The sequence below is a fragment of the Rhamphochromis longiceps genome, linkage group LG19 (assembly GCF_057381845.1).
Source record: "Rhamphochromis longiceps isolate RC_006_pf linkage group LG19, R_longiceps_female_GT1.1, whole genome shotgun sequence".
Classification (NCBI taxonomy): domain Eukaryota; kingdom Metazoa; phylum Chordata; class Actinopteri; order Cichliformes; family Cichlidae; genus Rhamphochromis; species Rhamphochromis longiceps.
The window spans coordinates 26,088,366-26,160,454 of record NC_140575.1 but is presented as its reverse complement, the minus strand read 5'-3'; the positions used below and the strand labels follow the sequence as shown (position 1 = coordinate 26,160,454).

Genomic DNA, 72,089 nt, shown 5'->3' with positions numbered 1-72,089 from the left:
CTTAGAATACAAAAATACATATAACTGAAACTCTACAAAGCCTCCAAAAACAAAAAGTCATTGGAGTGTCAAGCATGGCTTTGCTGTTAGATTTGGTTGCATGACATCGTAAAAAGCTCCAGTTCACATATATTACATGCACAATGGCATATGAGGATATTTTAACATTTCATCCCACCAATGTTTGCAAGCTGCTGACCTCTAGCTGATACAGAAGGTAACAGCAGATTGTCTTGACAAAATCATCTTCCTGTAATTGACACAGCAGTTAGCAGGACCCTCCAAATGTGCAAGTAAAATCATCTGTTTACCTTAGTGGCAAGACTTGGTTACACTTAAGTCATTTTTATTTAGTTCAAACACACATGTTTGACTCAAAAAGCATAAAAAATTCATTTGCCTCCCATGTTTTGTTTTGTTTTTTTAAATGGTATCATAAAACCATGACCCCATTTGGAAGAGAAAAAAAAACAAGGGAAAAAATCATTAGAGAGAAAAGTCTGACTTTGTGCCTGATCTGTATTCAGGCCTTTGTAATGGTGTCCACTCCACTTGGTGGCACGTTGACAGACTCCATTGATATTCACCAGGGTGAGCGTTTGATTTAAAAAGGTGGTGCTCTCCTCAGAACCAAATCTCATTTATGATTCTGTGTTCCCTGTAATATTAAAGTTAAGGGAGGCACTTTAGAAATGACACAACACAAATCTACCATGACAGCTGAGGGTTTGTCATCTCAGACCATGCTTGGAGAAAGAAACATGAAAAGGATTTAACTGAGGTTAGGTCTCTTAACGGCACTTAAAAAAAAAAAAAAAATCACTAAGTGGGCTGAAATTGCCCATCTTTCCAGGCAATCATGTAAAAACCCCACATTTAAGCACATCCTGTAGATAATCAGGCACTTTAAAAAATTACAAACCAGCATAATGCAACCAGCTTTAGAGGACTTAAACTCGGGACTGAAAAGCTTGACTTATAGAGGAATATTATCAATTACATCTTTCTTTGTAGGCTGCTTTTTTTAACATTGTAAAAAAAGCAGATTTTTATCTACATGCAAGCGTAAATTTAAGCACAATCAGACATCATTCTTAAGCAAGATTACGTGAAGCTGAATGAGAATAAGGAATAATTTGAGTTAATACTGCACCACTTCATGCTTCTCAAAGTTCAAATGAAAATAAAGACATCAAACATTCAAGAGAAGCAGCATCATAAAGATTTAAACATTAATGCAGCTAATAAATATGCCATCAACACCAGCTGAGCAATTTATTAATGAGGTTACAAATGGGCATGACCTTGCAATCATCCCACTTCCTCTTTAAATGTCTGGTCAAATACGAGTCTTACACGAGGTAGGACCTCTGGAGTTTGTCATTTCCAAACGCGTGTTCATTTCACTTCCCTGACAAAATTAGAGGTGACAATCTTTCCATTAGCTTGGGCCGAGGATGTGTCACCTTCTGGGGATTAATTGCTAACATCTAGCATCTTCATGTATACATCAATAATTAATAATCATTAATTGCACCTATTGCGTGGCTTCATCCCGCCTTATAAATGAAACCACATTATGTAAACACTTGAAACATTAAGAGGGTCAGAAAATGTTTTACCTTCATAAGAGTTGTCTGAAGCTTAAAACATTTAGCGTGTTAGGAGTTAGCAGTTTTTGGAGACTTAAGCCCTCCTCTGTTGCCCGCTTGAAGATCTACTTCTCTGTTAACCACTTGGGTGACATTTTTATGCGACATACTTGGGTTTCTGTGCTGTGGGTGTGTCTGTTCAGTGATACTGGTGATTGCTTCTGAGAATCACTATGCAGGTTTTTTATTTATTGTAAACAAACTGTTTTTGTGGCATGACACATTTCATTTTAATGGTGCTGTGTGAACAATTTAGTGGCATCTATCTGATGAGACTGAAAACCTCATTGTCTTCTCGGTGTGTAGGAAAAGACCGGTAGCTACAAAATATACTCGCCAAGATGCTCAAAACACATTCTTCTGTCGGTTGGTTGTTTGTATGCAAAGAACCAATTTTAGATAGTATCTTGTGGCTCTTTAATACTAACACCCCGTTTCAAAAACTCAACATTTATTTCCATTTCTTTCTTTGAATCTATGAAAAATGCCAAAGATAACACAGCTTGACAGGCATAAAATATTTCTTTGGCACCAACAAGGTGATTCCCAAAAAGCTATTAGCTGAAAACTTGGCATATCTCACCATGATACGCAGTATGTCCTTGAAAGATTTGAGAAAATTGGACAAATGGAGGACAGAAGAAGAAGTGACAAGTTTAGAAATGATCTACAGGATATGAACAGTATCTGTCATATCATTAAAAATCCATCAAAGACCTCATACAGGATCTGAAAGATGCATCTGATCCTTCACTTTATCCATTTACTCGTTACCAAAGCATCATCAGAAATGGTTTCAGTGGAATGGAAGCCATTCTTCAGGAAAGGAAGAATGCTGTGGGATGCCAAATTACCCAAGAATTGGACTGAAAATCAGTAGCAATAGAGCTTATAGGGTGAAGATCTTATAAATCCAAATGTGAAATGTTTTGGTTTAAATCACCATCAGTATGTTCAGATGACATCAGGAAAGAGTATTGTACAAGTATTGTACAGCCATCTCTAAAACACGGTGGAGGCTTTTTCATGGTTAGCACTTTATTTCAGTGAGTGGTGCTGGAGATCCTTTAAAATTGATGGAACTACAGAACACAGCTTTTGATCCACTATGCATCAACATCTGGAAAACATCTGATAGGCAGCAGCTTTATCGTTCTATGGGGTAAAGATCAGACATGGACTGGACTCCCCAGAATCTGGACCCAAGCATTATTGAAGTGTGTGGGATCATCTTGACGGAGAAGGAATTAAAAGGAAGCCAACATCCAAGGAAGAGCTTCAAATGTTGTTCAAGAAGCCTGGAGAAATATTCCTGAAAACTGCATATAGAAATTACAAAAGAGCACACCCAAGAAAGTTCAGGCTGTGTTGAAGAATAGCAGAGTTCATGCCAAATATCGACTTCCAAGCCACTAAAATTGTGCAGACTGTTGTTACTGAATGACTTCCATGACTTCAGGGCTCAGTTAGTTGACATTGTTTATCCTTGGGTGTAGTCAACACTGCAAATCTTCACGACTGGAGGGAATGACAGGAAAGGAATCGTGGTTATGTCTGTGTGTGCGCATGCGTGTGAACAGACAGGGTTGGTGACCTTTTCAAAGAGCTATCGTTTAATCAACCCTGACAGCCTTTTAGAGACCACTTACCATTCATCTGGTCTACAAGATTAGACCCTCCAGTGAAACTACATAGTGATCGAATCATGGCCCCCAGACAGCATAGTGACAGCAAGAAAACACAAAATCAATATTTTAGTGGCGACACTTCATATTTTAGGGGTTCAGACAGCAACAGGCAATAGTCTTCCAACCATTCTTCTTTTTCACCTGATTACTATAAGGGCTGTGAGAGGCAGAAGATAAAGCAGGTCACCAGCCCACAACACACACAACCAACTTTTTGTTATGGTTGAATACTACTGGAAAACTGGGACATGTTTCTTAGTTTTCCTTCCTTAAGTGGAACAACCAAACAAAAATCCTCTGAAAGTAGTCACATACAAGGACTGGACTGCAAATAAGGGAAAACGCAGACAATGACCAAAGAAAAAAACTTTTAAGGACCTTCAGAAAGACTCAGGACTACTGCTCAAGACCAGAACATCTTTAGAAAGTTACAGGGAACGTCATTGGAAGCAAAGCATAAAGAAATGAGGGGTAGTTTAAGACTTTATCAAAGTACTATAAGTGATAATCAGGATCATTCAATTCAGGAGACATTCAGAACTTTCTGGAAACATTTAATGGAGCATCAGTACAGGATGTTGTAACGCAGTATCCTAAAAGCCCTGAGGGGAACAATTTTGTATGACCTACAGGAAAGAATATGAGAAGATTTTCTTTGTGCCCCAAATGAATGAGGCATCCTTGTGACTAACAGAAACCATAGGAGAAGGTGATGTCATTTTGAGAGGATTTGCAAAAACAAAAGACAGGTTTTAGGAACATTCCCAATTTTCTGTAATGTTTCTGGAAATTCATCAACTTTGAAGAACATTACCCAAGTTTTTTAGCAGGTCCTCTTCTACTTGTGAAGCCAGTGTCAAAGCAAACAGTGTCCTGGGTGCTTGGATTATACAGTCAATATGTCTATTCATCTATAACTTTGAACACTCTTTTCTATCTGCTCTTTCTCTCCTCACACAAACACTCCAACTGACAGGAGGAAGATTGAACCGGGGACATTATGAGTCTAAAATGACACTCAGCCCTCAGCCCTCAGGACAACGAACTGAGAAAAAAGTATTTCAAGGTTTAATATTTCAAAAACCGTCAAGTTCAGTGTACAAAACTAACCCACTAGGAGTAAACACACACATACCACTTGCACACACAACCCTGAAGACTGGTTCACTGTGAGTGCTTGGTTTCACGCACCGCTGCTGCAAACATGAGAAGTGCATACCGGAAACAGGCCGACGAGAATAAAAGCAAGAACACCAGCATGGGGCACGCAACTACTTTTCTCTTTGTCTGAGGCAGCCTCTCACCTACCTGGCTTCATGTTTTTCATATTAAATATGAAGCATTTACACATCCACGCTGCTTCTTAGTCTTGCATTTTAAATAAAAAAGACCAATTCCCCTGTTCTGTGAAAAACTTCAAAAGCTCATGGAGAAATCAGGCATCCCTGCTCCACACTTCTCTCCAGGCAGACTCGTGCAGTGCATTGATAGTACACTGAGGAATAAATTGATGGAGTTACATTTGGATGAATAAATTAGTTGGCCAACTTGTACTAGAATACATTTACATCCAGATGAGATTAAAGTCCTGACACGCCAGCTCATTACTGGCCTCTAAAGCTTCCTCCAGACGTCATCACCCAATTGCATCCCACCTCATTCAGTCGGATTGCTGTGACTGTGGGAATAATATGTACAGTAACTGGCTGATTGAAGTGATAAATTGCAGGCAGGGAACACAGAGAAGCTACCAGCCAAGCATAATGAAAGCTAGATTTTACTTACAGAGCTAAAGAGACTCCAAGGTACAGTAAAAATAAATATTTTAAAAATTGGGGGTTAAGAGCATTCTCAGTTAAAGGCTAAACTGCACAGCTTCTGTCAACAATCTTTGATGATGATCCCTCTGCCGTTTGCAGTGACCCCCCTTTGTTAAAGAAAAAGCCCCAAATGTTTACCCAATTATAAAGAAATATGAAACTGGTTTTCATTTATGTTTCTTTATGTAAGTAAAGGGCTGAATAATCTAAACATATAGATACATGTATGCACTACTTGTTGTGTATTCAATACAATATACTTATACATTTTTTACTCATGTTATTTCAATTAAATCTATTTTAAAGATTAAGAGTCTACATTGAAACTATAAGATGGCAAGTAAGAATAAATACCCAACAGCGTTTAATGTTAATAAAGTTATTAGATCATGTCAGCGAGCTACTCTCTGACATATATTTAAATAACAATGTATAAAATATGTATGTGACATTACTAAAGGGGTTATATATAGCAATTCACCTGCAGAAATGTGTAGAGCTTTTGTGTTTCACCTGTTTTATTGATTATTTGTGAGAACAGAAACCTTACTGGTTTGACTTGGTCTTACATGGAGTCGTTTTAGGGCACAGGAGGCAGCTGTGCTTGACAAAAAAGCTCTGACATCCACTGTACACTAATTGCTCGACAGCAAAAGGCAGGCGAACACAGAAAGCTGGTGAAAATTGTTGTATTTATACAAGTCAAAGAGAAGAAAAAAGAGAGTTATAGTCATAAAATGAACAAGAACATGACTAACTGCTTAAATCAGTATCCTCCATTTTCTTCCACTTATCCAATTCAGGGTCACAGGGGGGCTTCCACTTATACTATTCCAGCTGTCTTAGAGCAAAAGGTGTAGTACAGTGTGGACAGGCTGCTGGTGTATCAGAGGGCTAACACAGAGACAGTCAAACCATTCACACCCATTCACGCTTAGGTCCAATTTAGAATTACCAGTCAACCCCCCCCCCCCCCCCCCCCCCCCCCGCATGTCTTTGGACTGTGGGAGGAAGTACCCGTGAGAGAACCCACCCACACAGGGGGAGAACGTACAAAGTCCAAATAGAAAGTCCCCAGCCAGCCACTGGACTCAGACCAACAAACTTCTTGCTGTGAGGTGGCACGATCATGCTGCTAAGTAACGCAGTTATACAATACAATAACTTACAATTAAAAACACATTATTACCATGCTTACATCTGGTTTTCACTGGCAAAAAAGTTACCAGCAGTGTGAAAACTTGTTGGTATTTTGTGCACAAATACAACAGCTGAAGCAAGTCGGTTACCTTTAATGACCACATAGCCAAGCTGGTGATCCTTAAATTTAATGGCACAGTATTACAGAAAAAAATGTAAATGAAAAATATAACAGTTTACAATATAATAACTCTACTAAATATACCTCTATAAAGCAACATTAATAACAAAAAAGATATATAGCATCATGTATACAAAGTCCAGCAGAGTATCTTCATCAGTGTGTAATTATATGTGTGAATGTTTTGTGTTACACCTCATGAGCAAAGTGCTGAATTAATTAATATTCCAACTATTTAGAATGACTGTTAATTCAAAGGGCATGCTTGCAGAATAAAATGATCAAATTAAATTACTACATTCAATTCATTTAGTTTTATTTTCCTATACTGTCACAGTTCTACAGGAAAAACAAAACACACACAGCCAGTTTGCTGGTGCGCAGGATCAAAATGACAGAGCTAAAATGGCCTGCAGCTTAAAGTGAAAAGATTGGACAGAAATGGAAGGGGAAAACAACACCATGTGTAGAAAGGTAAAGGCTTTCCTACAGGGAAATCTGTTGAAGGGAGGAGGAAGACAGGACACCATGATCGGTGGCTTAAGTGCTCAAACAATCACGCACACTGAGCATGCACACAGACCTCTGAAGCATGCCCGAAGAAGCACTAAGCAAATATACTTACTCAGTTGTTATTTTTCATCTTTCATGATGTAAAGTGCAGTTTATTAAATGCTTTTTAATGACTATTATAAACTGAATCATGGTACGTTAGACTTGATTAAAAAATAGAAGAGCTACAGCTTCTACACCATTTGAAGGACATTGCCTAAAGAGTGGTCACATCAGCACCTGTCACTTCTTGCCTTCAGATGCCTTGTGACACTCTGCACTATCCATGTATAACACAGCACAAAGCCATAACCTTCTTCCATGTGCGCCATCACATATTCAGGCAGCAATCTGGCTATGAGGTGCTGGGAGGAAGAGGAGGAGCAGCTGTGCAGAATGAGAAGTGAAAGGTGAAGTCGAGGACTGCAGTCATTGCAGGGCAGGTTATTGTGGACGCGTTTTGGCAAGTATATGTTATAGCTCTGAGAAATTGCTGCTGTTTATTGTTTACAGCTGGCAATAAGGACAAGGCAGTGGTGTCGATGACCTCACGGGTTGATGGGCTGCATTTGGTATTAGATCACAAAAGAAAACTGACCCATGTGGGATAAACGACACAATCAGAACAAATAATTTCTTTCCATTGAGGGACGACTCAAAGGTATTCGTTTAATAAATGTTTTGTAGCTAAATATTTAATAAATAACTGAGAACATTTTGATTTGCAGTGTAATCTCTATAAGAGTTCACATTAATCTAAATAGTTAAATCCTAAACTCTGTGTTTTGACATTTATTTGTAGCTTCTAAATAAAGCTTGCCTCTTAGAAAATAACCTTGAACAGGTTACACTGGATTTATTCCTGAATGTGCACAGGGTAATAAAGGAAACTAATACTTAAATGGACTCTAATCAGAAAACAGCCGATGATGCTTAATGCGGCAGGTTTAATCAGAGAGCTGAACCACACATTGTCCTTGAATGTAGGTCTAGATCAGTACGACCTTTGACTTGGCTGTGATGAGTAAAAAAGTCTCTACAGGTCACAAGTGTGACCTATAATGCTGTTAATGATAGTGGGACACAATTATTTCTCTCTCTCTCTCTCTCTCTCTCTCACACACACACACACACACACACACACACACACACACACACACACACACACACACACACACACACACACACACACACACACTCATAATATAAAATTTGATCACTGTACTAGTTGAAAGCAGGTTAGTGGCCTGCCAGCAACACTCAACACAACACTGATGTGTGCCAACGGCTTGGTTATAAGAAAAATCATTGAAAATATATGACAGATCTAGAGCTGGATCAATGTTAACATTTAAACCAACACTAACTCACTGAATATGAATGTTGACTGGAACTGATCTGTAGATGTAATGCTGTGTAGCTTTTGCTTGTTGTATTGAAGAATATTAGGGGCACCTTTTGTTTACACGGATGTCAGAGTCTCAATCCGAATTACCCTAACTGTCCCGATCAGCTTGCTGATTGGGTAAGGAGGGTCAGGTGTCCAGGATCTTTTGGAAATTGCATGGTCACAAGTCATCTAATCTTCCAGATATGGGGACTGGATGACCACCAGCAGGTTGTGTGTGTTTGGGTGCAAGTAGGGAACTGTCTTAGGGCCAGAGTGTTATTGATTTAACCCTTGCAAGTTTAGTATTGTACATATAGTTTTTTTTCTTTGTGCACAGGTCAAACAAATCTTGCAGTACACAAATGTGCAGCGCTGACAGATTAAAATGCAGTGTCAGAGACATGTTAGCATCAGTGATAGTAGATGCTACAGACAGTATAGGTTTATTTATGTTGCCTGAACTGGTGACATAATGAGTTCACAGAGTGTGACATTGTCTATGAGGCCACAAATGAAGTGTGACATCACCTGTAAAGCAGAGCTTATTTTATCTATTAGTGAGACATCATCATGCACACACACGAGGTGTAGGCCACGCAAGCCCTGCTTTCTTTATCTATGCGGGAAAAGAAATGTTGTTTTTTTATGATTAGTATTATTTCTTTAAACAGAACCTGACACAACTGTGACAAAACAATGTTGAAAGAACTACTGACTACAACAGCTGTATATAAGAGATAGCACAAGAATTATAGTGGTACAAAGAGATGAACAGACAACATTTGGATGGTTTGTCATAAAATGCTTTTGTGCTCTTGGCATTCATTTGCAGAACACTACTTATCCATCTCTCTTGCTTTTATTTGTCTGGCCCCTGCCTTCAGGCTGGCAAATGTTATATACACTTACCTTTTGGAAGATAGGTCACCATTCAAACATATGGGAATTAGACAAATGAGATGCAGCAGAGCAAAAATCAAATGTTGCTTCAAATATTGTTCATGCTAAAATATATTTTTAAAATGCTTCATGTAGTTTTATAGATTGCTGCAGGGATGATGTTTTTTTTTTTTTTTTAGTAGGCCAACCTGCAATTTACCATCACCCCATATTACTCAACAAAACGGCTGTCGAGGTACAGATGGAGTCAGACATGAAAACAAAAGGCAAGTCTTTATTGGACTGATGCAGTCCAAATAATAAGCAAATCCAACAGAAGAACAGCAAAGTCCACACTGAAACATGGAGGAGAAACAAATGTACAAACACAAGAAGAAGCAGAGCACTTTATATACAGATAGCACTAAAACAGGACACAGGAGGAAACAATTAAGAAGAGGTGAAAACAATCAGTAAAGCCACAAAAATAAATATAATTGAATAAAAAGGATTATATCAGGAACCAAAAAACAAAACAAACTAAGATGGGGCGACCGTGGCTCAGGGGGTTGGGAATCACATCTGTAACCGGAAGGTCGCCGGTTTGATCCCTGGGCTCTCTGTCCTGGTCGTTGTGTCCTTGGGCAAGACACTTTACCCTACTTGCCTACCGGTGTTGGCCAGAGGGGCCGATGGCGCGATATGGCAGCCTCGCTTCTGTCAGTCTGCCCCAGGGTAGCTGTGGCTACAACTGTAGCTTGCCTCCACCAGTGTGTGAGAGTGAATGAATAGTGCCATTGTAAAGCGCTTTGGGTGCCTTGAAAAGCGCTATATAAATCCAATCCATTATTATTATTATTATAAGAATAAACAAATATATACTGTATATATTGAGGATCCCAAACTCATAAACATAACCACAGCTTGGGACCAGGACAGCAGTGGTGGGGTTTTCCAACTGCTTTTTGAATTACTAATGAAAATGATGCTTGTGGGTTATACATTTTCAAGATACTTGCATAAATAGCACAATTACTATTACAATTGTAAAGGTAAACCTATCTTATCTGGACATTTCAGAGTAAAGCTGTGAGAGACCATGATGATATGCAGTCATGAGGTCAGATTCACAACAAGGCTTTCCAGTAACTGACATACTGTCATGGTCCTGGGTCGTGCGACCCAGTGTTTTGTGTTTTAGCCTATTTTGATGTTTATTCTTTGTTTAGGGTCACTAAGGCAGTCCAGCCATTTGTACATATTACCCGTGTATTAAGTCTCCCTTGCCCTTCGTGTGTTTATGTCTGCGTGTCTTATATTGTCAAGTCCATGCTGTCGGTTATGTCATCTCCCCTGTACTACGTCTCCCCGGTTCATGTGTCTTGTCTAATCTCCATGTTTCCTGTTTTACTTTGAAAGTCTGTATTCACGGTCAGTGTATTCAGTTTCACTCCTTCTGTCCTGTCGTTAAGTTCATGTGTGTCAGCTGTGTTCCCATGTGTGGCCACTTCCCCTGATCATCCCTCATGTGTATTTAGTCTCTGTGTTTCATACAGTCTGTCTCGCGTCGTCTGTGTTACCACCTCCTGTGTTCTGTACCTCCAGCCATAGTCTTTCCTTAGTTTTGTCCAGTTTAGGTTTTCTGTTGAGTACTACACGTATGCTGCCCTCATTCTGTTTTTGTTCTTTTCATCAGCCATAATAAAAGGCTCGTTTTGTTGGAATCCACTCCTGCATCCTCGTTTGTGTTCGCACCTGGGTCCACCACACACCTTTCCGCACGGTCTGCCTCCGCAGACCGTGACACATACAACTGAATCAGCTCAGTCTCCAAGGTGTTTCCATCTTTTTATGTTGAGCGCGCACACAGACATACTAGATCCGCGGAGTGACAAAAATACCACAAAGGTCATTACAATTTGCCACACATTTGCTGCTAAAAGTCAATCATGTGCATATTTCTACCCATTGGCAAGTGGCCCAATGGCAGACTGCCATGAGAGACAGACTGAGCAATGTGCGTGCCTGTGGATTGAACCAAACCTGTTGTAAAACCCTGCTTTCTAAGCTTTCCTTTTTTTTTGGTCCAATTGAATGTATCACCACAAAGGACAAAACAATCACTGCCAGGAAGTGCACAAAAAGACATTTGAAAGTCAATTTTATTTACAACGGGTGAGTCCAGCCTCAGGCTAAGATGAATGTTCCAGACAGGCATCCACAAAATTAATCAGGTGATCATAGAAGTAGATTTTAGAGTATCAGCTCATTTCCACTAATTTAGGATGTGTGAGAGCACATGGTAGATGTGGGAAGAGAGGGTGGCCAAAAAAATCAAATAAATGAGTTTTGCTGTGTCACATGGTTACCTCAGGGTGAAGATGTCATAGAGCGCACATTAAATGAAAGGAGATATATTTGAGACTGTATTAAATATTACTTCAGGGGGAAAAGGGCACCCATTTCTAAAATTGTACTAACACAAATTATGTATGAAGAGAAAACATGATGGCTGGGTGTGACAGTTTGTGTAGTGCCTTTTGTGTGATATGCCCTTGATAATAAATAATGAACATAAGCCAAATATTCATGGTAAATTACACTTTATTGATCCCCTGGAGGTTTTTATTAAGAAATCATGAGGAGCAGATTTCTTCAGTATGACATGTTGGGAAACAAACCCAATGTTAAATCTGTAGATCTGTGATTTGATAAATGTTTCACTCTTTAAAAACAAATATAAACAAATAAAAAATATACAATCTGAATGAGAGGTTGAAAGGTGGATGAATGAAGCTCAAGGATGGGGTGAAACACAGTTGAGTGTTCAGTGGGGGAACAATGGCATTTCTACTGTGGAAGTTTAATAGTGATTAACCCAGGGAGGGAATACATTTCTCCTCTTCACTTGTGGTTAATGTAGTGAGAGACAGGAAACAGAAAAGGGAGTTTGTAACGACAAGGTTTTATATGTGGGCTTTAGATTACAGTTAGATCTGGACTTTTTAAATTACAACAAAATCATTAAACTCTCGATCCAAAAACCAGTTACACATAAGCACTTTATCAAATAGTACCACATGACTGTAAAGCATGAAATGTTTGCAATAAGCAAAGAGTTTTTTCCTGTAAGTTTATCTTGGTAAATTTTACAAAATCTGACTGTTATTTTAAATACACAAAACAGAACTAAAATGATAAAAACACAGTGTAAATTAACAGGTCTAATAATGTTAAAATGATGGAAAATCAGGCTCAAATGTTCCTCAAATACAGCAGGTTGCTGTCTGTCATATCTCCCTGAAGATTAATTTGCCAAGTGATGACAAAGAATATATACTACTGAAACAAATATTAGTTACACTGTTCATAAATATGACAACAGGAAAAAAGAATGGAGAAAAGAAACGGGAAACAAAATGGGCTGATTTTAGAGCGGTTGGGAAATAAATAAATAAAATGAAAAGCTTTTACTCGTAGACTTCCAGACGCATGTACTTCACAATGTTCTTTTATGGAATTTTTTTCTTTGTTCTTATGTCCTTACTTGCCCAAACCCTTTCATATCAAATACCTACTTCAGTAATATAATGTCGCATGAAGATGTTGGCTCTTAGCTGTGTGCTTTAAACTGACAGATTTAATAGGAAAAAATAACACTTTTTTAAAAATGTGATATTATAAACAAATTTTCCTGTAGATTAAACTGAAAAATGGCTACAAAAATAAGAGTTTGGTATTTTTATTGGGTATTTGTGTGACTGAAGATATGAACTTACTAGCCACTTTATTAAGTTAAAATGCAAAAATGTAATTAGGCAATCACAAGTCAGCAACTCAAGGCTTTCAGGAGCAGATAACCACAGTGGGCACCACTCCTGTCGGCGAAGAACAGGAAACTGGATACAGTTCAAAGTTTCACTAAAACTGAACAATGAAAGACTGTAAAAATGCTGCCTGGTCTGATGAGCCCCAATCTCTGCTACGACATTCAGATCCCAGGGTCTGAATTTGGTATGAACAATGCAGAGACATAGATTCATCTTGCTTTGTAGCAACGGTTCAAGCTGCTGCTGGTGTAATGGTGTGGGGGATATTTTCTTGGCATCAGGTCTGAATCCAATTGAGAACCTTCGGGATATGGTTGAATGGGAGGTTAACATCAGGGATGTGCAGCTGACAAATCTACAGTAACTGTGTGATGCTTTATCAGTATGGAGCCAAATCTCTGAGGAATGTTTCATCACCTCATTGAATCTGTGCCATGAAGAATGAAGAAGGAAATTCTGCAGGCAAAAAGGATATAGCCTAAGTAGCTGCAACTTAGTACCTAATGAAGTGGTCATTGTGTATACACTGATTTAAGATTAAGAGCTTAAGAGGGGGTAGTAATTTATAATTTATTGAAAAATGAGAATAAAATTGTCATTTTAGAAAGAAATTTGCTGACATTTTGATCAGACATGGGTCACTGTAGGAGCCATTCTTGGGTTAATACCTTATGTGGTCACTAGAGGTCACATTTTTCTGTTTTGATTATGTAATGTAAAGGTATTTAAGGTAGACGCACGTAATCGGCGTCAGGTGTGTCATTGAGAAGGCAAACAGTTTGTGACCGTTGTGCTGTTATGCTATGTCGATACGGAATAAAGACCAAAAAGGACAAGATACATACTGCTGGATTTATTGGACTGTGAACTTAATTCATGCATACCAGTGACATCGCGTCATCCCCGTTAACGACCACCTCAGTGGCTTCAAGCGTAGGCTTAGCCTCTACAATAGAGTCACAAACTTCTTTTTCTTTGGGGAAAAGTTTGTGCCAACTTCGCCGCGGTGTTTTGGAGACTCGGCGCAAACAGGAAAATTAAAGTCTGAGTGATCGATCGCCGCGGAGAGCTGAATGCCGTTTGGAAAGGTTACCGTGGAGGTTTCACGAGGAGCGGACAGCTGGACTAGCGGTCTGTCAGCTGACGACGTGGAATGCTTGGCGATTGTTCCGTGGATGTTGGAGAGGACTCAGAATTCTTCATCGGAATCAGTACGGCGCCCAACGCAAGGTATGAGTAGCGCTACTAATAAATGGCCATTTATAAAAGTGTGCACACTTATTTAAGAAGACGTAATTCCAATGCATTGGTGGTCAACCCAAATAAAACTGATTTATAAACACAAACTCGCATGTGCGCATAAACCCTCAATACTTGATAAATATTTGAGTTTTGGAACATTTGAACTATGGACACAAATAAAGCTGCTGACAGGCCCCCGGAGCCTGCTGCAGAATCAGCTGTGCAAAGTAGCAACGCCAGCAAGGCTGGGACACATCCAGAAAAGGAAAAACGAGTGGTGAAATTGACTGCTAAGGCACTGGCAGAGAGACTAGACAGGCTGCAACGTGATAGAAAAGCTAAATTAAATAAAGCTAATAATTTAAAAGAGAGTATAAGGGTCTCAATGGAAAAAAATGAAACTTCTATGGTTCAAGCATCATTCAATGATTTTGTTGGTTTGTGTAATGAAGCAAAAACAATTCATGGTTCATTGATGTGTTTGTTACCAGATGATGAAAAAGAAAAGCATGAAACATGGTTTAAAGCAAAAACAATGCATTATGATGAGTTCACTTATGAAGTGAAAGAATGGTTGTCAGGTTGCGAACATTTACATTTAAAGGGTGATCATGGTGTCGATGATGGCGTTAAGCCAGAGGACAGTGTTTCAAATGTTGCTGGTAAATCTTCAGTCACTAAAAGCTCATCTAGTGGTAAAGTGAGCACAACTTCTTCTGCCAAAATCAAAGCAAAAGCAGAAAAGGCAGCATTACTCGCTCGTATGGCAGTCCTAAAAGAGAAGCATGCTTTGGAGGAGCAAGAGCTAAAGCTAAGGAGGAAACGTGAACAGCTTGAGCTTGAAGCGTTGCTTTCTGCCTCTTCTGCAAAGTTAGCTGTTCTCCAAGCTGCTGAAGTTCAAAGTATATCTAACATATCGTCCAATGCTATGAATTCATATTATGAAAGGGAAACCAAGAAAACAGCTGTTTCAGCCACAGTCAAGCCTAGTACACCAGTCAATGAAGATAAACCTGCAGTGCAAATAGTACAGACTGAAAGCAACATATCTGCAATGATCCTGCCAGGAACGGAAATTGAAAGTGAGCCACAAGCTCAAACGGTCATCACAACGCAATTTCACAATGTGGATCCTCCATCGCCCAGGTCCATTCCTACAGCGGCAGAAGGACGGTCGGAGGACATTTGTACCATTTTACAAAGACAAAACGAAATAACTGCAACCCTTGTTCAGCATCAGCGTGCATCGTCATTACCATCCAGGAAAATACCTGTATTTGATGGTGATCCTCTTCAGTACATCTCTTTCATTAATGCGTTTGAACAAGGAGTGGAAGAAAAGGCCAATAAGAGGGACTGCTTGTATTATTTGGAGCAGTTTACAACAGGACAGCCGAGAGAGCTGGTACGCAGTTGTCAACATATGGCTGCAGGACAAGGCTATATACAAGCAAAGCAACTGCTCAAAGAACACTTCGGAAATGAATATAAGATTGCAACTGCTTACATTGACAAGGCGTTATCTTGGCCTGCAATTAAAAATGAAGATGTGAAATCATTGCAAGCATATTCCCTTTTCTTATGTGGGAGTTGTAATGTCATGAAAACATTGCAACATATGCAGGAACTGGACATGCCAGTGAACATGAAAATCATTTTGTGCAAGTTGTCATATAAAATGAGAGAGAAATGGCGAGCGTTTGCATATGATATATTGGAAACCTCTAAACACAGAGCTCGGTTTCAAGATTTGGTTGCATTTATTGAAAGGCAGGTGAAAATTCTTTCGGATCCTTTGTTTGGGGACATTCAGAATGTAACGTCAACAATCCCTGTCTCAAAGGCTGACAACAGACTGAAGTCACAACCAATCAAACAAATTAAAGGGAACAGCTTTGCTGCTACAGCCACACCCATGAACATGAATAAAACCTACAGCACGGAAAGGCTGATTACTACAACAAGCCATGACTTTACAGTAAAGCCATCTTGTGTCTGCTGTACTCAACGACACACACTGGAGGAGTGTCAACAGTTTCAGCGGAAGAAGCACAGAGACAAAATGCTTTTTCTAAAGGAGAAAGGGCTGTGTTTTGGTTGCTTGGGTGCTGGGCACATAAGCAAGGACTGTGCTAAGCGTTTGATATGTAGAACGTGTGGTAAAGGTCATCCCACTGTCCTCCATATTGATAACAATGGTGTAATCCCTGAATGCTATGGAGAGCCCTCCTCTTCAAAGAATGTAAAAACTTGTGGTCATACAGGGGCCGGAAGAGAAAGCGGTTTGCTTTCCATTCTGCCAGTTCAAATAAAGTCTGTTAAAGGTACTAATGTCATACAGACATATGCTTTTTTTTAGATCCTGGCAGTTCAGCTAGCTTCTGTTCAGAGCACCTCATGCAAAAGCTAAATCTTGTGGGCAAAAGAACTCAATTCCTGTTACAAACGATGGGTCAAGAAAAGGTCGTCTCTGCCCACTCACTTACTGGTCTTGAAGTTTCTGGTTTAGGCAGCAATGCCTTCTATGAACTTCCAGAAATTCTAACACAGGAAAGGATGCCTGTCACCACGAATAACTTTGTAAAGGAAGAAGATCTGATCAGGTGGCCATATATCTGTCAAAGGTTCAAATTCCCCACATAATGGCTAATGTGGACCTGTTGATTGGCTGCAACGCTCCCAAGTTATTGGAACCATGGGAGGTCATTCATAGCCAGGGGAATGGCCCATATGCTATAAGAACAGCATTGGGTTGGGTCATAAATGGGCCCATGGAAGATGATAAAAGCAACTTGGACAGCGAGCACCCACCAACAGTTGTAAATAGGATATCTGTTTGTAAGCTGGAGGAGATGTTGAAAAGTCAATATAACTATGACTTTAATGAAAGGGTTACAGAGGAAAAGGGTTTGTCAAGGGAGGACCTTAAGTTCATGAAGATCATGGAAAAATCTGCAACAATGGAAGATGGACACTACTGTTTGAAGTTACCTTTTAAAAAGGATAACATAAAGATGCCAAACAATTTTTCCATAGTTAAACAAAGATTGCAAAGTCTACAACGAAAACTTCTCAACAATGAACAGTTGCATAAAGAATATAAAACCTTTATGGACGAGATGATAAGTAATGGATATGCAGAGCAAATACCTTCACAGCAGCTGTCTTGCGAAAATGGAAAGAAGTGGTACATTCCTCATCACGCAGTTTACCATCCCAGAAAACGATCTATAAGAATTGTATTTGACTGTGGGGCATCATTCCAGGGGACATCATTAAACAAGCAGCTCTTACAAGGTCCTAATCTCACAAGCACATTGCTTGGGGTTTTGCTTAGATTTCGACAGGATCCAGTCGCATTTATGGGTGACATAAAGGCAATGTTTTATCAAGTTAAAGTTGCCAAAGAGTACAGAGACTTTCTGCGTTTTTTATGGTGGCCAGATGGAGATCTGAGCAAGAACATAATTGAGTTTCGCATGACTGTTCATCTGTTCGGTGCAGTATCTTCCCCAAGCTGCGCCAGTTTCGCTTTGAGAAAAACAGCTGAGGACAATCAAACTGAATTCCTAGACAAGGTATGTGTAACGCTGAAAGAGAACTTCTATGTGGACGACTGTTTAAAGAGTGTGGCCTCCACCTCAGATGCTGTTGATTTGGTCAAAGATCTTTCAGCACTCTGTCAAAGGGGAGGATTTACACTGACCAAGTGGGTCAGTAACAATCGCACCCTGTTGCAAAGTATCTCTGAGGAGCAAAGGGCTAAAGACTTGAAAGAATTAAATCTTGACAGAGACAAACTTCCGGTAGAAAGAGCTCTGGGCTTGCAGTGGTGTGTGGAAACTGATACATTCAACTTCAAAATGGATATCCCTCAAAAATCCTGTACTAGGCGTGGAATGTTATCAATATCAAGTTCCATTTACGATCCATTGGGATTTCTTGCACCAGTCCTGCTGCCTGCCAAAGGAATGCAGCAGGAGCTTTGCAAAAGGAAACTGGGATGGGATGAACCAATACCCCAAACCATGTTGCAAAGGTGGAAAGGTTGGCTCAGTGATTTGCAAAGGCTTTCCCATTTCAAGGTTAAAAGGTGTATACAACCAAGAGGGTTTGGACCTCTCTCACATGCACAGCTACACCATTTTTCAGGTGCTGGTGAATCTGGATATGGAACCGTGTCATATCTGCGCATGCAAGATAATAGGAAATCCATCCACGTCGCATTCTTGATGGGCAAGGCAAGAGTAACACCTCTAAAACCTGTCACTATTCCACGTCTGGAACTAACAGCTGCTGTAGTTGCCGTCCGAGTGGATCTCATGTTAAGGGCTCAGTTGAGAATGAAACTCGAGCAATCTATATTTTGGACAGATAGTACATCCGTACTCAAATATATAATGAATGAGGATAAACGATTCCTTACCTTTGTGGCAAACCGAGTCTCATTCATTACAACTGCAACTAAACAATCACAATGGAGATATGTAAGCTCAAAGGAAAATCCAGCAGATGATGCTACAAGAGGGCTCAAGGCTGGGAACGTTGTTCATAGCAGCCGCTGGATTGAAGGACCAAGCTTTCTGCAGAAGCCAGAAAGTGATTGGCCAACCAATTTAATGGAATGCTCCTTAGAACCAGACCCTGAAGTCAAAGGTGAGGCCACAGTAAATGTTACTCAGGTAAAAGACTTGCTTGATGCTACATGTCAATTGATGGTGTACTTCTCAGACTGGAGAAGGCTCAAGGTTGCTGTTGCTTGGTTCCTTAGACTGAAGGCAATCCTTCGTTCAATGAGAGATAAGAAAAAAGACCGCAACCTTACTCAGATAACCCAATTTGTAAAAGTACTACATAGGAGTCTGTACAGCTGCGGTTTCTTTACTTTCTATCTTCAAAGGATCTTCTGAAAGCTGAGCTTGCCATTATTAGATTTTGCCAGCAACAACGATTTGGAGAGGAGATTGCTACGTTGTCAAGTGGGAAAAGTTCTGTGAGCAGGCACAGCTCCATTTATAGATTAGATCCTTATCTTGACGATGAAGGCCTCTTAAGAGTTGGGGGACGACTGACAAAGGGCTCCTTACCAGAAGAAACAAAGCATCCCCTTGTTCTTGCAAAAGAGCAACATGTAGCAAATCTCATCCTAAAGCACATTCATCAACAGCTTGGTCATAGCGGTCGTAACCACACCTTATCCACACTAAGGAGAAGATACTGGATCACAAAGGCCAACTCAGCTGTGAGGACAGTTATCGCAGAATGTAATTTTTGCAGGAAATATCATGGAAAAGCCTTGGAGCAAAAGATGGCAGATTTACCCAAGGAAAGAATTTTGCCAGATAACCCACCATTCACCAATGTCGGAGTTGATTACTTCGGACCTATTGAAGTAAAAAGAGGACGAGGTACAGCTAAACGCTATGGAGTCATTTTCACCTGTTTAGCCAGCCGAGCAGTGCACTTGGAAGTGGCTAGCTCTCTAAACAAAGATGCCTGCATTAATGCTTTGCGCCGTTTTGTGAGTCGAAGAGGTCAAGTCGCTCACATCCACTCGGACAATGGAACCAACTTTGTCGGAGCAGACAGAGAGTTAAGGGAGGCTCTTGAATCGCTGAAACATACCCAAATAGCGGATGCTTTGCGACACATTGGAATAAGATGGAGTTTTAATCCGCCTGGAGCATCACATCATGGTGGAATTTGGGAACGGATAATTCGTATGATCTGAAAGATTCTGAGATCCGTTCTTCAGCAACAACAGTTGGACGACGATGGATTAAATACGGTTCTATGTGAAATTGAAGCAATTTTAAATGACAGACCCATCACAAAGCTTTCTGATGATCCAAAAGACCTAGAGCCACTTGCACCAAATCACATCCTCCTGATGAAAGGAAAACCATCTTTACCACCCGGACTATTTGACCCTCAGGATATGTATCTGAAGAGAAGATGGAAACAGGCTCAGTACATCTCAGATCTTTTTTTGGAAACGATGGATACGTGAATACCTGCCTTTGTTACAGGAGAGACAAAAATGGAACCAAAAGAAGAAGAATCTAAAACCTGGAACAAGAAAAGGACAAGATACATACTGCTGGATTTATTGGACTGTGAACTTAATTCATGCATACCAGTGACATCGCGTCATCCCCGTTAACGACCACCTCAGTGGCTTCAAGCGTAGGCTTAGCCTCTACAGTCACTCAAACGCTGTAGCATCCGAGCTGTTTGTCTGCTTGTTTGGAAAAAAGTACATTACCCTCATTTATTTTTAAATAGCCAAACTGAGGAAAAAGCTCCAAAGCAACAAATCAAAAAGCAGCTTGTTCATGCAAAAGAATTCATACTAATAGTCTTCAAGTAACTTAAAGAAGTCCAGACACTTTTCTTTGCAAGCTCCTTTGACTACGACGACCTGGATGACTGAGAACCTTCACAGACATACTAATAGAAGAAAATACACAGTGAGCAGTGAAGGTGTGGCCGTGGAATACCTCCTGCTGTGAGTCTGATGCCAATGTGCTTTATCAAATCTGGCTGGACAATAACACCCACTGTCAGAGAAACAAAGCCAGAGAGGTTATTGCAGTTTTGGACTGTGATAGAGTTGAAATGCATTAATTTAGCCAGGACAGATGTTGTGTGCAGATGCACCCTGGCCTATAACAGAAGCTTCTCTCTGTAGTGTTGGTTGATAAAAAGCAAAAAAAAAAAAAAAAAAAAAAGCACTCTAGTGGTACAGCAAGGTAAGTAACCAACTTAGAAGCTCTCGGTTTCAAAAGGCTGCCTGAAACGCGACTGAATATCTCAGAAATGAACTTTCATGTGGCTCACATGAGAACTGTGAGAAGCAGGTGCTGTTTGTAAAGCAAAGTCAAGACTACATCCCTGTGGATTTCCCATGGTCAAACACACATGAAGAACTCCAGTATATACAGCTGAGTATTAATAATGAATCAGCTGCGTCGTTGGCTCTGCATCAGTTGTGAAGAGGCAAACCAAGATGTACCGTACTGCTCGAAGGTGAGAAAAAACCTTATCCAGCACATGAAAGATGTGTGCGCCTGCATGTTGCATGCATAATGTGTTTGTGCGCACAAGTGTGGGAGGAGGAGCATAAATTTACTCCTTTAATAAATAATAAACCAGCATGTGTGGGAGGACTGTGTGGATGGTTCTCATTACATATCGTTTCTCTGGTGGTTCTGGCTCAGATATTCCCATGTTTGACTTTTGATGCCTTGCTCTTTTTTTGGTTGATTATGCATAGATTTTCAGTGGGAGTAATGATATTCATAGGTTCTGACACACAGCTGTCAAAACCCAAATTATAACAACAACAAGCTCTCTCCCCAAGATTAAGGGTGACTGATCATCCAAGTGTCCACCCATACACGTACACGCTGTGTACATAAATACATGAAGCCACACTAGTGCAAACATGTGCTCTGCGAGAAATGAAGGCCTGGCCGACAGACCACATCAGTCACATCACAGGCTTTAATAAATGTTGAGCAGGCCAGCCAAGTGCTGTAGGTGGCATGACATTATTCCAACCTATAACTATCAACCAGGACTATTGTTACATGACAAGACCCAAACTGATGCTCATTAATAATCTATTTTTACCAAGTTGTGAATCAAGGCCAGTAGCATGTCCACATTAACATGAAAGAGAACAGCATAGGACATAGAAGCACACATCAAAGTCAACGGATATCATCGAACCTTACAATGTGATAATTTTTAAGGCTGTTAAAAACAATCTATGTATTTTCATGTAAGTACTGAGACAAAGATGCTTCTTTTGATGCTTTGATTGTTATTATTACAAAAGGAATATTAAGTGTATATATCAAAAATGGGGATGGAAAAAGTTTAAAGTGTTCATGGAAAAGACCAAGATTCTTTCAAAAAAATTGTGTTCAGGTAATGGCTTCATACATTGCCATAAAACAGTAATTCATTACAGCAGCATGGCATCATTAACCAGTCTTCAGCAGCTAGATCTGTCAGTACGCTTGTGTCTTTAGGAATAAAACACAACATCAGTATGGAAATGGATATGCGCTGCTTTTCTAACCGGATCAGTGAGTCACTTGAGGCAGAGTGTTCCACTGTCTGGTTTTAGGAAATATTGCAGTCTTCAAAGCCACAATCCTACTAAAGAATTCAACATTTGTTGGTGGAAACCTTGATTTCACATCAAAGCATAAATTCACAGTTTCTTTTCATCATCGGTTTATTAAAATATTCATTTCCATTTTTTTGAATGCTCATGGTACAGCCATAAGTTTATTTTGAGAAATTCACTCCACTGAAGCTTCTTTGAATCAGATAGAAAACAGGGCAACTTTGATGTCACTGGAAAAAACATTTAAAGCAGAATTATTACAGATCTTCAGTAATTTCCCTGTGAAATTATTTAACATGAGTGGGAAACAGTATTTTAACTAATGTATTGTTATGACTGCTGGTTTTAGTAGTTCTTTATTTTCCCAGTGAGGCAACAGACATTACAAAATAAGGCCTGGATTAGTCTGAAAAGTATAACTGAAGCTGGAAACTGAAAGTGGGGGAGTCAAATCTTCTACACTGGAGGATTTGGATGTTCTGTATGCGTGCTCAGCAAAAACAAACAGGAGGAAGGAGAGTGAACTGCTGATCTAGGAGATCTGCTTCATCCCCTCCATGGCAGAGGTTATGGTAAACTATAAAAATCACAACATGGGATCAAGCTACTGTAATCGTGCTAGCCCAAGCCAAGTGCCATCAATATTTTCCACTAACCTAAAAGACTATCATCAGTCCATTCGTGTACATTGCTGTATTTCTCTTAGAAAGGGCACATCACTGTCCTTGGATGATTAATTATCAACTTCAGAAAAACAACAGATAAAGTCTGGGTTGTCAAAATACTGTTAGATGCACTTGCACTTTAGTGTTACTCAAACACAGAAAGAGTTTTAGTATGCACACTGAAGAGCGGGGTCACCATTAAATTAATCAGTCCCAATACCCAAAGTAGAGCGTGCTAATTGGATCTTTGACGAGCCTCTCCAATGAATAATAGCAGCATCCTTTATTCTGCAGGCCTAGTTAATTCACCAGCATGTCATTAGTTTTTAGGTTAGAATTTTTCACCAGAGCCTTGCAGGGGAGCTCTGGGGAAAGGTGACACAGTCGCACATATTTGCAGCATCTCTACCTGTCAGTCTACAGATTCAGCACCACAGCTACACACCTGTTGTTGCTTCTGACTGACCAGGGCTGCAACATTTATACCACATAGCTTAAGTGTGTAATGCACTTTGCAATCATCACATGCATGTTGCATCTAATTTAAAATAATGGAGTTAAAACTTTCTGCTACAAAGGTTCAGGCTCTTATCAGAAAGGCTGTCTGTTAGTTTAGTTATGTTACTTTTGTTGCTGTTGTTCAAGAACTGTATTTTTCTCCCCATAAGGTCACAAACAAAATTGGACAAACAGCCGGTTGAATCTTATAAAAACTTGCCCACATTTAGACGAACTCCGAGTGTTATGCAGTGTTATTAGCAGAAGGCAGGAAGGAAATTATGATGGGCGAAATCCGTGAGCTGCATCTGAATTTCTCAGAGCTGCTCCTGAAGCCACTGATATCACTCTGGCCCCAGAAATTTTGTGGTGATGTGCCAGTATCAGCGGTTTGTCAGTGGCACCAGTCTTCGTTGGTGGAAATTCTCAGAACAGACTCTAGATCGAAGTCTCAAACATAAGGCTGGGGGTCCAGAATCGGCCCAGCAAAGACTCCAGTCTGGCCCACAATCTGGAAATTGTGAAGGACTGCATAGATTTTTAACTTCTAAGAGTATTTTGCAATTTATACTACACCAGAGTAAAGCAATAGATAAACAATTAAATGAAGCAAAAGTTCATGTTTTTAATCTACTCAAGAAATATCTTGTCTGTAATTTTACACAGTTATCATGTAGAAAAACCGAGATCTACTGTAGAAGTTGCACTTGTTTTCCTCATATTAAGACTTTTCAGCAAATATAGAAAAGGCAGTTTCACCGGTTTGGCCCAATTTAGAAAGAGTTTCACATCCCTGCTCTAGATTTTGTTCCCAAACACAGAGATGGTAAAGGGGTATTAAAAGACCCAGCTCTGGGAAAGGTGCTATTGTTATGTTGAAATCCAGATTTCTCTGAATTGAAGAGTGAATATATTTTATACATGCATTGCATCATTAAAGAACTCTTCAGTTCTTATAAAAAACAGTGCATATAAACCAAAAGAATAAAGAGCTATAGTTCCTAGTTTTAGATTCAATGATTGAAAAAGCAAAAAAACATTTTCAATTGTTCTCCACAATGAAAGACTGGAACAATCTCCATGAAAAATGATAGCACTGAATGCTGTCTTTGTTAGGAAATGCAGTCTCATTGTGGGAAAAGATTAAAATAATTTCCCCGCTTTCATTCATTTTTGATTTATGAAATAAAACAGAAGAAAATGAGTAAAAAAACCGATTAAAAGGTAAAATATGAGAAAATGACGTACAACGCAGCTTGAAGAGACAAAGAAACAGCAGGGAGGCACAAAGAGAAGCATGACACACACACACACGAAGAGCGACAGAGACTGAGGACGGAGAGGGAGGACTTGCACCTCCTCCGTTTTATGTGGCAGTCCGGCTCCCCTGCCTCCTCCACGCTCTCCCTCTCACTCGCGCTGTCTCTCTCGCAGCCACATCTCTTCATTACCCCGTCTGCTTCGCCCCCTCCCTTTTCCTCCTTCCTCGTTATCCCCCTTCATTTCTCCTCCTCATATTCTTTTCCACTCTTCATATTCGACATGCGCTTCACGTGAAGTCCACCTACCAACTTGCGGAGTCGGTGGATGTCGAGTAAACAAAAGCAGGCAAATGCTCTGACGGGGAATTAAAGAAAAGAAAACACGCACGTTCGCATCTTTCGTTGAGTGCCTTGGCTTGAACGGAGCAACAGTATGGATCTCTCATTCATGGCTGCACAGGTGAGACGCTTTGCCTCCAAACTGCTCAAATATATTTAGCTTGTCTGAACTTTTAAAAAATTATTATGAATGTATTTTGCCCGTGGATTTCAAGGGCGTGGCCGAGGATTAAGTTCATATCACGCTTTGACACTTTCCAATAATTGCAGTGTGCAAACATGGTTCAGTATGGATACCATCGCGTCTTTATGCGCGCATATCCATTGTGTGAGGGCCAGTGGGACGTTGTTGCACTTCAGCATCACTCTAACAGTCTTCAAGTAAATACTTTAGTTTCCTTCCTTATCCTTTCAAAGTTTATAGCTCGCAGGTTTTCTTTGCTTCATGTGTCACCATTAGGCGTTGAGTTGCTGCACTTCTGTATGCTTTTGTGTCAGAGAATTCAAAATAATGAGAGCTCCAAATGTATATTTTAAGCTTTAACCACATCGTGGATGTGATACTCTTCTTCATTTCGTTTTATTTTTGGCATTTGAATTGCACCAGCTTCACTGGCCCAAATCATTTTTGTAATTCATGCAAATATGGTATTGCACTGCTTTGCATAATACGTGCTGAAGTGATTTTGGCTCCATGGAGGACATGTGCTATTGTGCATCTGTTTAGAACATGGGGTTTGTTTTTATATTCTCCCTGCCCTCCTCCTCCTTCTCGTCTCTTTCTCTCAGTGTCTGGCAGCTTGTGGTTTATCTGGTGCCATCTACTTTGCCATTCGTTGCACAACTACTATTAAAGGGTTCATTGCATTATTTTTTTTTCTGCCAAGGGCTGTTCTTTGAGGCAAGATGAAGCCAAATGCTCCCAAATCTTTTTAAATCAAGGACTTCTAAATGGAAATGCATTGGAGCATGGACCCATCTGAGAATACGTTGTTGTTGTTCACTATTACCTGATTTAAAGAGAAGCAAAGTAATACATTATGGAGAGCATGGAAACCTCACAAGTCAAAAGTGAAGATGCTGGAATTAGTTTTGTATTTTTTCTTCTTCATGCAAGGAAGAAAAACAGTGTGTCACAAATGAAATTCTTGGCAAAGGTCCCCAAAATGGGTAATAGATACAAGTAATGTTTAGAGATGGATCAACTGATTAATTTATGAGATGAATACCAGACAACTAGACAGCAACCCTTTCAGTACATAGGGGGAAAAAGAGTGGAGAAATATGCAATCATAGGACACTTAATTACAAATTACTAGTACCTGGTTGGACTTTCCGTTGTTTGCAGAATTGCTTCAATCCTTCTTGGTATAGATTCAACAAGGTGCTTGAAACATTCCTGAGAGATTTTCGTCAATATTGACATGATGGCATCACACAGTTGCTGCAGATTTGCTGGCTGAACACCCATAATGTGGATCTGCCGTTCTACCCCATCCCATCCCACAGGTGCTTTATTGGATTGAGACCTGATCACTGTGGAAGCCATTTGAGAAAAGTAATCTCCATGTCATGTGCAAGAAACCAGTTCGAGATGATCTGAGCTTTGTGTTTATCCTTCTGGAAACAGCCACGAGAGGATGGGCACACCGTAGTTATAAATGGATGGACACGGTCAGCAAAAATACTCAGCTAGGCTGTGGCATTAAAAAATGTTTTGTTGGAAAGAAGGAGCCAAAATTAACCAGGAAAAGATCCCCCACGCCATCACAGCACCACCACCAGGCTGAACTCTGCATACAAAGCAGGATTCATGTTGTCTAAGCCAAATTCTGAGACGACAACATGAATCTTCTGTTGTTTAATTTTGATGAGCCCACGTAAACTACAGACTCTGCTGCTGTTCCATCTTCTTTAAGATTCAGTATTTTATGCATTCAGAGATGCTCTTTCTATACTTTGGCTGTAATGGGTGGTTATTTGAGTTATTGTTGCCTTCCTATCAGCTTGAAGCAGTCTGGCCATTCTCCTCTGTCCTTTGGAATCAACAAAGCACAGAGAACTGCTGCTCACAGGATATTTTCTCCTTTTCAGACCATTTTCTGTAACTCCTACAGATGACTGAGTGTGAAGTTCCCAGTAGATCAGCATTTGTGAAATACTCATACTACCGATGTCTGGCACCAACAACCACACCAAGTTAAATCACCCTCTTTCCCCATCCTGTTCTTGGTTTGAACTTCCACACGTCATTTAACCATGGCTACATACACTGAGCTGCTGCCATATGATTGGCTGATTAGATACTTGCTTTAATGAGCAGTTGAACGGGTTTATCTAAGTAAGTGGGAAGTGAGTGTATATTGTCCTTTGTCCTATTGTATGTTAGTAATATATTATGGACAAAGGAAACATGTTTTTAAAGAGTAAAGGACAAAAGTGTGAAATACTTACACTGTAGGCAAAGCAATGAATCCAACAAAAGACCAACAGAATGTTAATATGTTTTATTATATGTATTTATAGCGACCTAAACTCAGTTAGCAAAATAGCTTTTACAGCGCACCAGTAGATAATGCTCCAAGGATGTTTGGTAAGTAGATAAAACTTGTGCGATCAAGCAAATGTTGAAAAACATCTGCCATATGTGTCTGTAACACCTTCAGTTCAATTAACATGTGAGCACCAGCTTCAAATGGCCGATAAAGGAACTGCAGTTTTCGGCACTTGTGTGTTTATTTCATTTTGAATGAATGAATTGAATGAAATGAAATGGTGAAAAATCTTGGTAGTTAAGACTGCTGTGTATTACTAGCCCCACACCAGACGATTCCCCTTTAACTAATTTCAGTCCTAAAACAACAGTAAACAAATGCTTTAAAGGGAATTTTGTATTTGGTACTAGAAAGGTGGCTTACCACTCCCTCTTGACTCTTTACCTCACACTTGCCATTTTTGAAGTTCACCTTTTTCAACATTCACGTACCTTCCCCCCAAAGAATGCAGCTCTCTCAGATCAGTAATGGCTAATTTAACTGAAGTGAAATTCATTCCTGTGCCCTGAGTCACTCTGTAATGGTGACTGTGAATGAAGTCAGGCAAATGTCCCTGGAGTTTTGAAGACTGACTTCACAATGGATGATTTTTTGCCCATCCATCTCAGTGTAGCTCTGCTGCCTGCAAATCACTGGACCTTCACCACCACTTTGTCTCTAAAAGATGACGGATGCTGCTAAAGCTGTTCTGGCCTAAAGATTGGAAATTTTTTTTAAAGAACTTTAACTCAGATGAGCAGGTTTCTGATTTTCTCTATGTAGAAAATTGGTGGGTTTGAAGATGCACTGGTCATTATTGTTGTAGTATTTGAAAAGAGGAAATTGACCATAGAAACTGAGTAGCTTGCTTGTCATTCAGAAGAACCAATAACATGCACGGTGTGTACCATTACACAGAAACTGGTAGCATTACTGGCTATTGTTTTTCAGCATTTCTCACTCCTGTTTTTGTTAAAATGGTTTTGTATGTTATCCGAGAAACATTTCTAAATAGCTCTTGACAGAACAATGTGTGCACTCTTGCGTTTGGTGAATGATTTGCATTTGGCAGCAATGCTTCGCTGGTTTGAAATGGAAAAAGGGTATACAGCATTAGCTTTAAAGTGGTGGCATCCTCGAGCATTGTGAAACATGGATTAATAGGCGACAATCACAGCAAAGCTTTTGAATGCTAAGCTGAGTGCGATTCGGCAGTTTGCGTTTTATCTATTCAATTAGACTGAACTGAGAAATGTTTCACACAGCTTCCCTTAGATCCCTGTGGATATCAAGATTAATTTTTGACATCCACATACTTATGAATTTCTTTTTTTCCCCAATCCTGCTACTTTGATGTTAATTATATTGTGTATATCTTAGCATCTTGTTGAGGCTGTCACTGTGAGGTTATTTAACTGGCAGATGTTAAGGCATAAGAAAATGAATCATTGTGTTAGTAACTGATGTTGAGGTCAGCCCAAGACAAGCTTCGCAAACATCCTGGGCATTCTGCCAGTCTCAAACGTGCTTCAGCTGACAGATCTGCCACACAGGGCAGCAAAACCCTTAAGGGTCTGCCTATCCAGTGGAGGGTGTCCCAGTGGCCTTTGCCTTTTACTCATTTTTTAGCTCTTCATACATGCACTATAACCACCTCTGACATATAGGGTTATATTTAATCCCCTGTCATGTCTATTTCTTTCGCTTTAAAATATTTTCATTACCTGGCCAAATTCATAGCTAAGGATGAGTACTGGTTTGTTTCCACATTCTCTCTTAGGCTGATTTGTCTCTTCATGGCAAGCCATCATGATTTCTCGTGAAATTATAGCCCCAAGTCATTCTACCTGACAGGCTTTGTACATCTCTTCTTGTGTTAAAGAGTACAGATGAGAGTGACAGGATGATGAAGTAAAGCGTTGTTGACAGCAGCAACAAGCAGACCTATGTATATAGACACAAAACCACTTTAGTTTATTTGCCAGATGACATAAAAAGCAAGTGTTTAAAAATGAGCACAAGCTGATAATTTAGAATTAGAAAGACATGCTGGAGATATAGCAAGATATGTTTGCGCACCACCACCCCTGGATATTGAGTCAGATATAGAAATTCAAGTTGACTTATTCGCAAACTGATTATTTTTCACTAAACACAATTTTGGAAATAGACACAAAGTGTAAATCTAGGCCATTTTTTCTCTTTTCCTTTTTTTTAAACCCAACTTCATAAAAAAAGTCGAGTTACATAATGATATTATCTCACTGTGAATTCTCCACGAACTGACTGCCCCTATTAAAAATCTCCTGCTTTCTATAGTCGTGGCTAATTTGAAGAGTGTAATAATGTCACGGCAGCCTTTTCATCTTGAAGAATTTATTTCCCCTCTGGTCTTCTTTTGTCTGCTTTTTCAGCAATTGCTTTTACATGAAAGCTGTAGTCCTGGGATAGTGAAAACTTGCAACAGACCCAGATTTTCATGTGTCTTCATATTTAGAGGCACACAGGTTGAATGCAAACAGTCAGCTCAAGCAAATTACACGGAGCTGTTTGCATGGGGGGGAAAAACAATCAGTGCTTTAAATAGATGAAAAGCAGGTAATCGTGCTTTGATAGGTATGTTTTCTATTCTGGTAGCTTATCAAGAAATGCAATTTGAAGGCAGGTCACTGATTTATTTTCCTTTATTGTCTGTACATGCAGTCTTTTCTCATGTCTCTGGGTATAAAAATTTGATAAATTCAAGGACACAGAGAGAGTGAAAAGGCAGTAAACAACATTAAAAAGTTGCTAATGACAAACTCTTATACAAACCCTTAAGAGATGTTGCCCTGCTTGACACGTCTCCATTAACAGATGGGTTGAAGGAGAGGTCGTGCTCTTCAATGCAGGGCCACTTCGTAGTTTACTCCCACTTGATGGATGCATGTAATACAGAATAGCGGGGGGAGACGAGCATACAGTAGTACTGTGGGTTGGTGTTGTCAACTGCTTTTTATGCAGTCTTTCCTAGAATCAGATAGATACATTAATTATCTCATATCGAAGACAGAAAATGCTGAAAAGTCAGTAATGCTGCAGCAGGTGGTTAAATGGCCAGCTCCAGGTTCCCACCCTTCCTCTTTCTCTGATTTGGGCATAAACCACACTAGCAAAAATGCCACGAGTTTCCAATTCATTTCCCACCTGGCTGGCACTTTGTTGTATGTTCATTCCCCTGCTCGCTCGCTCTCTCTCTTTATCTCCACCGTCTTTATCAAATATCAAATAAAGCCATAAAAGTGCCAAAATGATATTAAAAGAAAGCATGCAAATGGGACCATCAAGTTCCTGACTAACAGGAAATTGCAAATCTCTGTTTTTGGCTCTCATTATTCTTGGAATGAAGCATGAAACTGCCTTCTTGTAGAATTCTTTAAACTAGGCAACAGTAAAGCACCTCCACCCAGTGGTACGACCAGTACATCTGTAGTAATGTATTTGTCCAATAAAAATAAAAAAATAATAAAAATATCTATTCACTAAGTCTGTCTTGATTAGTAAGAGCTCACTGCAGTGAAGTTATCAACAGGTGTAGTATTTCTTTCTTGGATGAAAGCTAATGTTATGAAACTATATATTTTTGTTAGTGACTTTAGCCTTTGGAAATCTAAACCAGGAGTATGTAGCATTTGTTAAGCAAGCAGTGCCTGCAGAAATCTCTGTGGCTACACATGGTTAATTAGAGGATGCTAGCTCCAATCCCCCTGTGAGCCTAAATTGGAAGGAGTGGATGAAAATGGATGGATGAATAGTGCCTTAAATTCTGCTGAGCTCTAAATTTAACGAGAAAGGATGCTTGAACACAGCCCATCTACTGCAGATGCAGTAACTAACATTTCAATCATTTCAGAACAGCAACATTTCAAAACAAACCAGCATTTTTACTGCATACTGGAGTCCAGTTCCCCTTGTTTTTCCCTGATCATGAATCTCTGCCCTTTTAGGAAAGAAGCCTTAAGGTAAAATATGGTCAGGAGAAAGAGCAATGGTTCCTCATCCCCTTTTGTGTGCTCAATCTTCACTGGAGCAGGTGTGATTTATTGACCACCGAGCAAAAGTTGGGAAGAGATGGAGATGGAATAGCAATACCTGCCAGCACATTGCTGTTAGTCCATATGCTCAAAGCTTTTTGTATTGTGTGACACTCAAATGATAATAATAATCTGACATACAAGTTTTGTTTTGGTGTCACAGGTGGGATCAAAAATTATTTAGCTAGTGGATTTAATATTGTAATACATTAGGAGGCAACACGTTCTCACTCCCAAAGCGTAACATTTTACACTAGGTGACAAATCATAGGTATGTTACGCCTTTGGCCACCCAACACGTCCCTATATTACGAGTTCGGAAAAATTAGGAAACACGAGAACCGTTTGGAATGAATCTACACCTGTACATTTATTTTATTTAAATCGCTTTGGAAAACACTATCTAACGCGATTAAGGTGGTGGTTAACATTAGGGTTTGGGCTGGAATACACGACTGGAACGTGTGTTACTGCAGGAGCGTCATTCTATTCGATTTCATGCACAATCCGGTGTGTAGCATAGGAACGCAGACGGTCACCTTTTGCGTTCCCATGGAACACCTCGTGACATGACAAATCGTCGGTATATTACGCGTCGGGAGTGAGAAGGGGGTGTAAGAGGGGAATGATCATGTTAAACTGATCTTAAATTGATCTTGAGTTGCTGAGGATTAGGGTCGTATCGTATCCCATAGTCCCAGAAAGTTGGCTTTGTTCATGTGGACTTTTCAGATGAAATCAATTTCTACAGGGTCAAACATGTTAACTTTAGAAGCCTGAAATCAATCAGAAGACCCACACCCCAAAAACAGGGGTGTGGGTCTTTCTATTTCAAGTAATGCTATATGTTTTTAAGTTATATATTTGACTCAGCTATAGCCAAAAGCATACGAGTCAGCAGTAAAATGCATCCAGTGGTTGAAATTCTCTCGTAAAAGATCTATTTCAGTAAATGGAAAGTCAAACTAGAGATTTTTAATGGGATCTTCCAAATTCTTGTCACCAGAGGGACAAACATGTATTTGGCAACAGCTTACGGAAGGCTTACTATCTTGAAAATTCCTCAGATTTTGATTTATAAGTCTATCAATGTTATCAAACAAAATTTAGCCAAGTGAGACCAGATAATTGATGGATGTAGCAACAGTAACCAAGGGAGCCGGGGCTAAATGAACTGTCAATAACTGTCATATTACAACACATAATTTCTCAATTTCACCTTGCCATCTTATTTTACAACATGTTTGCACTGTAATAGCAAATGTCTCCCAGCTGTTTCGTACCTAAAATGAGTGGCTGCATATTGAAAAAAGTCCTGGGGTGAATGAAAGGGAGACTTGATGGACTGTGACAGCCAAGTATGAAGTAATAACGTCTTTCCCTGATAGACCTATGCCAAATGTTTCTTATAGTGTGCTGCTTTAGATATTCTGCAAGCATCAATTATACATTTTGGCATGAATAATCTATTCCCCCTAGATAATTGCAAAGTAGCTTCATCAGCCTGTATTGATGTGTTTTAAATAAAATTAAGATACAATTTAGGGTAAAACTTTGAAGAGTAGTGCCTCGGCCTGCTGTTTGAAAATGAGCTTCAAGCTGATGCTCCAGACGTTAAAACGCACATAAAATGCACATCTGCATTCAGCTCATGAGCAGTTTTTTTTTTTTTTTTTTTTTTTATGAAAAGGAAACACGATTGGCAATTGTGGAGAGTTAAACAGTGAGTGGTTGTTCTGCTTTGGTGAATGGTGAATGGCAGAAGCTGATTACACACTATTAGTGAGGAAGCAGTGATGAATTATGATTGTAGTTAAACATCGCCACGGCTGCTGTAATATATCGGTATCATTATGCATTTTTGGAATCATTAGTATGCTAAAGGCAGTATAAGTGGGTCGTGAGTCTCCAACATGGCGTCTGTAGTTTTCCAGGAGAAGCCAGTTAAATTGTTTACATCTCCACAGTTTAAGTTAATTACCCGCTCGCAGCTTTTCCACAACTTATGTCAGCTGTTACTCTTTCCAAACTTTAAAACCTTACTGGCTTCAAACAATGCCTCCATAATAATACCAACAACAAAATCCTGCTTCTTGATTTGATCTCTTTCACTGGGCCTTACTCTTTGAGTGTGACCTTGGGTTTGTTCAAAGAAAGCAGCCCTAAGGCGAGTGACAAAGTGTACAAAGAGGCCTTCCCCTCCCTCCATTTCCCTCTCATTCAACTCCTCTTCAATCTGCAAAGGAGTTTAGGTTGTATACCACACAATATTACTTCACTGCTCACGAATACTGCTGCCTTAGGAGAAAAGTCTTCCTTTAGATTGGCTTCTAAGGCAACAGCTGACAGTCTCTGTTGTAGCTCTAGCCACAACTCAAGAACAGGCTGCTGACTGTATTTCATATGAAAACATATGATACCTCTCCCATTACAACCCTGGTTGTATTTTAGTACTAGCAGGGCCTCCACTGTCCTTGTGATGTTTTATATAAAGTAAATCTGGCTGCGACCTTCCCTTTCTGGGCACATACAACTTTAATGCCCAGGTAATGAATCAGGCACTTACAGTATGTAAGCTGTATTACATATGGAAGTCATTTGGCATCTCTGCTGGTATGCTTGATTTGTGGAGAAGTACACGAAGTTTGCATTTTTTTTTCCCTTTTAACATTGAATTTTTTATGACGCCTTCAAGGAGTTGTGAATCAGTTGTTGGCAAGTGCTTGAACCTTCTCTTAGCAGGTGTTTTGATGCATTTGAACTTCATAACTCTGTTTTGGAATCAACAGTTTCAGACCTAAGCTTACACCAAACTAAGAAGTATCACAATATTTTACCCGGGGCGTTTTACTCTAGCCAAAATAAGTAAATGGATAGTGAGGATATTCATACTGGAACATGTAGTGCATACGCCATATCAGGTTAGGCTTACGGCTATGCTTTAAGCATAGCATAGGCCCTGAAGGGTCAAAGCTGTGCAGTCTTATACTTTACTGTCACTCATACTTGTCATTAAGAAGCGATGATATTGTTTGTTGCTGCAGTTACTGATTTCACACCTGAGTCCCGCTCACTTGCAGCCTGTACACATTCTGTGTCTCACCACCCACTCACTATTGCTCCCTGTCATTTGTATACATCTCAGAGTGCGAAAGTCAGAAATTATTTATTTATAATGATGACTGATGGATAGAAGGTCCAGAGACATAAATGCAAGGCTTTCGTGTGCATACGTGGGCTTTCGTGTATATCTTTCATGCTCATTTTTTTCCTTCTTTTGCCGTGCAATAATTAATGTAGGCTTGTCCAGATTTGTTCTGTCAAATTATTCAGAAACTAATGTGTTTTCATGATGCATTGTACATGCAAACATTTAAATAAACTCATACTGCGAGAATTTTAATAAGAACAAACAGAGAGGCACCACTGTAATGTAACTAGGCCAACATGGCACACACATGACAAATGTATGACATCCACCCACAGGGAAAATAACCATTCATAAATGCTGATGTCAACCTACAACAGTCTATAGGTTATACACTGTACTATACGAGTGTAGGCATAAGTATTCTCACTGCCGACAACATACACACTGAAGAAACATCGTCCTCGTAGCTTAAAACAGGCTTTGTGTTTTTTCAATTTTGCATGGTTAATGAAATAATGCTTGCTTTTTGTTGTTTACTACAACATACAGCAAACTAAAAAGGCTCAAGCGTCAAATAAATATGACTGACCACTTTTTGCTCTACCAACACCAAGCCCCAAGGACAAAATAATGATAATAAAAAATACATTTTCACTTTGTACTTCAGATCCACTTAAGTAAAGGTCAACCAAAACTCATTCACTTTGCAGATCATTATGCGCCATGAGGCCACACTGACATAAACAGGGAAATCTAATTTTGGAGACTTTACAGCAAGTGCTGCAGCACTTTGTGGAGCCTTCTGTGTTTATTCTTGTGTTTGTTCACAGAACCCCTGTGGCCACTCTTTTTACACCCACACAATCTATTTTGATTAAATATATAAAAATATCAATATCAGCTGGCAGGTTTATGTTTATTTGTTTTGTTTTTTGAAAAAAAAAAGCATAATACTGAGACTGTCATTGCAGAGAAAAGCATAAAATGTCTTTTGGCTTTAGTAGCCACCCATGGATACATTTAAATGGACTGGATATTATTAAGATGCTTTGCTTTTTTCTTTAGGGTTAATGTTAAAAAGAGGCATGTTTAAATCCTTTTTACACCTAAAGAAGCATTGAGGCCTTAACCTCACCAAAGAGCCCCTGATCACCAAAGCATTTATAATAACACCACAAAAGCACATCCCTGTTAATACGAGCAGCATAACCAGTTTAGTTGTGTTCAGAGCAGCGCTTGCATTATGGATGGGCCTCTGTATCCTGTAATTGCATCCCCCGAGGCTGAATTCTATGGATACACTTTGACTATAAGTTACACTAATTCATACAATATTGGTAATGAAAAACGTAAACACCCATGTCACTAGTTTTAAAGCACGACCCTTGTTGAAAATTGCAAAACAAATGGAAATGTGTTGAGCGCTCACAGTCAGCTATCCTAGTGTGCTTCTTTCCTGCTTTGCCTTGAAGACAGGTATTTTTGGAGTTTTGTAACTACAATTTTCTATCAGTGTGCAATATGTGTATGGTTGTAATTACTGGAAAAGAATTGACAAGTAAATGAATAATTGTAAAATAGCAAAGTGACTTGAGGCAAGTGGCCCCTGTTAAAGTTGGTTCCCCGTCCACTTCATGGTCTGCTGCCAACCCTGATTCAGAGGTTAGGGATATTTTGCTGGAAAGCATCCATTATGCTAGCAATACAATACAAAAATGCCTTCCCAGCAGGAAAAAGGAAACTAAACCATCCATCCATCTTCTTCTTTTACAGCATCATTTCCCTCCACCCGCTACAGGGTCAATGAGGGAGGCTGTAGTCTATCCCAGCTGTAACAGGGCAAAAGGCAGAGAAGCTGGAGTACCCGGAGAGAACTCTTACAGGCAGAAGAAAAACACACAAACTCTACATAGGAAGGCTCTAGCCTGTCTTTGAACCTACGATCTGCTTCCTGTGTGGCAGCAGTGCTAACAAAAGTCAAATCAATTTGATCAAAAAACAAATGTTTATTGCTCTTGACTTGCGTATTGTGTTTGCAGTTAATCTTGAGGAAATCAAAGTACTATTTACTGTGTAACAGATGGATCACTTTTCTAGTGCTTTTTGACAACCATTCGTACCTCTTACATTATCCACCTCATCGGTTTTGTCATTTTATCTTAAATTCATACATATATGAAAAGAATATATGAAAAAATGTGAAAAACACATAGCACAGAGATGACTTTACATTTGCAGTTTACATTTGACAGGAAGTGTTGGTTCTTAATGCTCTGCAGACCTGAGGGCTGCTCTGACGCAACACGTGTGCACATAAGTGGATTACTGTAGGTAGGGGATGTTTGCTCTGATAACCCACGTTTAAATCACATTATTATGTCATACACATACACAAGCAGTATTTATACCAGCAGCCATGCGGATGTTGATTTATATTATACTGCATATTCACAAACAAAGAGAGAAATTCTCTTAATCTGCCTTAAAAAAAAATCCTACTGCCTTTCAGTCACATATCCCAGTAGCTTTACCTTACAGTAAGAATAAACAAATCAAGTTGCTGTTGTTATAAATATTTATAATTTAAATTTTTAAATAAATATATCATGGTGTGGGATGAAAATAGATCATCTTAGCTGTGAATTACAGAAATTAATAAGACAGGTCATTAAGTAGAGAGATGCACAGTGCATACAAATTATCCAGAGATGTTTCAAAATGCATCCATTTCTCTTCAGGGATATACAGTGATACACATAACACACAAATTGCACGAATAGCATATGAGGCTGCAGAATTCAAATGTGACTACTGACGAATAAAGTATAGACAAACATACAAACCAATAGCCATGCTTCTATTCAGGCACTGGTGATCGGTCCTAGAGAGGTACAAACATGGTTAGAGATGAACTCACCAAAACAGAAATAATTTTGTTTGGGGAAGCCAAATGTGTACAACAGTGCCATTTGTCTTTTAGCTTCTTACAGTCACCCCGTGTGATTTTTGACTGTGCATTAAAATGTGAAAAGCAGATTATGAAAGAAGACAAGCTTATTTCAACAAAGTATCCTCAGTAAGGTGAAGGAGTACCTCCCGCCACATGACTTCCAGAGAGTAAGTCACACTTTTATTACCTCTTCCTTAGACTATAGTAATTCTTCATATGTTGCCTCTGATCAGTCGTTACTTTGTCACCTGCAGGCTGTAGAAAATGCAGCAGCTCACCTTTTGACAGGAAAGGAACTGCGTGATCACATTACACCTACATTCCAGCTCATTTCAGGGTCCAGTTTAAAATTTTATTACTTGTTTTTAAGAGTCTCAGTGGTTTTGGCCCAACCTTATTTAATTGAACGTTAGCAACCTTACACTCTTACGGAGCACTGACGTCTGCAAGCCAACTGCTTTTGTACATTGCTAGGCTCAAAAGCAATGAAGAGAAAGCCTTTTCAGTAACAGCTCCTCTGGAGCAATACTCAGTCTTTCATCCATTGTAAAGCACTATTAAAAACCTACTTATTCTCACTTGCTTTCAATTCTAGCTGAGCAGGCTACCCTGGCTTTTATTATGCACAATCTTATTTACTTTGTTTAATTTTATGATTTTTTTGTGTAAATGTGTTGTATATTTAGTTACTCTTATAGTGTTGTTTTAAATGTGCTATAGAACTAAACACAAATATATTCAAGAAATCTCTTAAAAAATAGACCACAAGTTGAGGCTGGCATAATATTTAACCACCAAAACATTTTTTTCTAATATCTGTAATTTGCCAGCTTAATTGAAAATAATAATGAGGTTTACCGATTTACAAAAAAGCAGTAAAGTCAATGATTATGGAGCAGCTTGCATACACTGGTAGATTAGCCTCAACAGAAACATTTAAAAAAATGATTTTGGTAATTAGCAGCACTGCTAATTTAGTGCAGCTGTGGCTCAAATCTTTCATTGGGTGGTGATCTAATAAATTAATCACTGTATATGTACATAAAGATTTGTAAATACAGTGAGATGATAGTGTAGAGTGTGAGTCAGTAGAATCCTTGAGGAGATAACTTTTCCGCCTATATAAGATGAGTGACTCCCATTCCCATGTCACTGAAGCCTCTGGGATTCAGGAGGAAGAAGATATGAGACCAGCAATGACAAGGTCAGAGCAGTCAGTGACTGAGGGGGAAAAGGATGTCAGGAAGAACTCTGGCATCCAGACCTCATTGAACCATGACCTGGAGGCGTTGAGTGTGCAGGTGTGCACAGATTCTCAGCTTTTTAGGATTTTAAAGTGAGAAAAGTGACATGAGGTGAAATTGAAGATGAATTATTCATGAATCCTCACAAACGCTTGCTGTAATTCTGTTAATATTGTTGCCGCAACAATATTACCGTTATTACTGTCGCAAATGAAATTTAGTCGTAATGAGAGTCTTTTCAAGCTCAAGCAGAGGAAGTGAGATTCTCAAATTAGCCTACAGAGCAGATGACAATATTCTCATTGCAACCACTGTTGGATAAGTTCACCTCATTGTTTGTGTAACATTAGACATTAGATTAGTCTCCTTAAACAGCAAACCTCTCTTTGGGAAGACTTGCCTTTACAGTACAATGCATGTGTGTGTGTATGTAACACAGACGGGAGACAGAAGTGTGCATAATATGAAATGCGAATATTTGAATACTGCAATTTGCACATCATTATTGATAATTACAATGATATCTACCTTGATATAATTTACAAATGCAGTAGTCTTAAGGTACGTAGGCATGTGGAGGAGAATGTGGTTCCTTGAATCACTGACCCTGAGATCGCTTAAAGGAGAGCTACTCGTCATTTCAATAGCTGAAAAGATGATTCTTCATCTTATTGCCAACTGCTTTGTACTTCAGATAATGAAGTAGATGTGAGTCTTTCTGCTTGGCCTGTATATTAAGAGTAAGAGCAAAGAAGAGCCTGCCCTGCAGCACATCACCTCAAGCCTTAGTCTTACATGAGCGGACACTCAATTCAGCACTTTCGTCTCTGCGCTTGGTTTCTCTGTAGTGAATGAGCAGACATGGATGGAGATGTAGCTGTGGCTGACAGCAGCAACATATACAGCAAGTGCATGGTCTTTTCTAATGTCTCACAAGTGTTCCTTATATACACATTCAACCTGTTTGCCCTGATACTTACCAGTAAAGTTTGAGAATGAAAACCAGATCACTCTATGTACTGAACTTTATAGATTTTACTGAGATTGGGAAATAGAATAAACTCTGTCCTTAAAATCTCAAATGCAAATTCAGTTTAACTCTTCTAGATTTGACCATGATAAAGATTATTTAATCCTGTAAATGAGCCCAGATGTTTGTTTGTTTTTGAGGGTACAGGTCTCTACTCGTTATTTGCTAAAGAGTGTCTCTGAGATGGGCTTATGGTTTGCATCTTTTTTTTTTTTTTTTTAGAAGACTGAAAATATGACTGAAATGAGTTAAGGCACAAATAAAAACCCTGTAAAAAGTCATGAAAGTAGATTTGCTTTGAGATTTGAGTTATCAGTTCACTTTTATGATCTTACTGCCTTCATTTGCCTCATATGGTTTTGTAGAAAAGGGTAGCAAGTTAATCAGCATTTATTGTGTCCATATATTGTGACAACCTTGCTTGAGGTGGAACAAAGACAAGTTCCTGCCAAATGCAGATGCAACAGCTCCACATGATTCATCATCTGAATTATACAAAGAAATATAATAATGTTCCAGATATTTTTCAGCTTACACAGCTCATACAAACATAACAAAGCTAATGAATTTTAATGAGTGAGTATTTTATTTGTATGTTACTAATTAGCAAGTATCTGCCCGCATTCATAGTGGGTGTGTCAGTAATTAGTATACCACATCTGCAGAATTGGCTTACTTGTACCTCCAAAAACAAAGGTAGCAGTGGCTAATTTTTTTACACAGATACATGGATATTGATTAATTTATTTAAGAAAATAAATCTAAAAAGCAAAACACTTTTGAAAGACTTGCCTGCTTTGTTTGTAAAATGAAGTTAATGATCCAGCTCACAATTCTTTGTGTAAAGGCAGGAACACAGCATCTCAGGCAGTTTTAGACTTTGAGGAATAATGTGATGATTTGAAAAGTCTGAATGCTTGCATCAATAACAATTATGTGTATCACGAATAGAGCCTAAAGAGGTAGTCAGCACATTAATCATCTAAATAATAGAGCAGAAAAAAATAGATTTTCTAGACTGCCAGCCTCTGATTTGATCTCTTCAGTTCGTTAAGACTTGTTTTGGAGGATATAGAAGTGAAATCCTGAGTCATCTTTTAACTTTTCAGCTCCATTTTCCCTTATTTCTGGTGTTTTTTAGGTGCTGCTGACTGATGCCATTTTTAGCTTTAGGATTTCTCCTTGTTTTGTACCTGTGTGAACCTTGTGAGTAATGGATGAAGGTATAACAGACCTAGATAGGCACTAAACATACCTCGACTTTAAGACTCCCCTTGATATTTGATGTATAATCAGCCAATTCATCTCAGCGTCTCTGAATAATTGTCTGTCTTTCACTCTTTCTTGTTGCTATAAATCCTTATCTGTCTGCTCCTTGGTGTGATCTAGTTGGAATAAGAAATCAGTCTTTGTTTTGGTGCAATTTAATGTTTTGTAAGCTGATGGATTTAGTTTAATCTCACATTATAAGTTTTCACACTACTGCTAATTACAAATGTGCGAGTAGCAGACACTGAGTAATTACCCCCAGATGTGAACATGCATTATTACAGATATTGTGTTTCAAATAAATGTGGCCTTTTTCTTTAGCTGTCCTACTTTTAATGCATTGTGAGTAGCAATAATGGGGGAAAAGAAAGGTATAAAGTCGAGGTCAGAGACAAAACCAGGAACGCTGATCATTTATAATATCTAAGAAGTATATTAAACTTTCTTCAGTCCTGCTGAATTTCCACTGACCTGACAGATTGATCGAGGCGTCAAGTGAGGATCACTTGGGCTACACTTGTTCTATTGAGTTATAAGATTTATTAAAAAATGCTGCTGGGCTGCTGAGACAGGGAAAATCAATGAAAGCAGAGGTGTAAATCTGACTAGTAGGAACCAAAGGGGTTTAACACTACCGTGCTGGTGAAGAAACCTTTTAAAAACCCTTAAGATTTATGGTATGACTACCTCAATCTGCTACAGTTTACTAAGGAATATGCTAAATTCAAAGTTTTTTCTTGGTGCCTACAGCCCTATAGAGAAGAGTGGTCAGAGTGGTATATTTATTTACTTCCCTGATTAGTACTGTAATTCAGTTGCATCTGTAGAGAGCTAATGTTACCAAAGCCCAAAGTCAATATAGTTCTGCAAAGCACGCCTCCAGAATCTGCAACTTTTTGTTGTCAGATAAGGAAACAAAAAATATTCTGAAATTGAAATGTAATGTAATACTCAATGTATTCAATGTAATACATTTTAATACTGCCTAAAGGTTTCTTTCTATGAGATCTGTGCTGGCTCTTTGCAGGCTATTTGTCTGCAATCTGGTGCTTTCACGAACTCACGAATCTCTTCATTGCTGACTTTAACAATAATACATCTGCCTGCTTGAGAGTGTTGTAACCAGGTCAGTGTAGATGTTGCAAAGCTGTTTTTACCATAGAAATAATTCTGTCATCCCACCCTCTATATGTCTACTGTGGTCTTTCGGGGATTTGGAAGTGGCTGAGCTATCAGTGCTTTCCTTCTGCTAAAGAAAGTAAAAGATTGTTCATTTGGTAACTTCAAAGGTTTTCTTCAGATGTTATATCTGCTTCATTTGTTGTGAAACAACATGGAAAAATGCTTCAACTGGCCATGAAATTACTCATTAGTCATTAGGCCTCTGAAAATGGGGTAATATGCATAAAATAACTTTAATTACTAGAGTTAACATTTATTATTTGATTTCAAATCCACAGAGGTGGTGTACAGAGAGAAAATGACAAAAATTTGGTCTGTTTCCAACAAAGTTTGGACCTACATAAAAAGAACTTCTTCATTTTTAGGGGTTCAGTAGATTTAAGCTATTAATCTGAAATACATCAACAAGAATGAGAGTCCACAGCTGTGTTATGAGCTCTGAGAGAGAGTATTTAGGCACAGCAGTGTTTCAGATAAACGCTAACATCAGCATGCCAATATGCTAACAATTACATTGCTAACAAGCTGATTTTTAGTAGGGCTGTGTCCAGAATCACTCAGTCTGCTGTGTCTATCCAACAAATGATGTACCTATATATACATTTTGATGTTGTGCAGATATTGTAGCCTGTCATCATCACTGGTACTGTGGGATTCTGAGTGTAAAATTTGTTCTCTCAGTAGACTCTTTACTGCTGCCCATATTCATTGCTAATGAAAGCAGCAGGGTGGCGATGTGAGAAACCTGCCAGCCTTTTAGAGCAAGTCACATCTGTGCGCAGTTACATTTAGTATCTGTTGCTGGATGATCTCACTGTTCCACCTGTTTCACTTCTCTGAGAAGAGCACTGATTAGACAGGATTCGATTTAAGTGTAGTAATACATGTCTTATGCATATGTACAGTTTTAGGTCATCTCACCACAAAGGTGGTTTCACTGTAACTTAATGATTAGGCATGCTTTCAGCAACTATTTTGGGGTGTGGTTGATTGACATCCTTATGTCTTTGCACATGGGTGAACCAGCAATAAATAATTCTGAAGAAATAAATGTCACTTTCAATAAAAGTCATATTTTAGTAACTAAAATAACTGTTTGAAATCATGACATTCTGATAAATATTTAGTTATACTCCTTCAAATAAACAGTTTATTAAAAATGTATTATAGGAGGTTTGGGCTTTGGACATCAATTTTGGACATTGTAAAAATAAATAAATAAAAACACCCTTCAGTAGAAAAAAAAGATCTTTCTGCCTTTTTGATGGTGTGTGATATTCTCCGTGGACATGTTTAACTAAATCATGATTTCAAAGCAGAAGAGCGTTTGTCTTCAAGCAACAAAATAACTTAATTGTGAAAATGTTGAAACCAAAGCCAAGATGGCTGTGACGACTGAGAAAATCAACAACTTTGTGTTTTCATTGATTGTGCTTGACTTTGCAAGCACAAAGTCAATTCTGAACGCAGCAGGGATCCACTTCTGTGCCTGTTTGTTCTCTAAAGTACTCTGTTGGGTCTGTGTTTCCACAAACCCCGCTAATTCTAGAGACTTATTCATCATGAAGAAAACAAGACAGTCGATCGATCCATTACTTGCGCAAGGGAGGCCTCGTCTGTGTCCAGCACGACAATAACCCCCAATGGTGGCCTCCTCTCGCTGCCTTTTATTGACAATCTTCAAACAATAGTTTACAAAGCACCTCCCCTTGCAACCCCCCTTTGGTTACATAGACAAGGCACTGTATGTAAGTGTGTGTGTGTGTGTGTGTGTGTGTGTGTGTGTGTGTGTGTTACCTCCTGCTGACCAAAGGGTCATAAACCCAGGAAGTTTACATCAAAAGAAACAGATCTTTCAGATAGGATGTATCTACAATAAAACCTCCCCCAGCACAGAGTGGCTGGAAAGGTGGTCAGAATCAAAGGAATGGCTTTGATCCTACTGCTTAAACTAAGACTGTACAAATTTAAGAAACACAATGGCAACATTCAACAATTAGACTTAACATACTCCTTGTTTTTTTGTTTTTTTTCTTCAAGAGTGCAAGTATTGAGTGTGATTTCAGTCTAGCGTCACTACACCGGTCAACAGTTTTTCAGAAAAATTTCGGCTTCTGAGATAAAATGTGCTGCTTCTTATTGACTTTTATGTGATGAAAAAGAACTGGCTATCTTTTAAAAGACTGTATAGTTTTTATGTACTTTTATTTTTTTATTTTTTTATTTTTAAATGTATTTACTTTATGGACCCATGTCCACTTTTTTAGATGCATTTTATTCATCATAAACTGTCTGTCCATATATATATATATATATATATATAGTAATTTTTCATCTTGTTTCATTAAATAAGAATAAAAATATAATAAAAATGATAAAGAAGGACTGAATGTAAAACATATTACTACTATTATTATTAAGTGTGGCAGGACTCTGTTCACAGCCCTGTACTGAATTTATTTAGAGCCCCAGCCTGGTGGGCCAAGTCAAAATGTTCTGTCTAGGTGTGACTTCATTATTTACTCACAGTATTATTACATCTTTTTGGATGTCTCCAGAACCAAACTTTTTTATTATTTAACAATGTAGGACACCAATGCAAGAAATATAAGGATTATATTTCACCTGTGCAAGTTCTTTATGCCTTTTCAGCATCACATTGTGAAGAAAATAAACAAATATATTATTTGTGGGATATTTCAGTCTACCTTTACTTTGCACATGCTGCGTCCACACCTACGTGGGGGATTTTTGAAATGCGGCTTTTTCTATGCTTTTGGGCCTCACTGAAAACAAAATGTTTAAAAACTCCTGCCAGGCTGGAGATTTTCGAAAACTCAGTTTTTGCGTTTACATGTGGACGAGGAAAATAGAGATTCAGTCACACGTCAAAGGTGTGCGCCTTTTTTTGACGTCACGCTGTGCGCCACGTTATTATTTACGTGAGATGAATTTGTTTATGCTTTTCCTCCCAGGCTTCTAGACTTCTGATTGGCCAACATTTCTAGATGGTTAGGATCATATTGCCACCTGTTGCTTTGGCATTCTCTTAACAGCATTTGACTTTGTTTGTTGCGTTTACATGTGGACGAAAAACTGCACGTGTGGATGGGATTTTTTTTTTTTTTTTTCAAAACAGAAATGGAAAAATACCCATGTACGTGTGGATGTAGCCACAGATTTGCTGCAAATTGTAAGGTCAAATTTAAGGTCACAGGAGAGGTCAAAAGGTCAAATAGGAAAAAAAAGTGTATTCGGAATTCATAGTTGATGAAATTCCAAATTGTAAGAGCCCAATTTCAACAAAATTATATTAATTAAAAAAAAACTTTTTACCAACATTTCAGCTATTTTGGCTAAAATTCAGGTATTAAATAATGTTTTAGTCATTTTTACTGCAATGTAAAGCATCGTGTTCAATTCAAGTGACTCAAAATTTGGGATAAATAAACATCAGTACAGGAGGGGCACTGTTGCTTCATTGCAAGAAGGTCCTGGGTACCCCAGCCTCCCCCACAGTTCATAGACATGTTTTTTAATTAGTGCTTCTGAATTGTCCGTTAGCATGATTGGTTGCACTAATATTAGATTGACAAGCTGTCCAGGGTATATACTGCCCCCTGCTTTGTGACAACTGGGAAAGGCTTCAGCCCCCCGTATTCCTGTATTGGATAAGTGGAAGTAAATGGTAGGGTGAAAGGAAAAGTTTGACTACATTTATTTCCACTTGACCAGTGGATTAATGCTGAGAACCACCTAGTTCTATCTGATTTTGTTTTAATGGTCATGCGTGAGTGCTTTTGTGGTTAGGTATATGTGTTGGTTTCTCCACTCTTCAGAGACATTTGTTTGGGCTTTTCTTATCTGGAATAAAAACCATTTCAGTTCAACACTTACTGGTGGTTTATCCCCCAGGAGGCAATTACAGTCCATTCTATTTCACAATTACTGTGATCATCCATGTAGGAGGACAGCTCTAGGAACAGCTGGGACGAATAAATCAAAGCTGTGAGAGCTGAGCAGGTGGAATTGTACATTTTCACTGTATCATCTGCTGTAGATTGTAGTTTTGCTGCATGGTGTGTTGCACAGGTGTAGCCATCACTCAAAGCCAAGAAGGTGTGAAATATGCAAGTTGGGCAATTTCTCCGCTGTTATTGGAGTGAAGTTGTGTCCCAACTTTTTACTGTTTTAGTTTGTGTGTGTGTGTTGATTTCATTTAATATAAAAAAAAAAAACAACCCCACAGATTCAATTGGTTAAAGATGAACAGTAAGTTGCATTTTTACAGTTTTTTTTTCTCAAATTTTTTTTTTTTTTATATGCTTGTTCATTTGGTTTGTTATCCACACTCCTGTACTGATATATGTATATACGTGCAAATGTGTGTGAGTATTTTTTTCCTGAGGTGCCTGCAACAAACCCATTTGAGTGGCGTAAACTAATTCCATGCCACTCCAAGGATGGAAAGTTACACTTGAAAAATTTAGTGACTGCATGTCTTTTCCAAAACAAGGTCGTGTTGGCTTTGAATAATCCAGACCCCACTCTCAATAGCTTTAATTTTAACCACTTCATTTTCTCTCTTCTTCTATTCCATAGCTTCTGAATCCTAGCCCTTCGTGTTCAAATAAAGGATAAACATCTGCACAACATTACACAAAATACTACACTATCATATGTATTATCTGCACAGCTGGTCCTTTGAATTGAAGGAAAGAAGCTATTTGCACTTTTCGATAGCTACTGGAAATTGGGAAAGCGTGTAAATGTATCCAGGAGGCACAGATGTCAGGCAAATGTATTTGTTTAGCTGACTCAAGGAAGTGAATCATCGGAAAGTCAAGTTCCCTACTCCATGAATTTGATACATGCATGTATGAAAATGTAGCCATATGAAATTATATTTTGTGGTCTCTCATTTTCAGACCTCGTATTTGGCATTTTTGAAAACAGACATTATCACAGAGGGGGAAACAGAGAGTATGATTCTGGTAGGATAGCCATAAAGTATGCCATAAGCCATAACCTTAACAGGAATCTGTTTACTGAGGTCATAAATCAAGTGAGAAGTCAATTTCTAATAGACTTCTGTAAAATCGGGCTTTTTTTTTTTGCATCAATTTTGCAAAAAGTAACGCATTATGTTACTTGTTTATTCCCAGGAGAAAGTAATTTGTTACACTACTTGTTATATTACTTTTGCATTACTCTACAACATTGGCCTGGGGTGCAATGTCACATAACTACCAATTAAAACCTAAACCTTAGGCTGTAGTCTTGCACACCAACATAAATCTCTATCCAAATGAGGACACACAGTATCTTTATTTTACTGTTCCATAGTTGGAAACCAGGGCAAAGAGTGCTTCATTGATTAGACTTTAAGGTAGAATGAAAATGAAAATAATATTCATAAGTGTGCATGGTAAAAAAAATACAAGTTAGATTTTTTTTCATGTATCCAACCATCATGCAGATAACTGCCACACTTTTGAAATGCAAGTAGTGTGTTTTTTGTAATCTATCATTATCTGTAAAGTGATTATTGAATTTAGTAATGTTTTATAGCATTGCATTACAAAAAAAAATGCAATGTGATATCAGCTGTGGTAGAAAGTAATATTACAAATTCCAAGTTTAAGGCATTTCCAAATCAACTTCATTTCTTAGACTAGGAGGACAAGGAGGTCTTTTTTTTTTTTTTTTTTTTAAAGCAACCATAACAAGTAGGTTGGAAAATCTTAACAGACAAATCTGATTACTTGCAAATAACAAACAGACAATCTCTCCTAATGACTGCATTTTACTCCAACAATGCTGAGTAAGGCGTTTAGTGGAAGAAGTTAGCTTTCCTAGTCCACTGCTTTTGTCAGCTACAAAAAAAGTACTGTGCATTAAACAATTGATTTATTAAACACGTGACCATTTACGATGGGATATATCAACCACAATGCTATGAACATACCCATCCGGTGGCTGATTTTATACAGTCATAATTGTATCAAGACAACGTCTTGTACCACAAGGCCTTCAAGAGTATAGAGAAAATATTACAGTAATTACACAAGTAATAACTTTTTTGAAAATCATCCTTTTTTTTTTTTTTTTTTTTTTTTACACTGTTTACTTTGTGGTTGAAACACAAATATCCACAAGTTACAAAACAACCAGAGAAATTAGACTCTTTTCACCTTTCCCAGTGGGATACTCTTGAGTGCTGAGGTCATTTGTAAGGTTTCAATTTGGTACCAAGATGGTCTGAAAGTGGCTGAATGTGGTTATTGAAGCCATTTAGCCACTTGTTCACTGTTATGTTGAGGAGATGAATGTTTCCAAATATCAGGAAACTTTAGTCAGTACTAGAGCTTTATCCTAGCAGTAATTCTTAGGGGACGGCCTCCATTTCCTGCCTAAATGTTCAAACGCTATGGGATGCATGTGACCTTGAAGGTTCTAATTTCCAGTGATCCATTAGTTTTTAACTGCTTGATGCTCTACGCTCATATGAATGAGCCACAGAGTAATTGTGGACTTGTAGTTATAGAAGCAGTCCCACTTATCATCTGAACAAGAGGGCCAAACCTAGGGGTTCAAATATTTATATTAAGACGTATTACTGAACTAGTATTTCACACGCTTCCATTATCCACTTCACTTTATTAGTATGAATACCCACTGATCCAGACAGCTTGCTAATGAGTTACCAATAAATAAAACATAAAGGTAAAGAATGCAGACAGCGTGGCACACATCAGTTATTGTCTGATTGAACATTAAATTAGGCAAGATGGAGGTGGAGCTCTGAATGCAGGATAAGGTTACAATTAAGGTAGTGTCTAGAGATTAGAGTGAAATAATCAAATCAGTCACTTTTTGAGGAGAAAGGTTGGAGTTGGCTTGTAAAGGTACAAGGTAAACAAATAAACCTGTGGGACAGTATTTGAAAGACAATCCACACAGATCACTGTGCATGCAAATGTCATTAATGTCAGTTGTGTTGCAATTGTAGGTTTGTTTTAGAGACATGGTTAGATATATAGTATGACATTTTTAGGTGCGGCCTTGTGTAGTGTGGCTCTGTGACAAAGTGGAGGAGCAGTTGCAATGCTCTCCATTTGTCCCATATGGGTTTACCTTTTTTTTTGCACATTTTACACATTATTCTGTTTCTATGTATTTGCTATGATTTGCTATTTGTTAAGTAACATTGCTTCACTCACTATCCCGGGTTTGTTTGTGTAAGCGTTTTGTTGCCGGCAAATCAAACATTCTGCAAATTAAGACAAATACTAAGTTATGTTTCTTTATATTTTATTATGTTACTGATTAAGTCATTTGTTCATACTTACTTTGTTTGTCTTTTCAGTCTTCATAAGGGTCAGGTGTGGGGAAACGCCTGCCTGGCATTTCCTCATTTTAAAGTCCTGCTGATGTCACATATGACATCAGCAGGTCAAACCAAGTGGAGGGGTTTCTTTTTCCATAGAGATGCTTCCTTTTGTTTGTGTTAAGGTTTAAAGTGATTTGTTGAATGTTTTTCCTTTCGTTAATACCGCCATTTAGTTGTGTAAATGTGCATGTTAGAAGTGTGTAGAGGTTTTGTGTTGTTAGATAATCTGTGTAGAGTTTTAGATCCCTCAGTTGAGTGAGTGGTACTGGCTGGGCAATTGGAGGGAAATTGATGGCCCTATTTAAAGCCAGTCTCTACCAGATGCAGGAGAGAGGAGAGGTGAGCGGTGTTACCAGAGCCATGTTGTGTTGAGGTTTGTTAATTGAATTGTGGGAAGTTTTGTTAAGTTATACATTAAGTTCACTGTAAATTGCTCACCTCTGGAAACCTGAAATGTCTGCATAGTCTGCTTCTCTACCACCTTCCTTGACGTTCGTGCCTGACTACTTCACAGGCTCCCACTGATTCTGATTTGCATTACATGTTGTTCGTGCAAACTTTTAATATAAAAAGAAACGTTAAAATGGAAAAGGTTGATTTGAGATGCCACAGTGGGATGAGTCAGCACTTACAGTGACAGAATGGAGGGCAGAAAACACAGGTTGCTGGACCTCATGCATGCCTGTCTACCCCCATCATGCTCATGTGAACAGCAGGCGCTTTACAGGATGTGTCATGTCATTATTCACCACCAGGGGCCAATGAATGGAGAGCGGCAGAATGCTTTCTAAACAGTGTTTTCCCTTGTGCGAGGGAAAGACGAGGTGTGTGTGTGTGTGTGTGTGTGTGTGTGTGTGTTAACGTCTTTGTTCATTAGCCCGTGTTTGGGAGAGAGAGTGAAGGTAAGCAAATGAGCAAGAGAGAACATCTGTGTAAGCGAGCACTCAACATGCCTCCGAGGTATTTTTAGAATGGTTTTTTTTGTTTTGTTTTTTTGCTCTTTTTCCCCAACATCCTCTGCAGAGTTAGTTCTCCAGTCAGACAATATAATGGTCTGTCATGCATTTCTCAATCATGCACGTTGCTAAAGCCAGAGCGTCAACATTTATAGGACTCGGACTCCTAAGCAATGAGTCATTTTCAGTTGTCATGTTTGAAATCTAATTTTCATATTTATCAAGCATACACACATGCTGTGTTTTAAAAACTTATCCAGCAGTATCTGAAACTAAAAGGACACTCCATGCCTGTTTAGGAAACTTAACCAATTACCTTACAATCTGGCATGCTGGGTTTGGAGGGAAAGGGCATATTTGTCTTGGAGGTTTGATGTGCTGCACTCAAAGTGGGGATTTATGTTTTGTCTATGTCAGATTATATTCTTTCATCAAAGACAAAGTCACTTAAAAACATTAATATTCAGTTGAATTAGATGAGAGACTACAGGCAATGCTGGGAGCTCGGTAATAAATTAAATAAATTTTTAACTTTCTGAAAAAGGTCTGAAGCGATAATGTCAGTGCAGTTAATACGAACTCTTTGGAAGAGGAGGCCCTAATGGGACATTTGTCTACCATCATTTTTCAGACAGATTTTGTGCAACTGCTAAAGGGAGACAGGGATAATTCATGGTCAATTCTGATTGGCTAATTTTCTTGACCTTCTAAGACATGTCGAAAGTTGTGAGGTTAGTGTGTTGGTGAATTTTTAATGACAGATTTTCAGGAACGTTAACAATAAAAATAATGATTGTTATGAAATCAAGTAATTTTCACACTGATTCCTATTGGTGAATTTATACCAAAATATTGTGTTTTACAGTAGAAACACAGGCAAAATAACTTTATTATTCAAAGCCAGTAATTGCACCTTTACATCAACATTTTTAGTTTTATTACAATTTATATTTACATTTTCACAAAAGGTTTCGTCCATACCTTGATATACTAAAAGCAACAGTTTATTCCTAAAAGCAAAAAAGATGATTGTTTATGTTGTCAAATAAACAACCAAAATCCGTCTGAAAAACTTATTTTTAAATGGTTTATGAATTTGTGACCTTTTTTATTCAATTTTAATTTGGGAGTTTAGATTTAGATTTCAGACTTCTTTTCTGCATGAAATGTAAGAATATACCTACAATCTTGTAATGTGAAAATAATTTTCTCTGCATCTCCCTTGAGTGCAAAACTTATTTTGTACTCTCTCCTCACTTTCCCTTCTCCCTTCCTAGATCCCTGTAATGACAGGAGCCTTCATGGACTCCTCGCCCAATGATGACTACAGCGGCGAGCACTCGCTCTTTAACTCCTCGGCCAGCGTCCATGCCGCTGCCTCAGCCGCCTCGGTACAAGGCCAGCAGGATGAGCCGCAGTCCATGTCCAGCGATGCCATCTGGCTCTGGATTGCCATCATCGCCACTATTGGAAACATTGTGGTGGTGGGCGTTGTCTATGCCTGCACTTTCTGATGAACACATGCTGACAAAGACAACCCGCACACTCACACATCCTGCTTTTTCTCAGTCTCCGGACCCCCGAAGGAGGCTTTGTAGACAATCTCTCGCTCTCTGTGTCTCTCGCTGTCTTTCTTTTTATCCCTCACACTTTTTGGCAGGGAAGGGGAGGGACAGACCTGAGGGTGTAAAAGTAGCGATACTTGACAGTGACATATACACTGCTATACTTCTTCGTTGAGGGGAAAGACTGAAATTTGGCAGCATTTATCAGCAACAAGCACTTTTGAATGCTACAGCTTGAGAACTTGAGAATAAGGTTATGTGCACAGCAACTCTTTAGTTAAAAACAGAAAGAAATCTTTGCTCTCAACCATTAATCAAAAGGATTTTTTTTAGCTTAAGTTTGTTTTCGTGTTTCTGCTCATACGACACTCACTTATTATGTAGGAGGGAGGATGGAAATTAAATGGGGCTTAAGATTCAGGTTGAACTGGGCCATCTGAAACAACCACCAGATAGTTGCTAAGCAATTTAGGACAAAGCAGCTTAATTATGCCACTGAACAGAGATGGTGCTTGTTAAAATATTTAGAAAGTGTTAAAATATCTGCAAGATAAGCAGCACTGAGATTCTCCTATATGCTGATGAAACGGAACATATGGTTATAATGATCATTAGTGTATTTGGTGTCTTTCTAAGGTGAAAGAACAGGAAACTGCATTCATTAAAGACACTTAAATTGACTGTTACAGCAGTGGCATGTCAATTACACAAAAGTAATTTTTATAGACATCACCCCATGGAAGTGCATGTGCAGATGTCCAGCAGAGTCAGATCAAAACCAGCCAGTTCCCCAGTACACTCTCACAAGAGCTTGATGTATAGCACCTCTGAGAATAGAGGAGCTAACTGACCTGTGAATTCACAGCGAGTGAGTGGGCATGATTTATCTGCTTTTTGCATGCTCTATCCTGATAACTCTCCTTACCCAAAATAAACTGGGTATTTCCATTTGTGAGAATGCATCTGAACTTGACCATCTCATATTATCCTTTATGTGTGAGAAAGGCATCTGGTTAGTGCGCTGACCAGATTCTCATAATAGTGAGTTAGGAGTAATGACTTGTTGTCGTCATGCCCTTAATGTCAAATTCCTTCAGTAAAAGTGGCTATTACAAAATCTAATCATATTGTCATAGTCTGCTTCGATAGGACTAGATAGATGTGAACAAAATGTAATTAGAAGCACAAATCAAATTAAACACACACAGCTTTTTTCCCCTGCTCAACCTTTTCCATAGTTGCTTTTTCACCTGTAAGCGATGTATTTCATCACCCAGCAGCAGAAGGTGGAAGTTTCTGATATTACAGTTGTACTGTAAAAACAGTAAATGTATGTATCCCGAAATGATGTAACACTAAGCAGAACTGTGGTAAACCTTGTTATAAATATGTTCAGCTATGTATGAAATCTCATATATAGTTGTCCTTTAAAATTTTCACTACTGGAGGTCATTTGTTCTGTGTTAGTGTGGATGGTAGTGCCAGCTTTTCAGTGGCAAGTAGTTCTTGTCCTAAAGGGGTTACAGTAACTTTACCTTAAGACCCAAAGATACAAATTGGTTTTCACATGAAACATACCATACGATGCACTGCACTTACACTGAAAATGTAGCTAGTAGGCTTTGATCTGCTAATTGATGTTTGTGCTTTGGTTAAATGTCCCTTACAAGCTGCAATGGAAAATTATACAAATATGGGCCTACTAAAGTCGGCAAGTTGTTTTATCTGTCAACTGTTCTATTTTTTTAGTATGATAAACTGACTGTTTTCCATAAGCCTTGATTATACTCCTTTGTGGATATGAACACAGACAGCTGGAGACAGTACAGCCGAATAGTCATTCTTGTTATACTTATCTGAAGTTTGCCGCCTGGGGCGCGTGCGTAGTTGGTGTATTGTAATGTAAAGTCTCCAAATTAGTCTGTGTGGGTCACAAAACATGGCAGGCATGTGGATAGCCACATGAATCCTCAACCTCACTGTCTGCTGAAAAATTTGACATCATTTGGACCCAAGTGGACCCACGTTGAAAGTATAATCAAGGCCTTAGAGGGTTGATAGCTCTTTGCTCAGACAAGTAAGTCATGTTTTCCTGGGATTTAGACATTACCAGTATATAATCCAGTCTTGTAAACACCATAACTGTTCAAATGTTCATACACTAGAAAGAAAAAACTGGCTTACTGTATGTATTGTACTATGTAAAGTAAAATTTAGACACTCAATTACTATAAGAGGACTTTTCAAGCCTGTTATTTTTAATAAAGTGTTGATGTAGAAATATTTAGAAATGTTGTAAACCACATACACAATGCTCCTTTTGTAAAGACATATGCTACTATTAAAATTTATGTACTAATGCAAAATTGGCTTTCTGTATTGACTTAAGAAGCACACACTTATATTTACTGAAATGTCACAAAGATGGATTAAAATGCAAAATATGTGGCTTTGTACGCCGATTGCAGAAACAAGAATTTGTTTCAGTTTCATCTTCAGCTGAATCACCTGGTTTTGTTCTCAGTGAAGCCAGTTCTCTGGCAGACATCAGTGCTGTTTGCTGCTTAGCCATCAGGTGAGATTGATTCTAAGCTCAAATCACGCCATCTGTCATTTTGACACAAGCACCACTTGTTTAAAAATTACCTGGATTTTGTTCTCTGCAGCACTTAGCTACTCTGACTCTCTGATCTCATACTTGTTTTGCTGAACAAACAGGAAGGCTGCAAAAAGCAAGCACTTTAAAAAACATGAATGGGTGTAGAAAGTGCATCTGTATCCTGCTAAATAAGTAACAGAGATATCAGTGTATTTTCAGCAAATCAATGCAACAACAGATAGATGAGAAACCTTTGACCTAGATGTATTTTGAGATGTACAGACATGGTTGCTATCATGAATAGTCATCAAACAAATAGACAAAACTAAAACAATGTGATTTTTTGTTTGGTTTTTTTTATAGAGAAGAGTCACTTTAGCTCGATTAATAGTTAAGTGACTTAACTAATGTACAGTCATGTGGAAAAAGTACCTTTTTAGTTTAAAGGTTTTATGTATCAGGAATAAGATAAAAAATAAAAACATCTGGTCATCTCACCCTTCTGAAATTAGTAAAATTTAACCTCAGATGAGTGAAACATTAGCAAACTAAGCCTAAACGCAGCAGCGTGAGGGGAAAAGTAAGCACATCCCATGACCCAGCTTGTAGAATCACCTTTAGCAGCAATAACTTGAAGTAATTGTTTTCTGATTTTATCAGTGTCTCTATTTGATGTGGAGGAATTGTGGCCCACTCTTCTTTGTAACGTTGCTTCACTTCAGTCAGGTTAACGGCTGGTTGTTGACTGGGCCATTCCAACGCTTTGATTCTTTTCTTTCTCAGCCATTCTGTTGTAGATCTGCTCCTTTGCTTTTTACCAAAGTCCTGTAGCATGATGGCTGATGGATTTAGCTGATACGTATCCTCGTCTCATAAGGAAGCAATAAGGTTGTTGGTTCAGTTTTTGTTAAATACTTAATAACATTGTGTAATAAGTTGAGGTTGTATTTTCCTTATTTTAAAGTAGAAGCAAGAACTTCTACAATTATGTTTGATATATAAAACTTTAGAACCGAAAGGTGTTTTTTAGAACATTTTTTAATCCCAGAATAATTTATTTGCAGAGGTTTGAGATTAAACAAACAGCCATCCTGATGTCAAAAGCACTGAGGGATCACATTCATAATTTCATTTAAATGCAGTGATCTTTACCTCATCCTAAGAACTGAGTAAGTCCTTTCCCAGTTGAAATGCCAGCCAGACTTGGTAATATGTGGATCAGCTCCTTTCAGATTTGCCTTGAGCATTTCTGATTCCCCACCAGCAGATGAGATACAGATGGAAGCAAAACTGAATGCACATGATCTTCGAACAACCTTCACATTGCTTCCGCAGCGTTGCGCCTTCTATCCTCCAAATCCGATCAAACGACTCAGTTGGGGGAAAAAAATCCCTAGGGTCTCACAACAGCCGCTGACTCCTAGAGGGAAGTAAGGCCAGTTTTATTTATAAAGCCCCAAATCACAAATCACAAACATGCCTCAGAAGGCTTTTCACAGCAGCCGGCGTCCTCTATTCTTAACTCCATCAAAGAAAATAAATAACTATTGACCTTGCCTGGGATAATTTATGCTAATGTGGGGTAATCATTACACTTTTAGGTGATGGCTTTGTGAAATGCACATTAGTTGAGACTTCAGCTCTCATACGGAGAAAGTGAAATGACACTGACTTTGCCTGTGAATAATAAATGTTTATTTCAACCTAGCTGGAAAAAAAAATGTTGTGAAGTAGTATGTGGGGAGAGGCTGTCTCACTCCTCCACTGTTGGCCCAGAGTCTCACAGGATGTAACGCTTCAGCTTGAATCGCATCCAGTTGAGAGTGAAAGGTTGGTGATGAGTTGCTGGATATGCTAATGTGTGCCAAGCTGCTTAGACACATCTTATCAAACTGTCACTTTAGAGACACATGGGGACACACAGTACACTGTAATAGTAATTAAATACCAAATATAAACAAAGACAATGTCTGCAGCTTTCTGCCACTATAGTACTTTTTTTCTTCTTAAATAAAAGTTACTGGGCATTTCCATAAATCACATTTAATGCATAGTTAGAGAAATGTAAAAACATCTGCAAATTTGGAAATTTTCCTTCATTTTAAAATGATACATTGTATCAGAACATTTTACCTGTCTCAACAAAAAGGAAACGTTATCATCTGTGGTCTTATAAAAACCTCATAACAGCAAATTGTTATGTGTGAGAAAGCATTGCAACTCCAAGAGCAGAGGCAAGGCAAGATACCTGGCAGAGCTTGCTAGTGTTTGTATGTATGTGGGCGTTTGAAGGAGATCAGGTTTGTTACAGGCAATCAAATACATCTGTGTTTTAAGAAGATGCACAATTGCATGACAGTTATAAGGATCCTATGCAACCAGATTAAGGTCTGACCATATTCATATTCATCTAGGTGAGATTGTGCCAGAACAACTAAATAATTATAGTCTACAGGGTGGGCCATTTATATGGATACACCGTAATAACATGGGAAAGTTACGTTGAAACCAAGGACACCATTGTTTTTCTTGTGACATTACCAATAAGTTTGATGTGTCACATGGCCCTCTTCCTATTGAAAAAACAAAAGTTGTATCCAAGATGGCCGACTTCTAAATGGCCACCATGGTCACCACCCATCTTGAGGAGTTTGCCCCCTCACATATACTAATGTGCCACAAACAGGACTTTAATATCACCAACCATTCCCATGTTATTACGGTGTATCCATATAAATGGCCCACCCTGTATTTATATACTGTGTAAAAAAACAACAAAAAACCCCAAAACACTTTAATTATTTTATTGATCCACTGTTTTGATTTATTCCAGGTCTGCACTTGGGCGATCGTAGCTCAAGAGTTGGGAGTTCGCCTTGTAATCGGAAGGTTGCCGGTTCGAGCCCCGGCTTGGACAGTCTCGGTCATTGTGTCCTTGGGCAAGACACTTCACCCGTTGCCTACTGGTGGTGGTCAGAGGGCCCGGTGGCGCCAGCCGGCAGCCTCGCCTCTGTCAGTGTGCCCCAGGGTTGCTGTGGCTACAATGTAGCTTGCCATAACCAGTGTGTGAATGTGTGTGTGGATGACTGGATATGTAAAGCACTTTGGGGTCCTTAGGGACTAGAAAAGTGCTATACAAATACAGGCCATTTGCACTGGTATATGCTGCCACTCGCTTTACTTCATTTTAAAAAAGTTGGCAGTGCCACTGACTGACTGAATCTTGTTTTTCCTTCAGGGCTTATGTAGTCCTGTGAGCAACATTTAGCACTACAAACCTGAATACTCCACTCACTGCCCCCAGTGTTCTCATACATGCATAACTGTAGCTCATACACCGAAGAATCCTGAAAAACACGGGAGCCCTAAGGCTCGAAACATTCATTCATTTACATTCTCAAATAGTAAGTAGACCATGCTTGTTAGTTGGTTAGCATCATGTGTCCTAATACTTTCCACTGTTGCTCATGTTTGGCAAGAAAACTGTTTGTGCATTACGTATTTTGTTTTGATTAGATTTGATTTATTTTCAGGGTATTATTTTATGATATAGCATACAATAGTATTTCTGTTCCACTCCATCACCTGACCACAGGCTTAATCATTTGGAAACATAATGATGTTTTACTCCAATGACTATGCAAGTAAATGAATGACAGCCGTCATCGTTTTGAGATGTTACAGAGATCTAATGTACTGGCCTTGTGTGATTTCATGTTTCATATATTTCATAGCTTCCAAATAGCAAGCTCGGTTCCATATGTGATCTACTCTGTGGAAGTATGGTTCAACTTATGCAACACCAACACTACTCCACTGTATATGCTACACACTAAAGCTCTAAGAATTATAAATGGAATGGATTATTATAAACCAACAAAGTGAATATTCAATAAACTACACATCTTAAAATGTTACAATTTAGTTGAGCATGTTTGTTTTGATGACATCTAGTCAGAAAAATCTTTGCTATTTAAAATATGCAGTGTCTTAAGGTTCAGCCTACAGTTTTTCAGTCAATAATTTACGTTCTTCCCATTGAATTTAATTCTTTATTGTCAACATTTATTTATTTAACTTCTTTTTGTTATTTTGAGAAAGAAAATGTAAATATTGCCCAAAGTAAAATATCATTTCAAATTTGATTGGTAACACACAGACTGAATGGGCTATGGGCTTGTGCAGACAGATACTTCCTTATTGGTCCTTGTCAAGTTTCAGACAGAAAAGTCAAGTGTAAGGCATAGCAACAAAAAAGCCCAGAGTAGTAACACATTGACAGAATAAGGTAAATGTTTTGAGTAGGACTAATGACTGACTTTGGGTTTATGAAGCTATTATGTTCCAGTTTTTTGTATTCACTCTGCTGTTTGTATCCCCAGGTCTTAGTTTGATATCTAGCCTTCAGGTTTCTGTTATCATTCCTTGTCTGTGTTCCTCATCCTCTTGTGTCTAGTTTCCTGTGTTAGTTATATGTGTCCCCCTGTGAAGTCAGTCATGTCTCCATGTTTATTTTCCCCCATGTCTTTGTATGTCTACCTGGTGTCTCCCTCTCTCTGTGTGTTTAGTCAGTGTTACAGTGTGTTTCATGTACTTTCTGTTTTAATCTGATAGTCACTTGTTCTGTGTGCATCATGTTCAGTTTTGGTTCCCTTGTCTCGTCAGTTAGATTATGTCCATCTGTGTTCCCAAGGTGTTTCCTCTCTGCCCTGATTCCCTCTTGTGTATATTGTCTGAGCCTCTTTCTGGCAGTAGAGGACAGTAGTGATCTCCCTCATCCCTTGTGTGCCTGTGTCGTATTTCCCCAGTTTAGATTCCTAGTGCCTTACTAGCTTAGTTATGTAAATCTTTAAATTCTGCAATAAAGCTGTCTTTGGGTTTAGTCCTGCTTGAGAGTCGTGCATTTTGGGCCCTAAACCTGTCTGCCTCACACAGCCACATGACAACTATGGAAACACTAATTACAGAACAGGACACAGGTGAGGGCAGAGCACAGCAGGAAACAATTAAGAGCAAGTGAAAACAATCAGAGGAAAATAAAGTAAAAGCACAAGAGGCACATTAAGATAGGTATTTACCAAGATAAAGCAGGGAGATGAAAGCAAAAACATTTAGATAACAAATCATACAAATGAAACAAAAGAAAAAACTGGGACAACAAAAATATTAAAGTCAAAATGAGAACCAAAACTAAAAAACAACCAATCAACAAATCGCCAAGTTTTAAACTATTTCTGTTGTAAAATTTGGTCTTAAACATGGAAACTGTGGGATTTGCCTTTGGACCCATCGTTAAGTGGCTTTTTGAGGAACTGCAGTTTTTAGTACTTGGCTTCATTTTTTCAGTTCTGAAGGTTGCCACTTGTTTCTCACACACAAACACCCCACAAACATGCACTCTAATGATGCTGTTCATTACAGATGGTTATCAATCCAGCTAATATCCTCTGATGAGGAGCGCACAGTGCAGCTTGATTAAACAAGATGATAAGCCCTGTAAGCAGAATCGCTCTTAATGGAATAGTGTTAACAACCCTGCAAAAATTGACACATTGTAGATAACTGATGATGTGCACCGTCAATAAAATTCCTTTTGGTAATTTAACATCAAGTCATAGTCATAATTGAAAGCTCTCTCACTGAGTCATTTAGTGTTCCTGCTGTTTGTTAAGACACAGAAGTAGAAAAAAATAATAATCCACTTCTGCATTAAGCTTTCCTTTTCCACCTCCAGTCACTTGGGATGGTAAATAGTGTTCCAAGTGTGACAGGGAACAGAGAGTCTTAATGCAATCCTGGGGGCTCCACCACCCCCTGATGCTGCCACAGCCTCAGTGAAAATGCTTCATTACTGCTACTCCATGATGGGAGCTCGGCATCACCAGTCACCCAAAAGGCAGAAGCCCTTTTCTTTTGATTTAACATTGCTATTGAGTGGATAGCTGGGTCTCTGCCTCTCTCACCCACTGTTCTATGACACAGGAGGACAGATAGAAAGAGAAATATCCGTCTCTGCCTGCCATTGGTCTCACAGAAAACATCATTCGAAAGAGATGAGGATTTATGAGGGAGTTGCCATTTGAACAAGATTAATGCGGGCCTGCCCACCTGTGCCCTGAGTCAAATCTCTTTGACATATTAAGCTTATTACTGTTATTATGTTTTAGCACCACTTTCATTTTTATGAGGAAAGTTGGCAGAGAACAGACACATGCAGTATTAACACAGCCTACAATACCCCTTGTAGTTCTTGGTGGTAGAAAATGTAGTGAGGCTGTACTAAAACACAGTGTGTTGGCTAGTGTTATAAAATAAAGTTGCTTGCTTACAGTAAACCTCCTACCAGACATATCTGGAACTATCATAGTGTCTATATTAAATGTGTGTGTGTGTGTGATGTATTTGGTTCATTGTTGGTTCATTGTTTAACCACACCGGTCCCAAGTTCATATTTTGCATTTACGTGTCGCAGAAAGGTGCGAAAGCTCCCGCTTCATTATACCTTCCCAACTGTGGTAAATAATGGAAACACAGATGCAGACTATTTCCTTTTGTGTCTCACAAAAACTCAAGATGTCTGCCACTTAAATGCTTCGAGCTCTAATCTGAGATACAATCGATTGCCAATGTCTGAGGCCAGGAACTCTAACGAACTTATCCATAACTCTAATGAAACTATCCTCTACAGCAGAGCTAATCCTTGGTCTTTTCTCCTCCCCATGAGGGCCAGTTTAATCACAGTTTTTGATAGTTTTAGCAGGTGCACTTGAAGACGCTTTGAATTTATCGACATTTTCAAAACCAGCTGACCTTTCATGTCTTAAAGTGATGATCGGCATGCATTTCAAGGCAAGCTTTTTACACATTATAGATTAGCACATTTGTAAGTCTGTTTTCTGTGTATCAGAATTACCTTAGTACATTGCAACTGATTCTCTCACTTTTCAATACATTTTAAATCATTCTAGGTGAGTAAAACGTCCAAGGTACATAAAAATAGACCCAATGCATGCCAGTGAAACCAAAAAACTGGATCCCCTTAGTGTATGAATGTATGAATTCAGGCTTCATGTGTCAACCACAGTAGTATATGCAATGAGATTTGCATTCACTCACATCTTTTACACATAGTCATGTTTATAGAAAGGGGGGTTGGACGCCCTTTTTGCTTTGTTGGTCCATATTGCCATTATAGCATCACAAAGTTGCAGCAAATGTGTTGTCCCATTACACCATTTCCCAAAGGTCCTCTATTGGACTGGGATCTTGTGACTGTGTACGCCATTTAAGTACAGTGAAATATTTTTGACACAAATCATCATTGTGCTGGAAGCAGCCATCATAAAATGGGTGCACTGGGATCATAAAGAGATGGACAGGGTCAGCAACATTACTCAAGTAGATATGTCTGTGTAGGTTCTCAGTCATTCAGGTCATGGTACTCCGAGGAGCTTGGAATCGAAAGCAACTGGATTTCTTTGAGTTTCACGAAAAACTTCATAAAACTCAAAGTCCAGCTTTCTTTCCAAGCTGGTCAAAATGGTTTGCTCAGTTGATAAGAGATTCAAAGTCTGCCAAGAAAATATCCCCCACACCATCACAACATCACCTCTACCAGCCTTTACTGTTGATACAAGGCAGGATCGATGATGCGTTCGTGTTGCTCTACCTAAATTATGACTCTACCATCTAAATGTTGTAGCAGAAACTGAGACTCATGGGACCAGGCAATGTTTTTTGCAATTTTCTATTGTCAGAGGTGCAAACTGTATCCTCACTTTAACTGTATCATTGGTGTAGTCGCCAGCTGTTGCTTCAAGGTTTGATGTGTTTAGAGATACTCTTCTGCATACCTTGGTTGCAAGAAGTGGTTACTCAAGAAACTGTTGCTTTCCTTTCAGATCAAAGCAATATGTCCATTCCTTCTGACCTCTGACCTCAACAACAAACCATTTTCACCCAGAGAGCTGCCGCTTGCTCGATATTTTTTCGTTTGTAAACCCCAGAGATGACTGTGCATGAAAATCCCAGTATATCAGCAGTTTCTGAAATACTCAGACCAGTCTGTCTGGCATCAAAATGCCACATTCAAAGTTACTTAGATCGTGGCTCACGAGTAATCAGAAGGTTGCCGGTTCGAGCCCCGGCTTGGACAGTCTCGGTCGTTGTGTCCTTGGGCAAGACACTTCACACGTTGCCTACTGGTGGTGGTCAGAGGGCCCGGTGGCGCCAGTGTCCGGCAGCCTCGCCTCTGTCAGTGCGCCCCAGGGTGGCTGTGGCTACAATGTAGCTTGCCATCACCAGTGTGTGAATGTGCGTGTGAATGAGTGGATGACTGGATATGTAAAGCGCTTTGGGGTCCTTAGGGACTAGAAAAGTGGTATACAAATACAGGCCATTTACCATTTATTTATATCACCTTTCTCAGTTTGAACTTCAGCAGTTTTTGTCCAAATCTACATGTCTAAATGCGTTAGATATTTGGCATAACAGGCATTTGAACAGGTATACATATAACAAAATCACTGCGGTGTGTGTGTGTGTGTGTGTGTGTGTGTGTGTGTGTGTGTGTGTGTGTGTGTGTGTGTGTGTGTGAGAGAGAGAGAGAGAGAGAGAGAGAGATTGCAAAACAAGACACAGGTGGTGGTGGATACAGTCAAACATAGGTGAGATTTATGATATACCTAAATTAATGGAAGGAAAGAGACACCGAAATGAATCCTGAAAACTAACAGCAAACAAAACAAGCCCAAGTGGAAGCAGAAAGCAAATGGATAAACTGGAAGCAAAGTGACACAATAAAACCAACAAAATACAGAATATAACTTAATTGAGATTAAATGTAAGTGTCAGATTTCTGTGCTCTGTCACTACACCAAACGTGAGCAGATATCAGCATGCAGACCATAAGGCCTGTCACCATGGAGACTGACATGTTTTACTCCCGTCGCCTGATGCATCCATTGGCAGACACAGTTGAGTCTCACTGACATGGTTGCTGGCCAAAATAAAAGTGGAAACCACTCCAGGGCTAATGCACGATCCATTAAAAGGAGAGTGAGACACATAGAGAGACAGATGGGCAGGCTGACCGAAAATGACAAGATGACTGAGATGAGAAAAAAAAAGGGCCAAAGTAAAGGAAGGAAAAGGATTAACACTGGATGTCCATTTCTCTGAGTTGTGATGAATTTCTGACGTGTGTTTGGAAATTGATCGATGCTGATATCTGTCATCTCAAGCTCACGCTGAAACTGACAAGTGACCCCGGGACACTGTTTTCTCTGTGTAGCAATTCCTACATGTGTCATCACAGTTATGATTCATGACACCTGTAAGGTCGTTTCAGTGACAGTGGTTTAATGACAAGATTTCTTAGAGTAAACTTCCAATCAGTGGAAAGTGCCATTACAAATAAAGCTTGTGTATTTGCAACAAATACTCAGTAATGCAATCATTAATTATTTATAATTGTTATCTAATATACAGTATTATGAAATAGCTTAGATATCATAGTGACCACTTTTATCTTCAACACTAAGTGTAAAAAAAAAAAAAAACTAGTCTTTTTTTGTGTAAAATGTTTCATGCACAGCCTTTACTTACACAGTACTTTTATTTTGTTACTTTTTTCTTTTACATAATTATATTTTTAAAAAGCACCTCTTCTTTCTGTAACGGGTCAAGGAAGAGTTAATGTCACATCTGACAACAAGCACGCCGATATCATGTGAATTATTTTCATGCATGTGCTGTGCACCAAATTTGTTTAGTTTTAGGAATTCATTTGTTCATTCTGTCAAGGCACTGAACACTACATACTTTGCCCAGTAGATGGCTCCCTATTTATTTTTTTCAAACGCTGGTATCCAGGAAAATGAAGATTTGAAGTAGACACATTACATCCTGTATACAAAAGAGTCAGAGTAACAAGTGTTTCCAATAAATTCCCTTTGGTTTTCTGCAGTTCAAATATGAATATGACAAAGTGTAACAAACACAAGAATGATGTTTAAACTTTCAAAGAGGTAAGATAAGATAAGATAAGATAAGATAAGATAAGATAACCTTTATTAGTCCCACACGTGGGAAATTTGTTTTGTCACAGCAGGAGTGGACAGTGCAAAAGTTATGACGCAAAAATTAGAATACAATAAGAATAAATACAGTACACAGCTGTACAGAATAGAATAAAAATAATATACTATATACAGTAAAATAAAATAGAATAAAAATATACAATAAGATAAAAATAGAATACGAATGCTATATACAACTGAGTAAAAATACAACGATGCCAGAAAAGATTATTGCACTTTGTCTTATTGCACATGTGTGGATGTGTGTGTTTGTTCAGTTAAAGTCTTTGTTGTGGAGTCTGACAGCAGTGGGGAGGAAAGACCTGCGAAATCTCTCCGTCCCACACCGTGGGTGCCGCAGTAGAATAGTAGAATATTATTATAATTATATTATTATTATTATTATTATTATTAGTAGTAGTAGTAGTAGTAGTAGTAGTAGTAGTAGTAGTAGTAGTATACCCATATACTGAGACTTAAGTTTGACACTAAATTAAACATTTTTACATGAAAAGATCCAGGCTTCTCCTCAAAGTGCAGTCTGCAGTTAATGTTTGTGATTCTAAAATCTTTCTTTAGATTAATTATACATTAAGATTACTGTGTAAGTACAGCATAGCTATATAAAGTATATCTTATTTTCATCCCTGTTGCCTAAAGTGAGATTCCCCCTCTTCATTTCTCAAGAACCAGGCTTCTCCTCAAAGTGCAGTGTGTACTTTATGTTGTGAGGCCCACCCCTGCAGAAGCCAGGGCCACACCCTTCAAATCGAAGCAGCTTGGGGAGCAGCCAAGGAAGGATCATGTCACAAAGTCTTCTGATACTTGAAGAATCTTATCCTTTGGAATTATAATCACAAACAGACTGCCTTTTTCTCAAAACAATGTAGCTTTCCTAGTTTTATCACAGAACTTGCTTTCCAGTACTAAACTCTCGACAAACAAAGTAAACATAAACAAAAGGTGCTTTTCGCATTTTATAAATGCTCTCTGAAAGCTTTTTTTTTTTTTTTAAATGGAGGAACATTTTGACTAGTAAGAACACACAATAGCAATACCTAGTTGTGATTTATTTTCTAAGTATCACCACTATTTAGTTTTTCTAAAGCTAATATTGACCTTTAAGTCTTTCAGACTGTCAGCAAATAAGGAACACTCCCATATCCTGTGTTATGAGCACCTTATGATGACTCATGTTGCACCCGATGCGCCAAAAAAAACATGTTTATGTTTAAGTGACAGAGTCCTCTTGCAGATGTGCAAAGGAGAACGCCAGGTGACATTCAAGAGCCACAAAGCAAGTAAGTGTGGAGAGCCTGTAAGGAGCAGAATTCTAAAAAGTGACACCAGTGTTTGTTTGTTTTTATTTCAAAACAAGGCCAGATGATAGGCATGTCTGTTTTGAGGCTTGAACTATCAAAATAAGACGAGCATGTTTGAGTTATTGCATTTTAGTCTTCAGACATTCTTTTAAAGGAAATTGAAAAACATGAAAAAAAAAAATGAAACAGTGTGTTTGTATGCTGCAGAAGGCTGAGTATCAGAATAGAAAGCTAGCTTTTTCTCATAATTTGCACTGTGGTCTGTTCAAAGAAAGCTGTTAAAAATAACTGTTCAAAACTCAAACGTAAGTCTAAATAACTGGCTAAGGTGGTCTGGCAGCAACATAGCTAGTGTCGAGAATAGCACAGATGGGAACTTCAAAAGTCTGTTTGCTCAGAGTCTCTGTTGATAAAAGACTGCCCTTTTGAAATTATTTATGTCAAGTAAATCGTAACCATGAGTTATAGCTACGATTACGTACCTTGCAAGTCACTGGAAGATTAAATATTTTTCCCTAATAAGGTGATCTTCTACCACAGTTTACTTCTCATTCTCTTTTTCTGTAAACTATGAACATACACAACTTTCGCCATAGTCAGTTGACGCAAACACGTTTGAAGTACCATAAATGGTAGATTTCCTGGATCTTAAAATTTTAAATCTTCTTAAAATGTTTTTTTTTTTCAAACAATCAAACCATGAGCTGAAAACAGAAGTAAATTTCAGACGACAGACATTCAGACTGTGGCTGCCCACTTACTGCTGACTCAATGTCTTGCAAAATAATTGTGATGGTTGGTTTGTGATTGTCTTTTTTTAAATTGATTTCAACATTTTGCAATGCCTTTATTAAATCAAAATATTAAATGTAACAGGGGCATCTGTGACCAACTTATTTCACAAGTTGTGGATTTCCAGCAGTATAAACAGCATTGTTCTGTGGTTTGTATATTATCTGCCAGGAACATTTGAGCAGCACTGGTTGAATTTTTGATGTTTGAAGAAATGGGTTTGTGTTCCAAGGTTTAGTGCTCATCAAAGTTGCATTAGTGGTTTCAGACAGGCCTGTGGCCACTCCTTCCACTTTTTGTAAGCGCTTACTCACTCTCCTTGCAAAAGCCCAGAGTGTACGAGGCAGCTGTGAAAACGATAAATACCCAGAGCTGCTCCCTGTTGTCTCAAATCTGTGTGGAGTTATGGAAGAGGAGATGGGGGTGGGACACTGAGTAATGGAGCTCACGGCCTGGAAAAAAATCTTTTGAGACAGGCAGGAGACAGGAAATGAGCTGAGTATTTTCGAGGAGTAGCGTGAGCGTCGCCGCCCCCTCGTCCAGACATTCGTTATGTACTTCACTGCACACACTGAGACATAACTAACAACAGCAGACAGATATGTAGCCTGTTACTCAAGGACCTTTAAGTTTGCAAGTCTATAAAACTTCAGTTAATAAACTGGGGGAGACAATTCATTGGATTTATTTCTATACAGGTTTTTTTTTTTCTTAAAGGCTGTTAAAGTTAATAGACTTTATTTTATGTTGTGCTATTTAAAAGCATGGGATTTCTTAGGTCCTTAGGAGATTTCACGTTACTGGGAATAGTGGGTGCGTTAGTGGAAGATGCTTTGCATGAGGTACAAGGCCCCCGCTGTCTTGCTCAGTAGAGAAAGCTGATTCACCACAGCACTCCAAGGTCTATATGTGCAGTAAATGGTAAATGGCCTGTATTTATATAGCGCTTTACTAGTCCCTAAGGACCCCGAAGCGCTTTACATATCCAGTCATCCACCCATTCACACACTGGCAAGCTACATTGTAGCCACAGCCACCCTGGGGCGCACTGACAGAGGCGAGGCTGCCGGACACTGGCGCCACCGGGCCCTCTGACCACCACCAGTAGGCAACGGGTGAAGTGTCTTGCCCAAGGACACAACGACCGAGACTGTCCAAGCCGGGGCTCGAACCGGAAACCTTCAGATTACATTATCCACTAGTGTTTTACCTCCTTTGTACTTAATTATATGGCTTCCTGGTGGCAGCCAGTGTGCCCACTTGGGAGTATAGTATATGGTGGCACCTTTCTATGTAATAGAATTTTGTGTATTTGTAGAGAGCTGGACAAGTGGATGTTTTTATTTTTATTAACTGATTTGCATTGCCCTCATATTTATATAATTATTAAAATTGCTTGTAACAACACTTGTACAGGATGTGTTTGACTGCAGTGCTTATTTATTTCACAATATAGTAACCCCTTTTTTAACTAGTGGTAGAGAAATGGCTTAGAATCTCAAGAATCTTAGAGATATCAGAGCCAAACTTCACAGTGTTCCTTTAAGTTTATCCTTCCACCATCCCATAATATACTGTGGAAAGAAACCACAACAACATTCTCTACTTAAGATTTCGAGCATCAAAAGTCACAGTTACATCAGTGTTTTCATTGGCAGCGCTTTACTATTGTTACAGAGTCATTGAGATAACCATCGAAAGCATGGCATGAGCTATTTCTAGATGAAAATAGAAGCGGTGCAATTCATCTTCTAAAATACAACTCTATAAACAAAGTCTGTTTTGGAGATTTTTCAGGAAGCAAGACACAACTTTGCAATGTGTGCAATTACTTTCACCTCCACTAACAACAATGGGAAGTCTCTGTAACTTTAAATCTCACAAACAAAGTTGTGGCAATATTTCCATCACTAAATTTCCCTCTCTCTACAGCAGGAAACCTCACTTGCTTTTTTTTTTTTAACTGCTCCTTTTATATTAAGCCCATACTTTAGAGGCAACAGAGCAGAATTTAGATTTACATCAAATGCTATTTACATTGCAGGGCTGTGAGTTTAAGACTTAAAAAAACCCCACTTTTATTCAAACATGGAAACTCTGTTCATAAGGGCCCAGATTCTATTCTTAAGTAAATATTACAACCCAAATTCGGCTAATTGGGGTATGCATTAATTGCAACAAATGTGTGAACTAAGCCCTTTTGTTCTTTTGTGTCAGTGGAGCCTTTGCCCTCTTTAGTAGACACAGAAATGTATCATGCAAGTGCATAAAAAGGCATCAAATAAGATATCTGAAATTTAATATTTTTTAGAAATGAGGAAATGGTGATTGAGGAAAGGAAGCAAGCAACCTATTTACTGCAACACTGACACATCTTGGAGGAAAACCAAAGACAGCAGCTGGGAATCTGCCTACAAATGAATGTTAACTGTGTTACTCTGCCTGCAGGGATCCCACCTGCCAGGGATCAAACTGAGGTCACTCTTCACCAATCTAATTACATACTTATATAACAATAACAGTTCTCTCAAAACAAAACAGAATAGTCCAACAGTTTGCCTGTATCAGCCCTATGACTGACATGATGTGGGGAAGTGAAACGTGATTATAAAATACCAGTCTATTCACTAACTTCCTTGTGATCATGCATCCGTTGCACATTAAGAGCATGACCAAGACACACGAGCTTTGTTTCCACACAGCTTTTAAGCCCTTTGTCTCTTCGAATCAGTGATAACTTGAAGATGGCCTTCGGTCTAGTATTCTGTGTTTAGCTAAAATCTTATTACATATCTCTAATTACCATGATGTGCACCCATATGTTATCTGCAGGTCATATGAAAATCTCAGTCCACAGATAAGTGCTTGCTTAATGGGAGAGCTGTTTATTCCATTTTGGTGCTTTTTAGTAATATGTCACATAGACACGAGCCTTTTTCGTTTACAGAAAATCTTATTAGTATGAAATATAAGAGAGACTGTTTAGAGATTAGACGATTAGTATGGACATCACCCTGAGGAAAAGCATCTGGTATCTGGTGGTAACACATCACGATGACCGCGTTGTTTAATTTGTTTATTTGGATTGTACAACAATTTAGGGCTTTACTGCCATTTGTTTAAAACACAACAAAGAGAAGATCAAAGAACCCTGCATAGTGCTTTTCGGTTGATAAAGAGACCAGTCCAGTGGTTTTGTGTCGGCAAATTTTAGGAATATGCTGAAACAGTGGACATTTAACATGCAGAAGGCTCTTCAGTAGGTAGGACAGAACTGAATATACAGTCCCGATCAGAAGTTTAAGACAACTTGAAAAATGGCAAAAAGTCATATTTTGCATGATTGGATCTTAACAAGGTTCCAAGTAGAGCTTCAACATGCAAAAAGAAGGAATCGGAGTGAGACAAAACTTTTTTTTGAGCATGCATTTTATGCAAACAATGCTTAAGGCCCAACAGCGGCTGCACTTCCTGAGGGTCCTCAGGAAGTACAAACTGAACTCCAACCTGCTGCTGATCTTCTACCACTCATCCATTGAGAGCCTGCTAACTTACTGCATCATGGTATGGTACGGCAGCTGCATTAAGGCGGATAGAGCGAGGCTTCAGAGTGTAGTCAAGACAGCACAAAAGATCATCGGCTGCCCTCTCCCCTCCCTGATGGATATTTATTTCTCCCGCTGTTTCAGCAGAGCAGCAGACATCATCAAGGACAGTTCCCACCCTGGTTTCAACATGTTCAGCCTGCTTCCCTCAGGGAAGCGCTACAGCAGAAAAACCCACAGACTCAAAAACAGTTTCTTCCCAAAGAATATAACCACCCTGAACTCACACATGCACCGGTAACCCCCTACCCCCCATTTTTCCCCCATTTCCTCTATGAACCACCACTGTGCAATGGTAAATGGTAAATGGCCTGTATTTATATAGCGCTTTACTAGTCCCTAAGGACCCCAAATTCTATGTGCACTAACCCAATTGAATATACATAACACTATTTGTTACATATTATTTTTTAACACTGGCATGTATATTTGTACATTTTAAGTATTTTTTCTCTGTTAATAGTGCCAATATGTATATGGTGCTGCAGAACATCATCAGAGATTTAAGGCTTATTTTGTACCAAAATACCGTGAGTTGGGATAGAACAAATCTGCATTTTACAATACTCTCTGACTTGTTGGATTTTACCTGTTTTACCTGACTATTAAGTAACATAACATTTAATCTGACATCTTTGTGTAAAATTGCTTTTATCCACCAAATGGAAACCTACTATGCAAAGATAACCATCTGTTCAGGCGATGTTGATTACCCTAATGATATATTGCCATAATGCCCAGTGAAAATGCACTTCTAAAGAAATTGGCAGCTTTATTCACTGCAATAATTATCTTACGGGAAATATTACAAAGTGCCGTAAATGGATTCTTTTGTCTCTGCACTTCAGTGGTGTAAGGAACTCTCTTCCCAACAATACTAATGGGACGTGTATCCATATTATATTCCTCAGAGATATTGCTCCATATTGACATGATAGCATCACACAGTTGTTGCAGATTTGTTGGCTGTAGTGCATCTATGATGCAAATCTCCTGTTCCACCACATCACAAAGATGCTTTATTGCAGGGGTGTCCAACTCCAGTCATCGAGAGCTACTGCCCTGCA

General features: G+C 38.8%; 1 protein-coding gene across 1 annotated transcript; it reads left to right on the top strand.

Annotated features, from left to right (window-relative positions):
* The first annotated feature begins 25,113 nt into the window (after nucleotides 1-25,113).
* LOC146646894 (uncharacterized protein C14orf132-like) lies at nucleotides 25,114-54,949 on the top strand. Its single transcript, XM_085391568.1, has 2 exons — nucleotides 25,114-25,399; nucleotides 52,338-54,949. Exons 1-2 carry the CDS (start codon nucleotides 25,373-25,375, stop codon nucleotides 52,572-52,574), a joined length of 264 nt encoding a protein of 87 aa, XP_085247694.1. The 5' UTR covers nucleotides 25,114-25,372; the 3' UTR covers nucleotides 52,575-54,949.
* Nucleotides 54,950-72,089: the final 17,140 nt, after the last annotated feature.

Bases quoted from the DNA above. Each gene is read 5' to 3' on its own strand.
- LOC146646894 (XM_085391568.1), top strand. From the start codon at position 25,373: ATGGATCTCTCATTCATGGCTGCACAG. The intron at 25,400-52,337 runs GTGAGACGCTTT...CTCCCTTCCTAG, and splicing joins TCTCATTCATGGCTGCACAG to ATCCCTGTAATGACAGGAGC.